The following is a 72089-nucleotide window of genomic DNA, read 5'->3' on the forward strand; positions in this document are numbered from 1 at the left end:
TCTCGTGAGTGAACGGAGGTATCCATATCACCTCACTTAAATGACTGCATATCCTAATTCTCTATCCGGTGAAGAGCAACATAGCCCATTCCTTTCAATAAAAAACTAAAACAAATCTAATACAAATTCAGTAATGTTACATACAACAAGTGCTCTGTCTCTCTCTCAGTGGTTCTTTGGCAGTTACGTCTATAGAACGTTCAGTAGCACATCCTCCTCCTCCTCTGTACGCGGTTTCAGTTCCCTATCTTGATCGCCCCAAAGTACGTCCCCTCTGGTTCAGGATCCAGCATCCAGGCATTGGACACATTAACAAACAGTCCATCCCCTTGCTGTAGCATTACCCCCCTGCCCTGCTGGGCACAGTACATGTTATACTGGGAGTTATTCCAGCGCATGGTGCTTCCTGTCTTCATCAGCACCACAGACTTGCTGGGCAGGGACGTGTGTTTCTCGTGGGAGATGTACTGGATGAGCTGGGCGTTGTTCACGTCCACGGCCTGGGGCGTGGCATCGCCAGGCTTTGTCTCAGGTCCCAGGTCATAGTAGCGGAAACAGGTCTTGGCGTAGACAGAGTACAGGCCTGGCTCATCCACCAGGAGACGGCCGTCATGGTAACGCATCTTCTTCAGGTGGCCCTGCGCCTCGTCCCAATGAATCATAGCTGCTCTCAGCTCCCCTTCTGGAACAATACAAATACAACAGCCAATCAATAAATTAATGAATCAATCAGTCAGGCGATCAACTAACCAGTAATACAATCAGTCAATCAATCAATAAGTCAGTCAAAACTTCAATGATTATGTTGTTATTAGTCAAATCTGTCAAACAGACAGAGGTTGTCAGAATTATATTTTCACCATTGTACTGTATACTAGTATTGGTTGCAGTAGGCTAGTTCTAGCTGTAAGCTGTGGCTTACTGTTGGCTATTGCTATGGACTTACTCTTCACATAGTCTATAGTTGCTCTGATTGGTAGATGAGCTGATGGAAGCCCCTCCCTCCCCTGGTTCTTGCAGCGTTGTCTGCCTTTCCTCGGGTCCTTCAGGGCGTCGAACATGATGGGTTCCGTCTGCACTTCCTGCGGAAATGGAAAGGGTCATCAACGGGACGCTACAATGCATGTCAGAGCAGAGTGGCCCTGTGAGAGGGCGGCAGCGGAGTGAGGAGATGAGAAAACAGCCATCAATAAAATACAATTGTATTGGTCGGGTACAAAGTTTAGCAGGCGTTATGGCGGGTGCAGTAAAATGCTTATTTTCCTAGTTCCTATCAATCAATGCAGTAAATGTCAATAAGCACACAATAATCCAACATTTTGAGAGGAAAACTCACCTTAATGAACTGAATGATGGAAATATTGGAATAAAGTAGGCTAATGCAATTGAATGCATGTATCAAATTCTTGCTTATACTGAAACTCCCAAAGTCATATCCAACAATTAGCCTATACTAATTTAAAAGAAATAGAGTTTGGGAAATCCTGACCGAGATGATCATTATTGCCACTCCTATTTGCCATATCTTCAATCTAAGCCTCCTAGAAAGTGCGTTCCCTCAGGCCTGGAGGGAAGCAAAAGTAATTCCGCTACCCAAGAATAGTAAAGCTCCCTTTACTGGCTCAAATAGCCAACCAATCAGCCTGTTACCAATGCTTAGTAAACTTTTGGAAAAATTTGTGTTTGACCAGATACAATGCTATTTTACTGTAAACAAATTGACAACAGACTTTCACCACACTTTCGGAAAGGACATTCAACAAGCATGGCACTTACACAAATGATTGATGATTGACTGAGAGAAACGTTTTGTTAGACTTCAGTGTGGCTTTTGACATTATTGATCATAGTCTGCTGATGGAAAAACTTGTGTTATGGCTTTACATCCCCTGCTATATTGTGGATAAAGAGTTACCTGTCTAACAGAACACAGAGAGTAATGGAAGCCTTTCTAACATAATACAGGTAGATTCAGGAATTCCCCAGGGCAGCTGTCTAGGCCCCTTACTTTTTTGAATCTTTACTAATGACATGCCACTGGCCTGAGTAAAGCCAGTGTGTCTATGTTTGCGGATAACTCAACACTATACACGTCAGCTACTACAGCAAGTGAAATCACTGCAACACTACAATAAAGAGCTGCAGTTAGTTTCAGAATGGGTGGCAAGGAATAAGTTAGTACTAAATATTTAAAAAACTAAAAGCATTGTATTTGGGACAAATCATTCACTAAACCCTAAACCTCAACTAAATCTTGTAATAAATAACGTGGAACTTGAGCAAGTTGAGGTGACTAAACTGCTTGGAGTAAACCTGGATTGTAAATTGTCATGGTCAAAACATGTTGATACAACAGTAGCTAAGATGGGGAGAAGTCTGTTCATAATAAAGTGTAGCTCTTCCTTTTTAACAACACTATCAACAAGGCAGGTCCTACAGGCCCTAGTTTTGTCGCACCTGGACTACTGTTCAGTCATGTGGTCAGGTGCCACAAAGAGGGACCTCGGAAAATTACAATTGTCTCAGAACAGGGCAGCACGGCTGGCCCTTAAATGTATACCGAGAGCCAACATTAATAATATGCATGTAAATCTCATGGCTCAAAATGGAAGAGATTGACTTCATCACTACTTGTTTTTGTTAGAAGTGTTGACATGCTGAATGCACCGAGGTGTCTGTTTAAACTACTAGCACACAGCTCGAACACCCATATATACCCCACAAGACATGCCACCAAAGGTCTCTTCACAATCCCAGAATCAAGAACAGACCCTGGGGGGGTACTACACTACATGGAACTCTATTCCACATCAGGTAACAGTAGAATCAAATAAAGAAAACTGATAAAAATACAACTTATGGAACAGCGGGAACTATGAAGAAACACACACACAGGCACAGACACACATACACATGATAAGACACGCACTCTACACACATGTAAGTGTTATGAAATGTAATGTTTTAAATTATATATAACTGCCTTAATGTTGTTGGACCCCAGGAAGAGTAGCTGGTGCCTTGGCAGCAGCTAATAGGATACTTAATAATTACAAATACACATTTCAGCACCGATTTGATTGGGACAGCGCCAACTCGCTGCTTTGAGACAAGAGTAGGGAACTCGTCTTGATTAATCAATCAATGTCAGATTTTTGTTTTCACTGAATCTCCGTTTGGATATTTGGTAACAATTAGGCTGGGAAAATGTTAACGTTAGCTCCGATTTTTTGTTTGCTCATATATTAGCTGACCCCCCCAAAATTCTAGCATATTACGTAGCTTAACAAGTGGAATTTGCTCTTCACTCGTGTAGTACCCTGTCCGACTCCCGACCAAAAGCCTGTGACTTGTCTGATAATCAATCAATGTGATTTGTTTTCAGTGAATCTCTGTCTGTATTTTAGCGACCCTCAGGAGGTAGGGTGGGCAGACCCTGCCCCAGGCTGGCAGCAACAGTCATGTTCATTGATGATGGGTTTGTTATGGTAATAGAAGAAGGGGGGAGCTGCACATTGGTTTGTGGGGATATAAATAGTGGGGAGAGACCCATTTTTTCTCTCTCGTGATTATTTCTCTGGGGAGATACCTCCCGCTGGACTGTGATTTATGGCTTGCTAGTTCATGCTAGGTTTGTTGTTTTGTGCAGTTCCCCGTTACTCCGTGCAGTGTAACATTCAAATGCCTGTTGGCATTAACCGTATTTCCCTCTGTCCATTTGTTATTTAAGCTAGTAAAGTTATAAGATTGGGAAACCTGTAAACGCCACAGTATTTTTGGATAATTGATCTCTGGCTGGGCAAATGGAGGTGCTAGCTCATTTGCTCATCTAGCACTGATCAGAAACATATAGCATGCCATAATGTAGCCTAAATCAAGTGTATTATTTTCCTCTTGACTCACGTAGTAGCCTTATATAATTTATCCACAATCAAGCTATGAGAGTGTGTCCTGTTTTATCTGCCTTAATGTAACTTAGCCTACTTCAATATAACAAATGAATTTGTCATTACACAGCATACAAGTCATTCATGCCATTCAATAAAATAAAGCATTTTATTTTGAAATAAAACAACAAAGGGAGCCTTGAATAATGAAACAATAAATAAGATGTTCTGCCAAAAATAAACGTTTAAAATGCCCTGTGTTATTAGGAAAACATTTGGATCAGTTATGGGTCTACTTTTGATAGTTTACTAGGTCCAGAAAGGCACATTAGCAGGGAAGTCTAGGGTGTACCACTTGACTTATTCCACATTTTGTTGTGTTACAACCTGAATACAAAATGCATTAAATAGATTTTTAGCCCAACCATCTACACACAATACCCCATAATGACAAAGTGAAAATATTTTTGGGCAAATGTATTGAAAACGAAATATCTAATTTACATAAGTATTGACACCCCCTGAGTCTATACATTACAGCAGTTACAGCAGTGAGTCTTTCTGGGTAAGTCTCAAGAGTTTTGCACACCTGGATTGTACAATATTAGCACATTATTTATTATTTTATTCATCAAGCTCTGCCAAGTTGGTGTTGATCATTGCTAGACAGCCATTTTCAGGTCTTGCCATAGATTTCCAAGCCGATTTAAGTCAAAACTATAACTAGGTCACTCAGGAACATTCAATGCCATCTTGGTAAGCAACTCCAGTGTATAATTGGCCTTATGTTTTAGGTTATTGAATTTGTCTTTCACTGTCTGTAGGACAGCAGACTGAACCAGGTTTTCCTCTAGGATTGTGCCTGTGCTTAGCTCTATTAACTCCCTTGTCCTTGCAGACGACAAGTATACCCATAACATGATGCAGCCACCACCATGCTTGAAAATATGAAGAGTAGTACTCAGTGATGTGTTGTGTTGGATTTGCCCCAAACATAATGCTTTGTATTCAGGACATAAAGTACATTTCTTTGCCACATTTTTTTGCAGTTTTATTTCAGCGCTTTATTGCAAACAGGATGCATGTTTTGGAATATTTGTATTCTGTACAGGCTTCCTTCTTTTCACTCTGTCATTTAGGTTAGTAATGTAGAGTAACTACAATGTTGTTGATCCATCCTCAGTTTTCTCCCATCACAGTCATTAATCAATGAAACTCAATCAAATGTATTTATGAAGGCCTTTTTACATCAGCATATGCCACAAAGTGCTATACAGAAACCCAGCCTAAAACCCCAAACAGCATGCAATGTAGATGTAGAAGCACGGTGGCTAGGAAAATCTACCAATAGGTGCCCTTCTTTGCGAGGCATTGGAAAACACTCCTGGTCTTAATTGTATTTGTGGGGTACAGAGATCAGGTAGTCATTAAAAAATCATGTTAAACACTATTATTGCACACAGAGTGAGTCCAGGCAACTTATTATGGGACTTTTTAAGCACATTTTTACTGCTGAACATATTTAGGATTGCAATAACAAACGGCTTGAATACTTATTGACTCAAGACATTTGTGTTTTATTTTGAATACATTTCAAAAGATTCTAAAAACATAATTCCACTTTTAAATTATGGGGTATTGTGTGTAGGCCAGTGACACAAAATCTCAATTTAATCAATTTTAAATTCAGGCTGTAACACAAAATGTGGAATAAGTCAAGGTGTGTCAATACTTTCTGAAGGCACTGAATCGGCGTTAACAGATGCATTGGCTTCTCCTGATACTGAGATGCGCTGCCTGTCGTGGTCTCATGGATCATCATTCTCCCGAGTGCACTCCAGCCTATTCGTATCGCTACATTTAAATATGTAAATCATCAGAAAAATAAGTTAAATCATGGCCACAAATTTCTCTGGCCCAGCCAATATTGGAATCCTGGCACCGCTAGTGTCTGCAGCTGACAGAGAGCTATGTAGGCTAAAAGGTGCTCAGACACTGTTTTTTATTTTCTTAATACAGCACGGCAAGCCCAAAACCTGCCCAGCCCCAATCAATTCACAGAATTTGAGGCCTGGCTGGCTGTCAGGTTCGAGCTGGGAATGAGGGCTCTAGTGACCGCAAACCTCTATCTAGAAGTGATTTATCATTAGCCGAATCATAATACTTTCTAAGCAGTTGCTAGCGCCACATATTTCAACCAATGCTTATTTCATTGTCTATTTTAATTATAGCTTATGCTGTGTGTGTACAGGCGTGCATGTGTGTGTTTCCCACACACTTCTCCCATTAGTTCTGCCTAGTGAACCTCTAAGCCCGGAGCTCTGAGTTGTGAGCAGCACCAGAAATTGCTGTCTGATTCTGGGACCCTAGGGCTGCTGGGTAATGTCACCTTTCAGATGGATGTTCCCTTCACAGTTCTGGCACAACTTGTAAATCTGATTAGATTCACCCCTGGAGTGGTGCGATGACATGTGTATCCCCAGTCAGAGCTACAGTACATAGACTGGAGACAAGACGCAGCACATAGAGAAAAACATAGTCTCTATGCAAGTAAACAGCCTGCCAGCCTGCCTGCCTGCCTGCCTGCCTGCCTGCCTGCCTGCCTGCCTGCCTGCCTGCCTGCCTGCCTGCCTGCCTCACTGAACAGGTTCCGTGTGAAGACCTACTGTCTGTCTGCTAGAGACACTTACTTCCAGAACAGAGACATCCTGTAGATGTTTCAACTTGTTTTATAATTTCAGTATAATTTCCCACATTTTGATCAGCCCTGGTATGCCTGAAATCTCATCTCCGCTCTACCTCGAGCCAATAAATACAATTAAATACCAGAAACAAAAGCGAAGTGTTGACTTGAACACTGTTGAAGATTGTTCTTAAATGACCTGAAAACCACAAGTGGACACACAACACCTCTGAATAGGAATGGCACAGAGCATTTCAAATTAAACAGACTATTGCCCTGGCATGATCATCACGGTGGTTTGCAGCAACATTAGTGCACCTGCATAACACTAATATTAAGCCTTGTATATTTACTCACAAAACAGGAGCAGACAGACTTGTACGATGTTCAGTCCAAGATCAGTACAGTCTCTCTTCCAAAAACAATTTGCTGTGTAAACATGTTTACAGAAAAGTGGTTTAGAATTAGACAGTGTAAACAAGTCTGGCCAAGGCTATGGAGAAATCAGGAACTAACTCCCCCCTGGCCCAACATTTTGGCATTGAGCTTTGATTTGTGGTGAGACGCTCGACCACCTCATACCTCCTTACCAGGAAGAGAAGATTCCTTTCGCTGCAGAGCTACAGAGCAGAGGCTCAGGCTGGGGTAGTAACTGTTTACTACAGGACTGTAGTTATCCACTCCAGTGATGAACTGTATTATTCTATTGTATCACCTTTCACCCAGTTCAGTCCACTGTCCACTGTGCAATAAACTACAGCCATGAGTCATCAGTTCCAACCCATTGAGCTCTGAGTATCCTGTGCTCTCTGACCCTCCTGCCATCACGCTGACCACAGGTCCAATGCAGCCAGCCCACTGTAGGTCTAATATGTCTGGATCAAAGAGCACTTAACAAAGGCAAACATGAGATGTGACAGCTCTTAATAATGCCTGCTCTTTAACAAACCCACTCGTTTGTCAGCGAAGTAACACTGGTCCCTGGGAAGACTATCACAACGCACCCACACACCCACACACATACACACATCCCAGGGCAGACTCTATGATAACACACAGGGAGCCAAATAGACCTTTCAGCCTCACACCTCATAAAGCCTAGAGCAGGGTTCACTCTGCAGCCTGGAGGCAGGAGCAGGGCTGAGACTACAACATGGGAACCATCCCAGTCTGAGATGTCAACCTGATGACACAGAGGCCTCCTCAGTCCAACGCAGAGCAGAGACAGCAGAGACAGCAGAGCAGAGACAGCAGAGACAGCAGAGACAGCAGAGACAGCAGAGCAGAGACAGCAGAGACAGCAGAGCAGAGACGAGACAGCAGAGCAGAGACAGCAGAGCAGAGACAGCAGAGACAGCAGAGCAGAGACAGCAGAGACAGCAGAGCAGAGACAGCAGAGACAGCAGAGACAGCAGAGACAGCAGAGACAGCACAGCAGAGCAGAGACAGCAGAGACAGCAGAGACAGCAGAGACAGCAGAGACAGCAGAGCAGAGACAGCAGAGCAGAGACAGCAGAGACAGCAGAGCAGAGACAGCAGAGACAGCAGAGCAGAGACGAGACAGCAGAGCAGAGACGAGACAGCAGAGCAGAGACGAGACAGCAGAGCAGAGACAGCAGAGCAGAGACAGCAGAGCAGAGACAGCAGAGCAGAGACAGCAGAGACAGCAGAGCAGAGACAGCAGAGCAGAGACAGCAGAGACAGCAGAGACAGCAGAGCAGAGACAGCAGAGCAGAGACAGCAGAGACAGCAGAGACAGCAGAGACAGCAGAGACAGCAGAGCAGAGACAGCAGAGCAGAGACAGCAGAGCACAGCAGAGCAGAGACAGCAGAGCAGAGACAGCAGAGACCAGAGACAGCAGAGACAGCAGAGACAGCAGAGACAGCAGAGCAGAGACAGCAGAGACAGCAGAGACAGCAGAGACAGCAGAGACAGCAGAGCAGAGACAGCAGAGACAGCAGAGACAGCAGAGCAGAGACAGCAGAGCAGAGACAGCAGAGACAGCAGAGACAGCAGAGACAGCAGAGACAGCAGAGACAGCAGAGCAGAGACAGCAGAGACAGCAGAGACAGCAGAGACAGCAGAGCAGAGACAGCAGAGACAGCAGAGCAGAGACAGCAGAGAGCAGAGACAGCAGAGCAGCAGAGACAGCAGAGCAGAGACAGCAGAGCAGAGACAGCAGAGACAGCAGAGACAGCAGAGCAGAGACAGCAGAGACAGCAGAGACAGCAGAGACAGCAGAGCAGAGACAGCAGAGACAGCAGAGACAGCAGAGACAGCAGAGACAGCAGAGACAGCAGAGCAGAGACAGCAGAGCAGAGACAGCAGAGCAGAGACAGCAGAGCAGAGACAGCAGAGACAGCAGAGACAGCAGAGACAGCAGAGCAGAGACAGCAGAGCAGAGACAGCAGAGACAGCAGAGCAGAGACAGCAGAGACAGCAGAGCAGAGACAGCAGAGACAGCAGAGACAGCAGAGACAGCAGAGACAGCAGAGCAGAGACAGCAGAGACAGCAGAGACAGCAGAGCAGAGACAGCAGAGCAGAGTGGGTGGTTTGTCTAAGCACTCCTCTGGGGCAACAAGGGCAAATTCAAAATACATTATGGGAAACTAAACACAGCTAAGCAAAGCAGAGCGGATTCCTTTCTTTCTGTGTTGTTTTAATTCCTGGAAAGATTCTGCTGTTGCCGGGGGAAACCTGTGCCAGCAAGATGGTGGAATGTTCCAAAAAGGATTTACAGAAAACCCATGTCAGACCTCAACAATGGTGCATTCCGCCGCGACCACCGTTCTACGCCACTGTTACTGATGAGCGAAGATTACTCAAGGCACACACACATACGTACGTTATGCCATTGTCATTAATGAGTGAAGGTTATGCATGCACTTAGCAATCACCGCCGCCAAACCATGACATCATTTGATTGGTGCCCCATGTACAATACAGTAAACTACAGGCAAATCGGACTCTAGGCCGACCCCCCTCCTCGCTTTATTGGGGAGATGAAACATGTCTGACCCCTGATCAGTGGGTAGGGACTGGGAGGATGGCTTGACCTCTCTACAGGCTCCTGACCACACTGGGGTTAGGGTTTGAAGCTGGGTTTGGCTTAGGGTGAACATTTGCTGTGGTAGGCACAAAAACAGAACCATGGGAACAGCAAGACTAAGCCCAAATTTGAGAATGGGTAACCTTGTTTTGGTTATAATATAAACGTCTCACCATTTACCTACTGTACACCCCATGCTGATAATACTGTTCACTCATGGATGCAAGTTATAGGAGGAGGAAATGCTTACCAGGTGTAATCTGTTATAGGAACACCTTGTTCACTTGGTGAAATACAATTGCTGAATATACACACCATGGTGGTTTCCCAGTAGTTTCCCCCAGCTATTGATATTCTGGTTTGGCCAAATAGGACTGCCATAGGCTAACTCACACACAGGACAAGGCTGTTTCGTGTCAAAGAATCAGTGAATGAAGCCAAAAAGGAAACAGCTTCGGAATGTATATCCTGTAGATACTGTAATCTGATAAAATACTGTAATCTGATTTACTTTCGAAATGGCAATTATCTTTTTGATTACATACCAAATAGTGTAACTAAATAACATCTGATATAAGATTGTAAAATAAATTGTAACCCAACAATCTCTGAGCTTTAATGACAAACATAGCTCTATTAATTGTACCTTACCAGGAAGTACCGGACAACATTAAAGTAAAAACCCTCTAATGTGGACCAATCAGAGGGTTGGTTATTATGATCAGACAGGGGTCGACTCACCTCCATTGGCTGCTGCATTGCAGAGGAGAGATCGACCTGGAAACAGAAACACGGGCGTTAGGAAGACACATATTACCTAACAATCCCCCTAATTTATCAGAGTAAAACAGACACAGTTTGTTGACAGGTAGCCTCAAGCGTGTCACAATTCACTGACTGAAACCTGGAAGACCTACTCTGACTTTTAGTGACTGCTTGGCAGGCAGTGTATCCATAGGTTAGAGGTGCCAGTTCTCTGTTCATGTCTGCACCAGGCCTCTTCAACCATTCCCCATACCCATACCCATTCCCACCCCTATACCCCCATCTAGAACCAGATGTCCTGTACATCCTGGTCTCTCAGATCCTGAGGCACAGTGCTGTGCTGCCTCCTACTCCCCCATCAGATACAGTAACTCCTACAGATGTTCAGACAGGGGGAGCAGTGCATCTGGTCCTTGTGACAAAAACAACTCTAATAGCCATTTCTCATTTTTACATTTAAGTAATTTAGCAAAAGCTCTAAACCAGAACGACTTACAGTACAGTAGTGATTGCATAAATGTTCATATTTTTTCACACTGGTCCCCTGTGGGAATCAAACCCACAACCCTGGCGTTGCAAGCACCATGCTCTACCACCTGAACCAGGGACATCATGATAATGATATTATCATGATACTTAGGTGCCGATAGAATTGTAATACATATCCTAACGCTTCAAACAACCGACAGCGTCATTTTGCAAAATAGTACGCAGCATCATCTGGATATGTGTGCAACAAAAGTTCAACATTCACCTTCTGCTACAATTTCTATCAAGCAGTCTAAGCATACAGTTTGATGCATACGTTCGATAAATCCAAGGTATGCACCACACAGAACGCACTGCAACTGCCTCTGCAACTCATTGCTGCAAGGCAAACACAGCGTTCCATTGGAAATGAATGTAATTCTGGTGTACCAAAATGCAATGACGCTGTCAGTGTGTTCGAAGCGTGAATGTATTGTGATTCAATACTGTGATTTTATTTGCGATTCGATGTTCCAAACATATCGCTCACATATTGTCTGCTGCAGGGAGACAAGAGAGCCATGAGAAAACAAGTTTTGTTCAGTCATGGAAATCAGGTTTTGTTCAGTCATGGAAAGTTTGTGAAAACAAATTGGCTCCCTATTTAAAAAGAAGATGGAGAACAAGCTATGAACAAAAAAAGCTGGAGTTTTTGTGCAGGTATAGCCAACTAGCACAAAAATAAAAATGCGATATTGTCAAAACGATACATCGTCAAAAATAATATCCCGATATGTAAATGTATAGTTTTTACTACCATCTCTCGCCCTCTCTCTGCCCGTCTCTTGTTCTCTTTCCTCTCCTTCTTTCTCTCTTTCTAGCTATATATCATTCTCATCCCTCTCCTCCCTTTCTCTCTCTTTCTCTCTCCCAACACCCCTCTCTCTCCTTCCTGCTTGGGCTCTTCTCCAGGAGTTAACAAGCTCCCGACACACACCACTGTGTTTATGCCAAAAGATTGGTCAACCAACATTGACATCATTCTGCAGCAGGCTCTCTCCATACACACACACACATCATTCTGCAGCAGGCTCTCTCCATACACACACACACACACACACACACACACACACACACACACACACACACACACACACACACACACACACACACACACACACACACACACACCATTCTGGGCTTCATTAGGCCTACGTGTGAAGACTGATGGAGCATCATGATGGAACTGAAATGTTTTCTTGTTGTTTGGCTTGTTGAAACATGACTATCATTCAACTCTAGAAACCACCATAAAGCAATAATAACAACCCAGAAATAATGTTAATGCTGTCTTATACAAGACTGATTGTGCAGGGTGATAGTGGTACATGACAGGTTAGCTACCTGACTGGCACTGAAGCACATAAATATCACTGCCATGTTATTCTGTCTCTCTCTGTGCTGAGGCCTAATGGCTTGACTGGAGAAGACCTAGAGCTAAAATTGAACAACTGGTAAATATTCATATTGTGTTTTGTTACTTTGGCAATACCAATGTGTAATTATGTCAAGCCAATAAAGCATGTTTGAATTTGAGAACGGTTAAACATCTTCAGTAGAGATTATTGGATGGTTTTTAAAACCACCTACCCCAACTACCTCATACCCTTCAAGAAACATTTTTTTCCCTTCATTTCCGACAGAAAACTGTAAATAACAGAGTAAACATTCCTGCTTAAGGAAAAACAGATGTATTTTACAAACAAGATTACTTGAATGACATCTTTATATAGGCTACAATATCCCCATTTGGCAACACTCACTATTGAGATTTATCTTTGTGAAAAAGGGAGATTGCTTTGATAAGGTCTGTGACATGGAAAATACTGTCTTGCTGAAATAACTTAACTCTTTATAATCTGTGCAGACAATCTGATCAGTAGAGAAATGTGCTATTTCAGAGTGCTGACAGCTGGTTTTACTATTGGGGACAAATTCACAGAATTACCGCCACTGGGTGTCGAGAGCAGAGATTGTTCAAAAGGAAAGTGCTCGCGCACTTCAGCCGCAAGTTCCTCAAGAAGTTGCGAGCCCAAACTGTATCCGCAAACCTGCAAGCTTGAATGATATTCAACAATGTGCGCTTGAAACAGCAAAAGGCTATAGGTTTGGGTATTCCAATGCAATGTAAACAAGACAACTGTTTAATGTAGCCCACTTTTCACTCTCAATTTTAAACTTCATGTGAGTCAATTACAATTTCAAAACGATGCAACAATTTTTGCAGATTGTTTTACCCAATTGTCAGGCTGCTTGTTTAAAGTCGAATTTAATGTAGCCACCCGCAAGTTCAAGATATAATGCTGACGCGCACCTGTGCACATGTCGCAACTCGCAAGTGTGTCGCATAGTTATGTTATCACCCGTTGTGCGTCTTGAAAAGTGTTTCTTACCTCTTGGAGATAACCTGTCAAGTGTAACAAGATCGCCACACTCGATGCAATCTGCAGCAATCCCATAACAGCCAGAGTAACGAATATAAACGGTCTATATTTGGGTTTCGAGCCATGGGACGGGTGGTAGCGGGACTGAGCGCCCTCCATGTCGGCGTGGTTCCTCAGGTAGCCTCGGTAATCATTAGCTGCCATGGTGAGTCCTGGTGCTCTGGATGAATAGACTACTCTCACTGGAAGGAAGGAAGTTCTGAACTTCTGACAGAGGAGAGCTATAAACAGTGGGTGGGCAGAAGACTAGCAGCTCCCTCTGTAGAGAGACAGCCAATCAGACGAAAGATATCTTTAGTCTAGCGTGTGTGTATGTGTGTGTGCTACCGTTAAAGACAACGTCGTGCATTCACACAAACATACACAGAACCATAACTGTGGTACAGGACAGGTTCATCGAAACCGGGCTCTTTATAACACACAGCAGTTGCGGCGCGTCAAACCCCCTCCAGCAAAACGAGCGGACACCTGATCATCTTCCCCCTCCGACGGTGATGGAATGATTGGCAAGGTTACATTTGCTAGATTAAAAAAGAGATATGGCAGTTATAACCACTTTATGAAGGTTTTTATAATGATAGGAGTCTGGGAAAGTCATTTTTATGCAAAAGATTTCCCTTGAAGAGTAACTGTAGCTGATGGACTTATAGCTTATACTTTGAGAACCAACAATCACCAAAATAAAGATATGTAGTCAGGGAGAATGGCATGGGGCCCCCATTGATTTTGTTATGTTTAGTCATGGAAAAATGTGTAGAATTTAAGGAAATTAGCTTTAAAACTGCACATTTTTCTCTCAGCCCATAGCAAAATGTGTAGAATAGCAGGAAAATAACTTTAAAACTGTAAGCATTTCTCTCAGCCACATGGCAAAATGTGTAGAATTGCAGGAAATGTGCTTTTTTTTGTCTCTGCGGCAAACAGGAGGGGAAGGGCCTCTAACATGTACAGTGCCCGATTTTGTGTCACTGGCTTAGCTTACATACAATACCCCATCATGTCAAAGTGGAATGTTTGGGGCAAATTCAACACAACACATCCCTGAGTACCACTCTTCATATTTTGAAGCATGGTGGTGGCTGCATCATGTTATGGGTATGCTTGTCATTGGCAAGGACTTGGGAGTTTTTTGGGGGTTAAAAAGGAACGGAATAGAACTAAGCACAGGCCAAATCCTAGAGGAAAACCTGGTTCAGTCTGATTTCCAACAAACACTGGGAGGGAGACAAATTCACCTTTCAGCAGGACAATAACCTGAAACGCAAGGTCAAATATATACGTGAGTTGCTTACCAAGACAAAATTGAATGTTCCTGAGTGGTCTAGTTACAGTTTTGACTTAAATTGGCTTGAAAATCTATGGTAAGACTTGACAATGCCTGTCTAGCAATGATCAACAACTAACTTGACAGCACTTGAAGAAAATGTAAAATAAGAATGTGCAAATATTGTACAATCCAGATGAGCAAAGCTCTTATAGACTTACCCAGAAAGACTCACAGCTGTGATCACTGCCAAAGGTGATTCTAACATGTATTGACTCAGGGGTGGTAATACTTATGTAAATTAGATGTTTCTGTATTTCATTTTCAATACATTTGCAAAATGTTTCTAAAAACATGTTTTCACTTTGTCATTATGGAGTATTGTGAGTAGATGGGTGAGATTTTTTTTTTTATTCATACATTTCAATTCAGGCTGTAACATAAAATGTAGAGTAAGTCAAGGGGTATGAATACTGTATGTTTGGCGACTGCACCAGCGACCACACCCACTCCCACCACCTAAGCCCCATTTTGACCCAGAAAAAAACCTGTCATGACATTACAAGGTCATTAGAGAAGTCATTCCCAACCCTAATATCTCTGTGATTCACCCTCTGTAACTCAGGATATGAGTGTTTTCCTGTCTGTTTGTGTGTGTACCTCTGTGCGTGCAACTCCTCAACCTCAACACCCACATATTGTCTTCCCCTCCTCGGATGTTAACACTGACACACATTGGATCTGTCACTGTATCATAGCATGTATACAACGTCGGACAGACAGACTGAGCTTCCCACCCCTCTGATCTGACAGACAGATAGGCTTCCCAGGCACATGGCCATGCCTAGAGGTGGGTGACATGATATATCAGTCATATGAGTGGTGTCTCCTAAAGACAAACAACCTACATGGCATTCCTGAAGGTTATGTTACTGTACATTTGGTAACACCAAAAGGGGCCTGTGCCTAATGAATGAGGGATTATCATTCATAAAGGTCTCTCTTGTTGAATTGAGGGGATTTTATAAAGTAGCAGCTTCTCATCTGTGTAGAGGAAAGTGATCCATGTATTTAATCTGACCATCCTCAATGCCTTTGAGCCAAATCAAATCAAATTGTATTTGTCACATGCCTTGTAAATAACAGGTGTAGATTAACAGTGAAATGCTTATTTACGGGCCCTTCCCAACAATGCAGAGAGAAACATTTTGAAATAAATAATAACATAACAAATAAATACACAATAACTTGGCTATATATACGGGGTACCAGTACCGAGTCGATGTGTACGAGGTCATTGAGGTAGATATGTACATACTGTATAGGTAGGGATAAAGTGACTAGGCAACAAGATAGAAAATCAACAGTAGCAGTAGTATTTGATGACTCAAAAGAGTTAGTGCAGAAAGGCTCAATGCAGATAGTCCGGGTAACTATTTAACTATTTAGCAGTCTTGTGGCTTGATCAGGCCTACCACTGTCATGTCATCAGCAAACTTAATGATGGTGTTAGAGTCGTGCGCGGCCACGCAGCAGTGGGTGAACAGGGAGTACAGGAAGGGACTAAGTGTAATACCCTGACTACACCGCTCGTGTCGCGGGCCAGAGCGGTGCAAAATAAATGTAGAAATCTATATTATTCAATTATTGCACCCACACAAGCGTCTGTGTTGCCAAGGGCTAAAATAGAAGTCAGTTCTATTTGTGATGCAGATCGCGCTGCAAGTCCTGGTTCTCCCATCTCCTCATTGGTTTATAGAAGCAGGTACCCACGAGCCATCTCCTCATTGGTTATACCCACGTGGGTGACTGAAAGACGAACGAGGTCGGTGGCGGTAATGCACCTAATTTATGAAAGTTGCCAATCGCAATATAAAGTCCAGAGAAGAAAAGGCCTGGAAGGAGGAGAGATGACTAGAAACGATTCGGTTAACCGTTTTATGTGTGGATTAATTGTCTGAGTAGAGGACCTTGTGCATTTCAGGTAAAATAACAACTCAATGTTTATATCCCAGGACAAATTAGCTAGCAACAGCAAGCTAGCTAAATAGGACACATTAGCTAGCAAGTGCAAGCTAGCTAAATTTCCATAAATGTTTAATACTTTTCGACCTGTCCCCAAATTAATGTAATTGGTTCAGAGTTTGTTTTGATATTTTAACCTGTGTGTTGTGATCGCGTTTGGTGTGGGGGGGACAAAATACATTTATGCACGATGGCGCACACACGCAGCCAGTTTGGGTTCCATGTAATAGATATTGCGTCATCTGTGGATCTGTTGGGGCAGTATGCGAATTAGAGTGGGTCCAGGGTGTCTGGGATGATAGTGTTGATGTGAGCCATGACCGGCCTTTCAAAGCATTTAATGGCTACAGATGTGAGTGCTACAGGGCGTTAGTCATTTAGAGAGGTTACCTTAGCGTTCTTGGGCACAGGCTCTATGCTGGTCTGCTTGAAACATGTAGGTATTACAGACTGGGTCAGGGAGAGCTTGAAAATGTCAGTGAAGACATTTGCCAGCTGGTCAACACATGCTCTGAGTACCCGTCATGATGAATGTTAACCTGTTTAAAGATCTTAATCACATCTGGGGTGGCAGGTAGTCTAGTGGTTAAAACGTTGGGCCAGTAACCGAAAGGTTGGTAGATTGAATCCCCGAGATGACAATAAAAAAAATCAGTCGTTCTGCCCTTGAACAAGGCAGTTAACCCACTGTTCTTAGGCCTAGTTAAATCTATAAAATAAACATTGGCTATGGAGAGCGAGATCACACAGTCGTCCGGAACAGCATGTGTTCTAATGCATGGTTCAGTGTTGCTTGCCTCGAAGCGAGCATAGAAGGCATTTAGCCCTTCTAGTAGACTTGCGTCACTGGGCAGCTCACGGCTGGGTTTCCCTTTGTACGCGTCAGAGCCGGTGTAGTATCATTTGATCTTAGTCCCGTATTGACATTTTGACTGTTTGGTGGCTCGTCGGAGGTCGGATTAGTGCCCCACTCCTTTAAAGCGGCAGCTCTAGCCTTTAGCTCAGTGTGGATGTTTCTTGTAATCCATGGTTTCTCGTTGACAATGCACTTATTAGTGAAGCCGGTGACTGCTGTGGTAAACTCCTCAATGTTATCGGATGAATCCAGTAACATATTCCAGTCTGTGCTAGTGAAACAGTCCTGTAGCTTAGCATCTGCTTCATCTGACCACTTCCTGTTTGAGTTTTTGCTCGTAAACAGGAATCAGGAGGATAGAGTTATGGTCAGATTTGCCAAATTCTCCTAAACTAATCTAACCCTGAGCATAATCACATTTTTTGTGATTGGATTCAATGACGAGTATGAACTTGCAGCATGCATGCTATTGGGCTGTTGAAGTCACTACCAAACCCAATAAACTTTACAATCCAGTCCAATTCAATAAAATAAAATCTTAATCTGTCCCCTTAGGGCAATTGGTTCCTCTCTGCTGCCTCCGCTTTTTCAGTGTGAGTAGTACAGGATCTCTAAACTGTATATAATATCAACATCCCAGTGATCCAACTCAGGCCAGGAGAATTACACTGGAATTACCTTTCTACTTTACTCTGTTTTCTGATGACAGCAAAAGAAACAACAGCATAGTATTGAAAATCCAGCAGAAAAAAAAGTTCTTTGAAACAAATGTTATTTTAGGCAGACTCTGTGACAATAGAAAGGGGGGACGGAGAGGGGGTAGGTTGGTGAGTTTGCGAAATCCAAGCGAATCTCTGGGTGCCAGTGGAGTTCATGGGAGAAACGTGGCTTAGGTCTTCAGCCCTAAACCAGCAAACCTCCTGGCGCTAGAAACATTTAATACTCCGTCATTATGGGCTTTTTGACTGCACAAAACCACATGCATGATTTCAGTTATGTGTATTAGGACTATATTTCATTTGTATGCAATGGATGTCTCGCTGGCCTTATAAAATACATGCTTAACAAACCTACCTCAATCTCCTGACAGTAACCAAGGTCACTACCATTGGAGGTGAGCAAAACACGTCCTACTTCAATGACCTCCCTGACCTCTTTTAACATGGTTTGCAAACTTGCCTCCCATTGGAAGACATTTACTTACACTCATTTGATAGGAGAGGAAAACACAGGGTCAGGATCAGAGTTCAGCCAACAACCTCCTCCCTTCCCTTTCTCATGACCTCTTGAACTTGGCTGCCTGTGCCCTGGCCCTGTGCCTCTGGCTCTGCCTCTCTCTGCCTCTACCCCTCTCTTTGTGACTCTACCCCTGGCTCTGCCTCTCTCTCATAACTCTGCCTCTCTCTGTGACTCAACCCCTGGCTCTGCCTCTCTCTGTGACTCTACCCCTGGCTCTGCCTCTCTCTGTGGCTCTACCCCTGGCTCTGCCTCACTCTGTGACTCTACCCCTGGCTCTGCCTCTCTCATAACTCTGCCTCTCTCTGTGATTCTACCCCTGGCTCTGCCTCTCTCTGTGACTCTACCCCTGGCTCTGCCTCTAGTCGTGGTCCTGTTCACCATGGTCCTGTTAGCTCCTCTCCGGGTCAGGGGTGCTTAATAATACACTGTGAGAACCTGTGTTTAGCTGTGGCTTTCCTGCTGTACCCTCAGCTATTTCCTCCAGCCCAGAAACCTGGACCAGTGGCCGGCGGCAAAGCAAAGGTTTGGGTGCTATTCAGGTATGGTGTGTGTATGTGTGGTACTCCTCTGTGTTTTGCCATGAGCTGTTCTGGTCTCTACCAGAGGGGAGTGGGGCGGACCGAACCCAACGCTCTTTCACAGGGAGACAAGCACCTGAAGCTGGAAAGAGAAAGCGGGAGAGAGAACGAGAGAAATAAATTCTGTGTTAAAAAGACCCACTAGTGTTCTTGTATGGTCTATTAGGTAGATTGTTTTGAGTGGACATATGAACACCTACCTCTATAACCACTAATACAATTTTAACAACTCACCAGCAACCATTAACCCTTGTCCTAACCTTAGCTCATCAGTTCTGACAATATCACCACTGTCCTTTCTACCATGGCCATATAGTGGCTATTTGATTATTAGCCCTCCCCAGGGCACAGTCTGAAGTAAGAGGTTAGAGGTTAGAGGTCAGAACTGGTGCCTAGTGTGTGTCAGACTGTGAAGTCACAGTGAGAAGAGAAGGTTCCAGCAAGTCTGGACTTCTCATAGCTATTTCAGTTTCAAAACAACCAGCATGATTTCACTGGATTCAGGTTATTTTAAAACTCAAAGATTCTTTTGTTATTTTAAAACGCAAAGATTTGAAATTAGAATGGTCAAATCCTGTGTAATAAGGAAGTGGCTGTGTATATACAGTTTGGGAGTTTTGGTCTGTGATATTTGTAACCTCTTCCCCAGTGTGCAACGTTTCCCTCAATTGCTAATGCAGTAGTTTGTCTGTAATTTGATTGAGCAGTATAAAATTGATGTGTCATTTAAGGGTTTCATGCTAACCAGGTTCTTTGCTTGCAAACAGTTATGTGTACCCAAGGTAAAATAGATGTGTGTCCTCAGTTTATTTATTCTGAGTCTAAATTATAGACGGAATTACAATTGCCTTGTAGAATGAAGTGTCACGACATGCAGAGTTGTGTATTGTCTGTCTCTCCCCTGTCTCCCACATCCTCTGTGGTAACAAGTTCATCCCTAGTCTGCCATTACACACACACACACACACACACACACACACACACACACACACACACTTTGCAGAGGGCACATACACGTAGATGGACCACACACACACACACACACACACACACTTTGCAGAGGGCACACACACGTAGACGGACCCCACCAAAGGTCTCATTCTCCTGTCTCCTGGCTTATTACATAGCAACCTCCTTAGCAACTAGAAATATACAGTGAACCCCACTCCTTCAACACACACACTCTCCGTCCACATCTCAGTTCACATTGGTCAGTGGTTTAATCAAAACTAAAAATTTGAAAAGGAGATTGGAGAAATGGTAGTCTAAGTAGGGATATTCCTGTTTTTTAGGCCAATATAGATTCCGTTTTTGGGCGGCTTTATGAGTGGGTGAGTTGGGGTGAGCAGACAGTGATGGGTTGTGGGGGTAAACACAGTCAACTGGTGGGAGATAAAAACATGGCAGCAGAATCACATTCACTGTTTATTTACTAATGATGGTTCCCAGTATTAATGCTGCTGCTAAAGTTTCCTACTGTGGGACATATCGTGTCAACACGTACAGGGCAGCGCCACGCCATGCCATGCCATGCCATGATTATGACTCCCATTAGGGTGTGGGTGTGTGGAGCGAGTGTGTGTGCCCTCTGAACGACCTCTGGTTGGGAAAACTGAGTTTTTAGTACCACACACGTGCACGCGCCTGCACAAACACACCAAGAGAAATGCATCTCAGCTGAAGCATGCTGTGGGTCTGAGGGCTGCCCAGCCTGTAATTATCCCACTGACGTAGTGCTGTCCATGTGTGTGTGTGGTAAACATAATCTCCTCTGTGATCCCAGCAGGACCTAAACACACAGTCTGCCTCTGCTTCACCAGGACCCCTGCATTACGTCACTTCTTTCATCTGCCTCTTCATCTCTCCAATTTACTATTCCCTCACCCCATATCATCCCTCTCTCCATCTCCCTGTTTCACCCCTCTCTCCATCTCCCTGCTTCACCCCTCTCCATCTCCCTGTTTCACCCCTCTCCATCTCCCTGTTTCACCCTCTCTCCATCTCCCTGCTTCACCCCTCTCCATCTCCCTGTTTCACCCCGCTCTCCATCTCCCTGTTTCACCCCTCTCTCCATCTCCCTGTTTCACCCCTCTCTCCATCTCCCTGTTTCATCCCTCTCTCCATCTCCCTGTTTCACCCCTCTCTCCATCTCCCTGCTTCACCCCTCTCTCCATCTCCCTGTTTCACCCCTCTCCATCTCCCTGTTTCACCCCTCTCTCCATCTCCCTGTTTCACCCCTCTCCATCTCCCTGTTTCACCCCTCTCTCCATCTCCCTGTTTCACCCCTCTCCATCTCCCTGTTTCACCCTCTCTCCATCTCCCTGTTTCACCCCTCTCTCCATCTCCCTGTTTCACCCCTCTCTCCATCTCCCTGTTTCACCCCTCTCCATCTCCCTGTTTCACCCCTCTCTCCATCTCCCTGTTTCACCCCTCTCTCCATCTCCCTGTTTCACCCTCTCTCCATCTCCCTGTTTCACCCCTCTCTCCATCTCCCTGTTTCACCCCTCTCTCCATCTCCCTGTTTCACCCCTCTCTCCATCTCCCTGTTTCACCCCTCTCTCCATCTCCCTGTTTCACCCCTCTCTCCATCTCCCTGTTTCACCCCTCTCCATCTCCCTGCTTCACCCCTCTCTCCATCTCCCTGTTTCACCCCTCTCTCCATCTCCCTGCTTCACCCCTCTCCATCTCCCTGTTTCACCCTCTCTCCATCTCCCTGTTTCACCCCTCTCTCCATCTCCCTGTTTCACCCCTCTCTCCATCTCCCTGTTTCACCCCTCTCTCCATCTCCCTGTTTCACCCTCTCTCCATCTCCCTGTTTCACCCCGCTCTCCATCTCCCTGTTTCACCCCGCTCTCCATCTCCCTGTTTCACCCCTCTATCTCCCCATTTCACCTCTCTCTCCATCTCCCTGCTTCATCCCTCTCTCCATCTCCCTGTTTCACCCCTCAATACCCTGTTTCACCCCTCTCTCCATCTCCCTGTTTCACTTCTCTCTATCTCCCTGTTTCACGCCTCTCTCCATCTCCCTGTTTCATCCCTCTCCATCTCCCTGTTTCATCCCTCTCTATCTCCCTGTTTCACCCCTCTCTCCATCTCCCTGTTTCATCCCTCTCTATCTCCCTGTTTCACCCCTCTCTCCATCTCCCTGTTTCACCCCTCTCTCATCTTCCCTGTTTCATCCCCTCTCCATCTCCCTGTTTCACCCCCTCTCCATCTCCCTGTTTCACCCCTCTCTATCTCCCTGTTTCACCCCTCTCTCCATCTCCCTGTTTCATCCCTCTCTATCTTCCTGTTTCATCCCTCTCTCCATCTCCCTGTTTCACCCTCTCTCCATCTCCCTGTTTCACCCCGCTCTCCATCTCCCTGTTTCACCCCGCTCTCCATCTCCCTGTTTCACCCCGCTCTCCATCTCCCTGTTTCACCCCTCTCTCCATCTCCCTGTTTCATCCCTCTCTATCTCCCTGTTTCACCCCTCTCTATCTTCCTGTTTCATCCCTCTCCATCTCCCTGTTTCACCCCGCTCTCCATCTCCCTGTTTCACCCCGCTCTCCATCTCCCTGTTTCACCTCTCCCTCCATCTCCCTGCTTCATCCCTCTCTCCATCTCCCTGTTTCACCCCTCAATACCCTGTTTCACCCCTCTCTCCATCTCCCTGTTTCACTTCTCTCTATCTCCCTGTTTCATCCCTCTCTATCTCCCTGTTTCATCCCTCTCTATCTCCCTGTTTCATCCCTCTCTATCTCCCTGTTTCATCCCTCTCTATCTCCCTGTTTCATCCCTCTCTATCTCCCTGTTTCATCCCTCTCCATCTCCCTGTTTCATCCCTCTCTATCTTCCTGTTTCATCCCTCTCCCCATCTCCCTGTTTCACCCCCTCTCCATCTCCCTGTTTCACCCCTCTCTCATCTTCCCTGTTTCACCCCTCTCCATCTCCCTGTTTCATCCCCTCTATCTCCCTGTTTCATCCCTCTCCTCCATCTCCCTGCTTCATCCCTCTCTCCATCTCCCTGTTTCATCCCTCTCCATCTCCCTGTTTCACCCCTCTCTCCATCTTCCTGTTTCATCCTTCTCTCTATCTTCCTGTTTCATCCCTCTCCATCTCCCTGTTTCACCCCTCTCTCCATCTCCCTGTTTCATCCTTCTCTCTATCTCCCTGTTTCATCCCTCTCCATCTCCCTGTTTCATCCCTCTCTCTCTCCCTGTTTCACCCCTCTCTCCATCTCCCTGTTTCATCCCTCTCTATCTCCCTGTTTCACCCCTCTCTATCTCCCTGTTTCATCCCTCTCTATCTCCCTGTTTCATCCCTCTCTATCTCCCTGTTTCATCCCTCTCCATCTCCCTGTTTCATCCCTCTCCATCTCCCTGTTTCATCCCTCTCCATCTCCCTGTTTCATCCCTCTCTATCTTCCTGTTTCATCCCTCTCTACCCTCTGATTTCCTGCCTGGGTGGATTGATGGTCACACTGTACTTCAACTGTAACGCTAACAATAGTGAACCTATTAGCTACAGCAACTACAGCAAACATCAATCTAAACTACTTCCTGTCATCATGTGTTCCGTCAGTTGTCATTACCTGACATATTACAACAGCTTATGACAGAACTGCTGTTGCTCTGTGTGAACTGTGAGAGAGAAACAGAGAGAAAACAGAGAGAGAGAGACCGGGAAAAACATGTGAGAGGTTGTAACTGACTGGAGGGACGTAAGGAGGCATGTTCTGCATGTTTGTAGATTTTTGGATGACCTCCTGTTTGCCGTTCATCTCCAAACCACATCTCTGTGGTGAAACATGAATTCCTACAATAGGATGTCTGGTGCCAGGCCAGTTCAAGTTCCAGCTCCACTGGAGCAAGCTGCCTGACAGAGCTGGGAGGAACAACACTAAAGGCAGGATCAACAATGACATCAATGTTGGACGTCTCCAGTCATCTGAGGATCTCCCTCCCAAACCTAACCTCTCTTTCCTCTCTGTGGTCGGTTCAAACACCACAGCCCCGGAGATATGAGACGACCGTGACGGGTGTGTAATGCACCAGGTTTGTGTGTGGGATGTGCAGGGAATGTGAGGGTGCCTTGAAGTCATGGAAAAAGGTGAGGTGTTGAGGTGTTTCCCTTTTGAAACAAAAACACAAATTTAACACACACACACACACACACACACAGAGTCAGACATTGTGTCATTAGGGCATACTGTGTAGGTAGATCAGAGGAAAGGAACATACAGTTTGTTATTAGGTTATTAAGCAACACTCTCTATTCATCAGTAGTGAGTGTTCAGTGTTGACCCAAATCTCAACTGTCTCTGTGTTTTGTTTCATACTGTGGAAAACAACCTGAGTGGACGTCAGCTGGGAGATGTTGTGCAGCGGCTCTGAGTCAATCTGAATTATTATCCCACTTCTAAGACTGATCCATATACCACTAGTTACCATGACCACCATGAACAATCTGCTGTTTTCAATCACCCTAGTCAAAACATGGGCTTCATGGTCAGGGGAAACACGAATAGGCCCACTTGACTTAGACATTTCCCCTCCGCCAAATGTCTTCTCTTTCTCTTCTCATCCCTTCATATTGGGATAAACACTTTTTCTCGTCATTCCCTCCTTCTCACATAAAATGAGTCAGCTGCTCCTCTGACCAGACCTCTTATCTCCCTCTCTGTTTCCTTTCTCTCGTCTCTCCCTCTTCCCCCTCGGTGTTGGCTGTTTGGTTTCCATTGTAACCAGGTTCAGGTCATGTCCGTCGAGATTTCCGCTGCCCATTTCTACGCACAACTGCCCTGTCCACAAACACAACACACACATATAACGCACACGCACTCACTGCCGTCATGTGCGTGGACGCACTCTCTGAACTCTGAAGACTTCCCACGACTACTAGCCACTCTGTAGGCTACTCTAAAACAGTGTCCTGTGGCCATTCCTCCTGGATAAACATATGTTCTCACTGATAGACAGATACTAACAATGAGAAATGGTGAGCAGTATTCTCTTCATGTGTTGACAGATGAGTGGTTACTCAGAGATCTCTCAGTGGGAGGTTTCATCTCTGCTCCATCAGGATGAAAGACTTTCAGCATCAGGATACTCATGTCACTATGTATGATATAATGTATCACGCCATCAATAAACTTTTTTATAGAAACTAGATGATGACACTGTAAAAACAATAGAGAAGTCCCTCAAATGTGGCCCCAGCTGATCAAGAGAAGTGGTCTGTTTACCATAAAACCTTTAGAAGTCTTTCATAGGGTAGATTTATTAAACACAGCAAGGATATGAATCTTTTTGACTGGCAGAAAATGCATCCAATGTGGTCTGCCACGTTATTCCTTCAGGTCATCCACAAACTCCCCAGATGTGCCTCTGAGTCCCCCAATTAACAAAACACCCACACAGAATTATCAAGACAAAAAGTCTACTCACACAAGAAAAGGACAGTAGAAAAACAGTATTTTGTTGAACAGGGCGAGGGTAAACAGAGGTCTGGTGTAGAATAGATGATGTCGCTGGAGTTCCCCTCAGACACAAAGCCCTGAGCCTATGTCATGGATTCCACAGGCCTGACTCAAACACCCCTCCTTCTCCTCTCCAGTGGTCTCTCCCAACAACCCAACCGTTTGTTGGTGTAGGGAGGGAAGTGATGTCAATGGGCTGTTGAATCATGTCCGACCCATGGGGGGATTCCAGGCCGGGGCCAAGCCGGTCTGATGTCAGTCACACCCTGATAACGAGTCGGATGTCAATTATATAAATAATGGAATACTAAGCACACACCTTAGAACAGGGATCATTATTTTTTTTTGAGCGGATGGTCGGGGGGGTCTGAACTTTGCGGTTCCAATGGTTGGATGCAATTAAAACATTTTTTTTTTTTTACCTTTATTTAACTAGGCAAGTCAGTTAAGAACAAATTCCTATTTACAATGACAGCCTAGGAACAGTGGGTTAACTGTCTTGTTCAGGGGCAGAATGACAGATTTTTACCTTGTCAGCTCGGGGATTCGATCTAGCATCCTTTGGGTTACTGGCCCAACGCTCTAATCACTAGGCTACCTGCCGCCCCACATGCACCGCTGAGGCCCTGGGTCAGATGCCCAAGCTCAAACAAGAGTTCACACCCTAAAACATGAGGTGCTGACAGAAAATGATGATAAAGATAGGGAAGTCAGCAAGTCACACCCTATCCTCTACACTGCAGTGTGATCTGTCACAGTCCATGCTCCTCGGACTGGCAGAGATCAGAGATGTGCCTCTGTCACATTCCACAGCTCCTGTATCACAGCGATAAGCCTGCAATTAGAAAGACAGACACTAGCTACCATTCATCCCAGGCCTCTGGGGCAGTACAGTAAGCTGACAGGCCCTCAGCATTATGCTGTAACACTAACGCCTAATTACAGATGTATCGATGGGAGGAAAACCATCTGTAATTACATACAGTACCAACAATGGCTGTCTGTGTGGCAGCACGGAGAAATAACCACACACTGTAGCACAGTTGTTAGGAACAGAAGGGCTTGGTTAAGTGATCACACTGTTTCCTTTCAGAATTAGAGATGATCCGTTTACTGCGGTACTACTGTTGACTGTAGACACGATGAAACAAGCGAATGCTCGTTTGAATGGCGGTTCAGATAAAAAGCCCTCTCCAAAAGAACCCCAAAACACCTCGGCCAGGTGTACGCAAGACCAAAGGCAAGTCTTACAGAAAGTAAACTTGATGATTTGTGATACATCAAACACATAAGAAAAGGTAGTACTAGGTAGGTAATTAGGCAGAATCGGAATACCAGAGCACATGAAAAAGCTTTATTGTTACACAGCTTAAACAATGACAAATATAGTGCTTTGCCGTCAAGCTTAGAATGTGTGAAATATTTAGCGATGTCACTAGAAGGGGACAAATAGTAGTGTACTCACTGTTACAACTTCAATTATAATTAAATATCTTTTTTGGCAAAATTATACAAAGAAGTAGGAAAAATACAGGATCCAGTAAACAGTTTGCCTTCTGCGGTGCAGGACAAGATGGTAGTAAACCTGCAACAACGACAGTAACAAAATAGACTTATCTCATAGTACATCTCATACTATGGAGTTATTTCTCTGCGGACGCACATTCAGCTTTAAATAACACATTATAGCAGCAGGCAGCCAGGTGGCCTGTGAAGGAGCGCATTGGAATGTACAGTTACACTAAATACATTGATAGATACAGGAGGGCCCGACAGCGATCAGCTGTCTGTATGTTTACAATCACAACTCAACAAATAAACATATTACAATCTCCCTCTGAAAAGAAATCTGGATACTGTGTGTTATTATACTGTGGCATAGTTGGCAAACTCTTATAGGCTCTATATACACTCTCTCTCTCCCCATCTCCCATATATCTCCATACATTCCTCTTTAATTACATACATTTTCTCCCATTTAATACATTTTCCCCTAGACGTTTCAGGAATGTGTTATTTTCTAATACAAGTTTTAAAGTACTTTTGATTCTAAACAGTGTTCGAATACGTTAAGGTTATAAACACAATGTATGTGAAACAGTTTTCAAATTTCACATGGATCAGAAACATTTGGCAGCCCAGAGAATCAGTGTTAATACACAAGGCATCAGCAGTGGCCTACTGTACTGTATGCTGTAAGGGAGTTTGACAACGTGAGGTCTACAGCTGTGCTGTAAAGCAGTTTGACAACGTGGGGTCTACAGCTGTGCTGTAAAGCAGTTTGACAACGTGGGGTCTACAGCTGTACTGTAAAGCAGTTTGACAACGTGGAGTCTACAGCTGTGCTGTCAAGCAGTTTGACAACGTGGGGTCTACAGCTGTGCTGTCAAGCAGTTTGACAACGTGGAGTCTACAGCTGTGCTGTCAAGCAATTTGACAACGTGGAGTCTACAGCTGTGCTGTCAAGCAGTTTGACAACGTGGAGTCTACAGCTGTGCTGTCAAGCAGTTTGACAACGTGGAGTCTACAGCTGTGCTGTTAAGCAGTTTGACAACGTGGAGTCTACAGCTGTGCTGTAAAGCAGTTTGACAACGTGGAGTCTACAGCTGTGCTGTAAGGCAGTTTGACAACGTGGAGTCTACAGCTGTGCTGTAAGGGAGTTTGACAACGTGGAGTCTACAGCTGTGCTGTAAGGGAGTTTGACAACGTGGAGTCTACAGCTGTGCTGTCAAGCAGTTTGACAACGTGAGGTCTACAGCTGTGCTGTAAAGCAGTTTGACAACGTGGGGTCTACAGCTGTGCTGTAAAGCAGTTTGACAACGTGGGGTCTACAGCTGTGCTGTAAAGCAGTTTGACAACGTGGGGTCTACAGCTGTGCTGTCAAGCAGTTTGACAACGTGGGGTCTACAGCTGTGCTGTAAAGCAGTTTGACAACGTGGGGTCTACAGCTGTGCTGTCAAGCAGTTTGACAACGTGGAGTCTACAGCTGTGCTGCAAAGCAGTTTGACAACGTGGAGTCTACAGCTGTGCTGTCAAGCAGTTTGACAACGTGGAGTCTACAGTTGTGCTGTAAAGCAGTTTGACAACGTGGAGTCTACAGCTGTGCTGTAAAGCAGTTTGACAACGTGGGGTCTATAGCTGTGCTGTCAAGCAGTTTGACAACGTGGAGTCTACAGCTGTGCTGTCAAGCAGTTTGACAACGTGGAGTCTACAGCTGTGCTGTCTCGCAGTTTGACAACGTGGAGTCTACAGCTGTACTGTAAAGCAGTTTGACAACGTGGAGTCTACAGCTGTGCTGTAAAGCAGTTTGACAACGTGGAGTCTACAGCTGTACTGTAAAGCAGTTTGACAACGTGGAGTCTACAGCTGTGCTGTAAGGCAGTTTGACAACGTGGAGTCTACAGCTGTGCTGTAAGGGAGTTTGACAACGTGGAGTCTACAGCTGTGCTGTCAAGCAGTTTGACAACGTGGGGTCTACAGCTGTGCTGTAAGGCATTTTGACAACGTGGAGTCTATAGCTGTGCTGTCAAGCAGTTTGACAACGTGGGGTCTACAGCTGTGCTGTCAAGCAGTTTGACAACGTGGAGTCTATAGCTGTGCTGTAAGGGAGTTTGACAACGTGGGGTCTACAGCTGTGCTGTCAAGCAGTTTGACAACGTGGAGTCTATAGCTGTGCTATAAGGGAGTTTGACAACGTGGAGTCTATAGCTGTGCTGTCAAGCAGTTTGACAACGTGGAGTCTACAGCTGTGCTGTAAGGGAGTTTGACAACGTGGAGTCTACAGCTGTGCTGTAAGGGAGTTTGACAACGTGGGGTCTACAGCTGTGCTGTAAGGGAGTTTGACAACGTGGGGTCTACAGCTGTGCTGTAAAGCAGTTTGACAACGTGGGGTCTACAGCTGTGCTGTAAGCGAGTTCTAACTGGGGCTATTGTACAGCTGAAGTGTCATTAGGGGTCATTCACTGACAGGCATCTCAATGTAATAATATTCAAGTGATGAAGAGCATGAGGATCAGGCCATGGTAAACACGGAAATAGGCTCTGCTGATGGTACAGCTATAGTACAGTGCAGAACTATAGCATGTAACCATTTGAGGAGTACGTACAGGCATATGTTGTTTATAACATTGTAACTGATTGTAATCGATCACTGCACAAAGGCCTGCTAATGCATTCCTGGGAAGTTCCATAACACAGTAGTGAGTTCTCACTCCGTTTGTCCAGGGATGTCAGAAGCAGAACAGCCATGCAAACTCAACAGTTCAACATGCGCAGGCAGGCCATGTATACTACAGTGTAGAGAAGCCACAGCATGGTCAATATCCACATCATTTCACATTGTCTGAAATTCCCTTAATAATACAAGGAATCACAGTGTCACAATAACACCTGTGTGAATGTTCGCTGCTGTGGTGGACTGACTAACTCTGTTAACCCTAACAGGATATGGGGCCACTCACTCAAACATTTCATCATGTTGTAGTATCATCTATAGGGAGGCAGAGGCCTGGGACAGCTGGTGGAAATGCCCAGTCTCACCTCACCACCATTAAAGTGAGTTCACAGCAGGAGTGTTTCTGTGCTGGGGTAGGAGAGGAAAGTTGCGGGGGTCAGAATCCCTCGGCCTACACTAGATGACGTGAGAAAGAGTGGCTGTGTGCGATGACGGTGTCAGAGGGTGAGAGGAATTTAGCAGAAAATCAGTCGTCAACAATAGCACACTAATCAACGCATGTGATATGCAGCCTAATATTAAACACAAAAGAACCACAACAAAACCAAAGAGAAGAAAATACACATTTACTCTCAGTCACGGCATGCAATATGCCCACGCTCACCCACCCAAACACAATACATACTATTAAGAAAAGCTGTTTTTACAGCGCCCTCTGGGTAGTGAATGGGTGTACAGCCTTATAAGAGACAGGATCCACAGTAAGAGGAGGCTAGATTTGGGGTTTGGCAGGTACGCTGCACATCACTGAAGAGTGATGGGAATCTTCATAGGGTTTAGTTTCACATGGCCAGGTAGTGCTCACTATGTGGCAGGCTTCACAGATACTGTACAGTAAGTCACGTGGGGGTGAGGAGAGGAGAGGAGGGAGAGGTGAGGAGGGAGGAGAGGTGAGGAGAGGAGAGAGAGTTGAGGTGAGGAGAGAGAGGTGAGGAGAGAGAGGTGAGGAGGGAGAGGTGAGGGAGAGGTGAGGAGGGAGAGGTGAGGAGAGAGAGGTGAGGAGAGAGAGGTGAGGAGGGAGAGGTGAGGAGAGAGAGGTGAGGAGAGAGAGGTGAGGAGAGAGAGGTGAGGAGGGAGAGGTGAGGAGAGAGAGGTGAGGAGGGAGGGGAGAGGTGAGGAGAAGGAAGGGGAGGTGAGGAGAAGGAAGGGGAGGTGAGGAGAAGGAAGGGGAGGTGAGGAGGAGGAAGGGGAGGTGAGGAGGAGGAAGGGGAGAGGAGCGAGAGGTGAGGGTAAGTGCAGTCAGCCTAGGCGTGCTCCAGGAGCCACTGGAAGAGGGGAGTGTGGTGGAGTGCTCTCCCCGCCTGGGGTGTCTCCTCTCTGGGTTCAGACTGGGGTGGGGTGTAGGTTTCCTCACAGTAGCGCAGCAGGGCTTGGAGCAGCTCTCCCACCCGCCACTCCCTCTCCTTCAGCCTCTGGACCACCGCAGGCAGCTAGAAGGGCAGACAGAACACAGCTCAGTAATGACTGAGGCACCTCTGTGTCTGTCTGTGTGTGTGTGTGTGTGTGTGTGTGTGTGTGTGTGTGTGTGTGTGTGTGTGTGTGTGATCCTTTGGTTGTGGGTTAAGGTTAAAGCCACTCACCTGCTGCAGGTCCCAGCTGCCACTATGACCCAGCTGAACCATTGGCAGGTCTGCAATGGAGGCTGCTGCCCACTGCAGCATGCTCCTGAGCTGGGGGTCAAAGGTCATGTGCTGTGGGTCAGGGGTCATCTCCCTGAGCTCCGAGTTGACCACCAGGAGGAGCCTATGAGCCTGAGCCTGGCCCCGGTCCACACGCACAGAACCTGAAGATATATCATCATCATCCTCCTCTTTATATCTTTCAAACACCTACTGTCTTTCTTTGACTCCCCAATTTATCCCCCTGTTGTCTCTCTGTCTGACAGTCCTCTCTTCAGTACAGTAATATCCCATCTCACCCTGGCTTCCCTTGTTTCCTCTGCTCTAAACTGGTGGTGGGCCAGGCCTGTTTCCCACGCTCCCACCCTCACTGGGCTGGCTGGGCCTGCGTCTGGGTCAGGGCCTGGGCCTGGGCGTAGGCCTGCATCTGGGCCTGGGCCTGCGCGTAGGCCTGCGTCTGGGCCTGACACGGCCTGGAGCCTCAGCCCTTTAGAGAACAGCCCACAGGGGGCTCTGGTCTGACAGACAGATAAGCAGGGAGACTCAGGGGGAATAGATTAATGAATGAGCGACAGTGTGGCTGAATGTGTGGGCGGTGGGTGAATTCCCCTCCTAGCAGCAGACACACACAGCGCCAAGTCTCCTAGTCTAACCACTCTTAATCTATAGCAGGGAACTCAGGACTTAGAAGGATAGGCATTTTCATGTTGCTCAGATGCATGCTGAGGTGGTTCTGTTTGTAGTGTGGCTGTGTAACATGGCATCATGTACGGTATGTACTGTTGCTGCTGATAGAGACCAAGTTTAACCATCAAAACTATCAAATGCTTCATGTAAAAAGTAAGAGAATATAAAGCAGCCCATTGCCATCGATATCTGGTGCAGTTATTGATATAAGTAACTATATCATACCGCAGGATTCATCCTTGGTCTCAAGCTCCTTGTCCTCAGTACAGTCGCTGTGGGGTAAGAAACATTACACTGGTTAGAGAACTGACCTGCACAAGGCCATAGTAGAGACACAGAGATCAGACACAGAGCGAGAAGAGAGGGAGCGCAGAGCGAGAAGAGAGGGAGCGCAGAGAGAGAAGAGAGGGAGCGCAGAGCATGAAGAGAGGGAGCGCAGAGCGAGAAGAGAGGGAGCGCAGAGAGAGAAGAGAGGGAGCGCAGAGCATGAAGAGAGGGAGCGCAGAGCGAGAAGAGAGGGAGCGCAGAGAGAAGAGAGGGAGCGCAGAGAGAGAAGAGAGGGAGCGCAGAGTGAGAAGAGAGGGAGCGCAGAGTGAGAAGAGAGGGAGCGCAGAGTGAGAAGAGAGGGAGCGCAGAGTGAGAAGAGAGGGAGCGCAGAGTGAGAAGAGAGGGAGCGCAGAGAGAGAAGAGAGGGAGCGCAGAGAGAGAAGAGAGGGAGCGCAGAGAGAGAAGAGAGGGAGCGCAGAGCGAGAAGAGAGGGAGCGCAGAGCGAGAAGAGAGGGAGCGCAGAGTGAGAAGAGAGGGAGCGCAGAGTGAGAAGAGAGGGAGCGCAGAGCGAGAAGAGAGGGAGCGCAGAGTGAGAAGAGAGGGAGCGCAGAGCGAGAAGAGAGGGAGCGCAGAAAGAGAAGAGAGGGAGCGCAGAGCGAGAAGAGAGGGAGCACAGAGCGAGAAGTGAGGGAGCACAGAGCGAGAAGAGAGGGAGCACAGAGAGAGAAGAGAGGGAGCACAGAGAGAGAAGAGAGGGAGCACAGAGCGAGAAGAGAGGGAGCACAGAGAGAGAAGAGAGGATGAACAGACAGAAAGAGTGTGTGAGAGAGAGTTAGTGTATGTGAAAGAGCAGAGGGAGGGAGAGAGAGATCAGAGGGAGAGAGAGAGAGAGAGAGAGAAGAGGGGAGAGAGAGGGAGCAGAGGGGAGAGAGAGAGCAGAGGGAAAGAGAGCAGAGGGAGAGAGAGAGCAGAGGGAGAGAGAGAGCAGAGGGAGAGAGAGAGAGAGAGAGAGAGAGAGAGAGAGAGAGAGAGAGAGAGAGAGAGAGCAGAGGGGAGAGAGAGGGAGCAGAGGGGAGAGAGAGGGAGCAGAGGGAGAGAGAGAGCAGAGGGAGAGAGAGAGCAGAGGGAGAGAGAGAGCAGAGGGAGAGAGAGAGCAGAGGGAGAGAGAGAGCAGAGGGAGAGAGAGGGCAGAGGGGAGAGAGAGAGCAGAGGGAGAGAGAGAGCAGAGGGAGAGAGAGAGCAGAGGGAGAGAGAGAGCAGAGGGAGAGAGAGAGCAGAGGGAGAGAGAGAGCAGAGGGGAGAGAGAGCAGAGGGGAGAGAGAGAGCAGAGGGGAGAGAGGGAGCACAGGGAGAGAGAGAGAGCACAGGGAGAGAGAGAGAGCAGAGGGAGAGAGAGAGCAGAGGGAGAGAGAGAGAGCAGAGGGAGAGAGAGAGCAGAGGGAGAGAGAGAGCAGAGGGAGAGAGAGAGCAGAGGGAGAGAGAGAGCAGAGGGAGAGAGAGAGGGAGAGAGATAGCACAGGGAGAGAGATAGCAGAGGGAGAGAGATAGCACAGGGAGAGAGATAGCACAGGGAGAGAGATAGCACAGGGAGAGAGAGAGAGAGCAGAGGGAGAGAGAAAGCAGAGGGAGAGAGAGAGCAGAGGGAGAGAGAGAGCAGAGGGAGAGAGAGAGCAGAGGGAGAGAGAGAGCAGAGGGAGAGAGAGCAGAGGGAGAGAGAGCAGAGGGAGAGAGAGAGTGGGGGGGGGGGGCAGACAAGTCTTCGGGGCAAGTCTCTGAATGTCCTTGAGTGGCCCAGCCAGAGCCCGGACTTGAACCCGATCAAGCATCTCTGGAGAGACCTGAAAATAGCTGTGCAGCAGTGCTCCCCATCTAACCTGACAGAGCTTGAGAGGATCTGCAGAGAAGAATGGGAGAAACTCCCCAAATACAGGTGCCAAGCTTGTAGCGTCATTCCCAAGAAGACTCTAGGCTGTCATCGCTGCCAAAGGTGCTTCAACAAAGTACTGAGTAAAGGGTCTGAATACTTACTTAAATATTATTTCTGTTTTAAAAATGTTATACATTTGCAAAATGTTCTAAAAACCATTTTTTGCTTTGTCATTATGAGGGATTGTGTGTAGATTGATGAGGAAAAAATAACAATGTAATCCATTTTGGAATAAGGCTGTAACGTAACAAAATGTGGAAAAGGTCAAGGGGTCTGAATACTTTCTGAATGCAGTGTAGATATCACTCCTGGAGTAGGGTGAGGTATGGCATTGTACTGTACAGGCTACAGAGATAGATATCCCTTACCCACTAGGGTGGGAGGTCTAAATGACTGTTGCAGTGTTCATTTTGCCACTCATTTTTTAAATGTAGTATAGTATCAGTCATTTTGACTAAAATATTATTATGTCTTAGTCACATTTTTGTCATTTGAATAATGATTTAGTTTAGTTATTGTCAAAATGACAAAATCAGTGGGCCATTTTAGTCAAATAAATATCCTTTCATTTTAGTCCAATCGCATTTGTATTGCCTCATTAACCTATAGTAAACATACACCACTGACACACACAATACATAGCCTTGTCCTACCAACATACTATTCTCTTCCCAACAGCAGAAATATTACAAACATATAACAATATATAACAATTATCTGGCCATGTACATTCCTAATTCAGCCAACATAGATATTACACATTACATACAAAGACACACTCAAGCGAGAGCAAGAGAGAGACAGAGAGAGTGAAAGGAGACAGAGAGAGAGAGCAAGAGAGCGAGAGAGAGAGACAGACAGAGAGGAGACAGAGAGGAGACAGAGAGGAGACAGAGAGAGAGACAGACAGAGAGGAGACAGAGAGGAGACAGAGAGAGAGAGAGCAGACAGAAAGGAGAGAGCGAGAGAGAGGAGACAGAGAGAGGAGACAGAGAGAGGAGACAGCGAAAGAGACAAAGAGAGAGGAGACAGAGCGAGAGAGAGGAGACAGAGAGAGGAGACAGAGAGAGGAGACAGAGAGGAGACAGAGAGGAGACAGAGAGGAGACAGAGAGAGGAGACAGCGAAAGAGACAAAGAGAGAGGAGACAGAGCGAGAGAGAGGAGACAGAGAGAGGAGACAGCGAAAGAGACAAAGAGAGAGGAGACAGAGCGAGAGAGAGGAGACAGAGAGAGGAGACAGAGAGGAGACAGAGAGGAGACAGAGAGGAGACAGAGAGAGGAGACAGCGAAAGAGACAAAGAGAGAGGAGACAGAGCGAGAGAGAGGAGACAGAGAGAGGAGACAGAGAGAGGAGACAGCGAAAGAGACAAAGAGAGAGGAGACAGAGCGAGAGAGAGGAGACAGAGAGAGGCACAATCACCAGATGGTGCAGTAAAGTATTAGCGAAGTAGTATGGGTTACACCTCTATCACTCGTCCCGTCACTGACATCGTTATCAACGTTCAACCGACGCTGCAGCCACATTGATGCCTAAAAGGAGAATGGGGGTGACTGACTGAACAGGAGATAATGACTGTTACGCCCAGTGATACAGTCGAGTCACTAAATCTCAAGTCTGAATCGAGTCCCAAGTCCCCTGTGTTCAAGTTCGAGTCCCCATGTCCGAGTCCCCATGTCCGAGTCCAAGTCACAGGGTCCACATGAACTCAAAATAAAGTTAAGCAGTCAGATAAAGTGTAGTGGCAAGAGTGATTTAGTCAATAAAATGTTTGCTATCCATTTTTCTTTCTGTCTGTACCACCAACTATGTGCATATAGGCTACTGGTAATGTTACCAGGGCCACGTTCAGTTGCAAAACGTTCTTGAACGTTGTAGATAGAAATTCAATGACTAGAGCCGACATTATTCCTTATTCAACATGTCAGAAGCATGTTTGTTCTACATAGCATATTTCTATCTGAACGTTCCAAAACATTGCATCCTGCTGAACGCGCCCCAGTTTGTTAGCTATAGCTAGCTAATAAGGTAACATGACTGAACAAGGTGTAGCCTAAACCAATGGTTAACGGTCCGGTCCGCAAGAAGCTAAGTTTTAAAGCAGCCCGCGATATGCTTTAATGCAATGCATGATATAAAGAAAGGAATTATAGGTAATATCTTTTGTACGGTAATGGCTAGAATTAAGCTGTTTTCTCTGAGGAAAAGAGGGAGACTTGGCGAGTACGTTGGCTACAGAACCTGGCTATGAAATGCAGTTGGAAAAGTGCAGGGGTTGAGCAAGACTTTTCTATACTGAAGGGAGAGAAAAATATAGCTGGCCTGTTCATTTAAATTCTACATTTACATTTTAGTCATTTAGCAGACGCTCTTATCCAGAGCGACTTACAGTAGTGAATGTATACATTTCATACATTTTAACTAAATGCTGCTATTGTTTTTAACTACTTGAAGCAGCTTGTGTTTCTTAAACCAGGCAAAGGGTATCATACTAGAAGGCTGGTGGTGACTGGTTAGCTACGGGAAGCAAGACAGTCGCCTCCGCGATGTGTATAATCGAAGCGGAGCCTGTCTGCCCACACTCATCGCTTGCTCCCCTGCAGCTCACCAGCTGATGTAGGCTAGGCTGTGTGCCGTGTCCTTCCCACTGTTTTGGAGAGAACTACGTGCTCTACAAAACACTCATGTCCAGTCCACTTAGTATTCACATTTTACTCAGAGAAACTTTTGTCTCGTCTCATTTTAATCAACTCAAAAAATCATTTACGTTTAGTGGTAGTTTTTCTGGGTCTATTTAGTCAGTTATAGTCTCGTCAATTGCCAGTGAAAAATAGGTGTTTGACGAATATTTTATTCCCTATTTTTGTTGACGATTAACACTGGTCTGTTGTCATCACACTCAGCCATGCTGCATGCAGGCAGACAAGCAGCCAGCTAGACAGGCAGACAGAGAAACCTGCTTCAATCCTTCCCACAGCCACTTCAGGACAAGCAGCAGGTTCACACACACACTGATTCCATTGACTAGGCTAATTCCACTTGTGTGCTGACATAGTGGCGACGAACACAATGACAAAGACATTCTCTGTCCTCAATGGTTATCAAGAGGGATCTGTAGAGGGTAGAAGCTGTTGTCTCATACACAGTCACATTCTACAGCGTTGCTGATCACAGCTCTGACATCATGCAATGATTAGGGGGCGTAGGTAGAAGTTGACCCTAACCACTGACACAGGATCACATTATGTCATGGTTTTCTAATGTTAAAGGTTAGGATTGGGGGATAGGATCTGATCTTAAATCTGTGGTTGAGGGCAACTTCTACCTGCACCTATGTGGGTGTTAGCGGTTAGCATTATAGCAGTGTTAGCTGTATGTATGTATGTATGTATGTATGTATGTATGTATGTATGTATGTATGTATGTATGTATGCATGTATGTATGGACCGACCTGTCGGAAGGAGAGAAGGACAGGTGCTCCTCATACATCTCTCCCTCTAACCCCAGGCTGCTCCAACTACTGCTGTTCCCATTGCTGCAAGAGACAAGACCAATGCTCAACACTGGTAACATACACACACTGATCATAACCCTGTCCATTACCCTAATCCTAGCAATGACACTAACCCTGAACCGACAAACCCTAACCTGCTCCAACTAACCCTAACCTGCTCCAACTAACCCTAACCTGCTCCAACTAACCTTAACCTGCTCCAACTAACCTTAACCTGCTCCAACTAACCCTAACCTGCTCCAACTAACCCTAACCTGCTCCAACTAACCCTAACCTGCTCCAACTAACCTTAACCTGCTCCAACTAACCCTAACCTGCTCCAACTAACCCTAACCTGCTCCCAACTAACCTCTCAACCTGCTCCAACTAACCCTAACCTGCTCCAACTAACCCTAACCTGCTCCAACTAACCCTAACCTGCTCCAACTAACCTTAACCTGCTCCAACTAACCCTAACCTGCTCCAACTAACCCTAACCTGCTCCAACTAACCCTAACCTGCTCCAACTAACCCTAACCTGCTCCAACTAACCCTTAACCTGCTCCAACTAACCCTAACCTGCTCCAACTAACCCTAACCTGCTCCAACTAACCCTAACCTGCTCCAACTAACCCTAACCTGCTCCAACTAACCCTAACCTGCTCCAACTAACCTGCTCCAACTAACCCTAACCTGCTCCAACTAACCCTAACCTGCTCCAACTAACCCTAACCTGCTCCAACTAACCCTAACCTGCTCCAACTAACCCTAACCTGCTCCAACTAACCCTAACCTGCTCCAACTAACCTTAACCTGCTCCAACTAACCCTAACCTGCTCCAACTAACCCTAACCTGCTCCAACTAACCCTAACCTGCTCCAACTAACCCTAACCTGCTCCAACTAACCCTAACCTGCTCCAACTAACCCTAACCTGCTCCAACTAACCCTAACCTGCTCCAACTAACCCTAACCTGCTCCAACTAACCCGAACCTGCTCCAACTAACCTTAACCTGCTCCAACTAACCCTAACCTGCTCCAACTAACCTTAACCTGCTCCAACTAACCCTAACCTGCTCCAACTAACCCTAACCTGCTCCAACTAACCCTAACCTGCTCCAACTAACCCTAACCTGCTCCAACTAACCCTAACCTGCTCCAACTAACCCTAACCTGCTCCAACTAACCCTAACCTGCTCCAACTAACCCGAACCTGCTCCAACTAACCCGAACCTGCTCCAACTAACCCTAACCTGCTCCAACTAACCCGAACCTGCTCCAACTAACCCTAACCTGCTCCAACTAACCTTAACCTGCTCCAACTAACCCGAACCTGCTCCAACTAACCCTAACCTGCTCCAACTAACCCTAACCTGCTCCAACTAACCCTAACCTGCTCCAACTAACCCTAACCTGCTCCAACTAACCCTAACCTGCTCCAACTAACCCTAACCTGCTTCAACTAACCCTAACCTGTTTCAACTAACCCTAACCTGTTTCAACTAACCCTAACCTGTTTCAACTAACCCTAACCTGTTTCAACTAACCCTAACCTGTTTCAACTATCCCTAACCTGCTCCAACGACTGCTGTTCCCATTGCTGCTGGGGAGACAACTGTTCAACAATGGGCACACACATAGTCTTAGGCGTGGGAATCACTTTGGTCAAGCAGGTTCATAACAGACCTGGTTGATCTTTCTTACCTGGCAGAAACAACTGCTTTAAAGCATTACATGATCCATCTTAATGTGAGGCTTATACAATAGTTTTGGTCCTGAAAAAACATTCAATCAAAGCAACAACTGATGACTGCCCAATTATGTGAGATGAGATCACTGCATACTAGTCTTCACTTGTGAATTCCACTGGGGCATCCAGCTGGCAGCTGGAGCATCACAACACACTGTGCCCTTGAGCAGGGCACTTAACCCTAATTTGCTCCAGGGGCACCGTACTACTATGGCTGACCCTGTAAAACAACACTTTTCACTGCACTTATCAAATCAAATTGTATTAGTCACATGCGCTGAATACAACAGGTGTAGACCTTACAGTGAAATGCTTACTTACAGGCCCTTAACCAACAATGTAGTTTAAAAAATACTGATAAGAATAAGAAATAAAAGGAACAAGTAGTTAAAGAGCAGCAGTAAAATAACAATAGCGAGACTATATACAGGAGGTACCGGTACAGAGTCAATGTGCGGGGGCACCGGTTAGTCGAGGTACCTAGCCTACAATATGTATTTTTTGGTTTAGTTAAATTAGCCCTGATTATCAGGCTGGCTGGAACCTGCACACTGTGCACTCTGGTATGTCAAGAATGATGTGGAGACCTAAAAATAGCTCCACAAACATCAACTAGTTAATTGATGACCTGAGCTAAAATACGGTCTCCGTAGCTGTGGTTTATGAAAGTGGTATGCTGAGAGGTCGTTAAGAAGTCAATCAGTTCTTCCAGGGTTTGAAAACCTTTACAACGGAGCCTTCCCTTTCCTGAGTTATCTAGTTTAGTTGTTGACAGTTGGGAGACAGTTGGGAAAGTATTTTGAAGGGAGAGAGAGAAGCTAATGAATAACAAATGGTGGAAGGACTTTGTTCTTGTGGAAAGGGCCTGAGGCAGAGAGAGAGCGAGAGAGAGAGAGGCTGCTACAGACACACCTTAAGAAAATATTATTATACCTTCAAAATAACTATCTGTTCTCCTCACACATTCTCCCATTCAGTATCTGGGGAGAGAAGTGTACATGTTGACTGGGTCTGCTTCCATAGAGATATCAGGCTGAGCCAGGGAACGTCAGTAACTCTCCTCCAACCGTGAAACTGGGTGAGCCCACGTCACTCTCAGAGCATTACACCAGATCCACTAACAGACCAGTACGTGTGTGTTTCTATCATAAAGGAAAAGCCATATCTCTCTTAAAAGGGATACATTATCCTTATGATGCATTAACTCAATCTCAGCAGAACTTGGCATTAATCAGCTATTTAAATGATATAACAACATTTGAGAGAATATATGTAATGTAATATTTGCTCAAATCAGAGATAATTGTTTGTCTGCAGCAGAAGGTCCTACAGGTTCCCAAACTACACAATCTGCTGGTCGTGAGTTACGGTGACCTCACGTCATCCAGCAGCCATCCGGCAGACAACATGGAGAAACCCGTCTTGTACTGATCTCAACTCAGTCTCACAGCATCAAACCAGCTAATCCCCAATCACCACAGTCATCTTAAAATGACATGGGAAATGCCAGTGCAGCCAAAGCGGTGATGACTGACTTGCCTTCATTAGTTTCAGCATTAATTGAAGTCTAGGCTGAATGCCACAACCCTGGTCTAAAGTTCTACTCACTTATATATCAATCCATCTGTGGACATCTTCGCTGGTGTGAAAGAGTGAGACAGAAAACAGTACTCAAAGACATTAAAGAAGTGTTTCAAGAGGTGAATCATTAATCAACTAATCTAGATTAGATGTCTCTAATGTAGTCTTCAGAGAAACTAAAAGAACAGAGCAGATTAGTTTGAGACTACATGATGTGCTGTGTGTTCCCTACCTGTCGCTGAGGTGCAGGAAGCTGCTGGTCTCGTCGGGGTGTTCGTCCTCAAAGCTGAGGTTGGACCAGCTGCCCAGACTGTCATCGCCCACACTCAGACTGAGCTGCTGGGACACTGTGGACTCTGTGGCCTCCCTGCCTGGAAAGCTACCACAGGGACATGGAGAAAGGGAACCAGACATGAATAAAGATACAGAATCTTTATACAGAGACATAAGGGACTGAGAGAAATATAGTTAGTAATCAAGATGGTGGACCTCTTCTTGGCTCCTTTACTATTGTTGTGTAATCTGGTCAAGTACGAAATTGCGAAAATGATGGACTCTTCAATTAATTTCCCAAGATGGTGCGTCACAAGAATTAGTCAAACCATTACATATTACTAAGCATCATGGTTAACCATAAGGAAATCCATGTGAACAGTCATGGAATCTTATGGGTCTTGACTCACCCTGTGGTTGCGCTCTACAACATTAGGGTTAGTCACAGATTGGTGGTGTTGTGTCTTACACAGACTTTGCCACAATGTATTTGTACCTGAGGTTGGCAGTCTGGCATGCGTTGGACAGCGCGGACGTCATGATCTCTGCGGTCAGACTCTCGGCAAAGCTTGGCCCGTCGTGTCCGATCCCGCTGTCAGCGTTCAGGCTGGTGTTGCTCAGCTCTCGTTTCGCTCCCTCCATTGCCGTAGTGACGATCTCCTCTGCGAACACCGCCCTGCGGTCCAGATCGATGTGGATCTCAGGGATCTCCAGGCCACACACCCCCACCCCCCCGTCCGGCCTCCTCCTCTGGCCTGCTCCTGCCTCAAGGATGTACTGCCTGCTAGGCCACGAGCAGAACGGACACTCGATGACCTGCAATAACAAACAACATGAATACTCAAGAACTGTATATAAAAAAATGGGTGGGTGATAGATCATATGTAATTCATCGAAAAAAATACGTCTGACACTTCTTGACCTGGCAGTATCGGCAGGTTGTCTCCCCCAGCGCAGAGCCCACTGCTCCCCCCTCAGACGGCCTCTCAGAGTGGGAGTGTCTGTCTGGACCCTGTTGGGCTGGGTGTCCGGCCGAGGCCAGGCCCATCTCCAGCGTGTCGTCCACTATCTTCCTGGCATAGTGCTCCATGACCTGTAGAGACAAACGCTGGGAATTGAAGAAAGCTGAAGTCTAATGCTCCAATGCAATGATGATAGCATGAATCAGACTGCTGTTAACTCAATGTGTACATGTTTTAACAGTATCTTTCCCTACTCAAATAAAATAAGAACTAATCCAAACTGACCTGCATGACTCCACTGCTGTAGCCTCCGTCGTCCAGGCAGCCTGTGCTGTGGTACTGCCTGCTCTTTCCCTCGTTGGCCAGCAGGGGGCATGAAAAGGAGTTCCTGATCAGGTTCTCTGCCATGTCCTCCAGCTTGAATTTCTGATACAGACACGACTCAGTCAGGGACTTGGGTAGTCGGTCTGACGACACACAGAGTTTGCGTGTGACGTCACAGGTGATGTTGTACGCCAACGACTCCGCAAAGTTCACCAGCTCCATGTACTCCCTCTGGCTCCCATCATCAGAGTCGCTGGAAGGAGATCCCACTCTCCCTGCTTCGTCCCTGGGTACAGACGGCTCAGCGTTGGGCCCCCTGCAGCCATCCTGGTGGAGCCTTCTGGAGGAGTGGTGCCTAGAGGAGGAGGGTCTCTTCTCCATGTTGCGGGCAGCATGGGCCAGGCCCAGTTTGATGGAGCGGTAGGCCAGACGGCTGGCATACTGATCCAGGACCAGCTCCCTGCTGCCTCCCTCTTTCTTCAGCACCCTGATGAGGTAGCCAGCATACTCATCTGTCACACTTTCACAGCTGGGGTAGTCAGAGGACAGGCCAGAGCTGGCGGTAGAGGTGGACGTTGACGGGTGGAGGACAGAGGAGAGGAGGTCACCAGACCACTGTTCAGCCAGATGACCCACTCTGCAGCCCCTGCTGTGTTCACTGGGCTGGAGTTGGTTGTGGTGGTGAGGGCATTCCCCTGACCAGTCCTGGCTGGCTCGTTTGACTGCTCTTTGACGACACTGTCCTGACCCCATTATCCTCTTCACGTCACTGATCACCTCTCCCGCCACCTCGCCAGCGTAGATCCACAGCGTGTTCAGGGTCTGCTCCGAGAACTGGGCCACACTGTCTCTTCTCTCCTCCACCGTCCTCCTACCTCCATCCTCCACTCCTCCCAGAGTGTCCATCTCTGTCGCCATGGAGACAATGTGGCACGCCAGGCGCTCTGCGTAATGGAGGGCTCCCTTGTCGGCCATCTTGTGTCCTCCAACCAATAGGTTGAGTTCTAGCTGCGGACGGTTTCCTGTCTCGGTTCCAGAGTTAAGCCCTTCTACTCCACCCTCCTCTTCCTCGTTCCCGTCTGCCTCCTCAGACAGAGACCTCATCAGTTTGAGCATGAAGTCAGCCTTGTCCATCTCAGAGGGAGACTCTTTGGGCTCAGGACCTGGCTGGTAGTGTGGGGTGGGAGGAGGGGTGGCGGGAGAGAACTCCTTGGCCAGTTTGCCTTTCAGCTTCTTGGAGAACTGCTTGATTTGCTTCTCCTGGGACACCTTGTTGGGATGCTGGGGGGTGGAGGGGGGCGTACCAGGGGTCCCGCTGGACATGCAACCAGTGCTGGGAACCATCTCCTCACCGGAGGCCATCTTCCTGCCTTCCCAGCCGTCCATCTCCAACCCTGGAATCGCTAGAGTGTCCATCATCACTGGCCGGGTCTCTGAGACAGCTCTGCTGGTCCTGGAGCCTGACTCACAGGAGCCTCTCCCTGGGTTCTGAGAATGAGGGTGGAGAGAGGAGTGGGAGGTCTGGACAGTGACAGTACCCTCCTGTCCGGATGGAGGTCCCCGACCAACAATGGCTTTAGAAAGGAAGTCAGCACAGTCCTCCACCTTCTTCTTCATCTTTGTGGCAGTCATCAGCTCACACGCTTCACTCACTATCATATCCACCATGTTGCCAGAGAAGTTGTGAAAGGGGGTCTTTGGCAGCAGGTCAGTCTGTGTGGCAGCAGTAGCATCAGAGGCGGCTGTGGTCACCATTCTGCTCTCTGAGCTGCAGCTCCTCTTGGGGCTGGTCTGGGAGGTGTGGGCCGGGCTGGTCTTACACTGGCAGATCTCTTCTGAGTCGTGGAAGAGGGAGATGGCCTGGCATGCCTGTGGGACAGGTACACAGCTGGCCATCCCAGACACACAGAACAGAGCCTTCTTCACAGTACAGCCATCCTCCCCTGATGGACCTGGGCCTTCCTCGGCAGGGTTAGCCTGGTGGTCAGCAGCAGTACTGCAGGTAGTGTGTGTTTCGTCAGCACTGACATAGAATATGTTGTCCAGAGAGAGACTGATGGCTGCTTGGGTGGTGAAGGCCACGTCAGCCTGGGACAGTTCAATGAAGGCCTCCTGGAGGACAGACTCAGAGAGGTCCGAGGCATAGGAGGACACCACCTCCTCATCATCCTCCTCCCCCACGCTGAAGGACCAGTCACTGGGGGTGAGGGGGGTGGAGGGGTGGGAGAACTGACACACTTCCATCATCCCCTCATACACCAGCTCCTCCGCCAGATCGGCGGCAAACTGAGTCACGGTGCTGTTGAACATCTGCTTCTTCACCGTCAGGAAGTCCTTCAGAGCGCCCGACACCGCCTCTCCCACCAGGAACCCAGCCAGCCCGTTGATGGCCCGTTCCTTCAGGACGTAGGCGCGGCGCATGCCAATCTCCTGGAAGGCCATCTGGAAGACGGAAGTGGTGAGTTTGGCAGCCAGGTGGCAGAGGGTGGTGGTGCAAGAGGACACTCCCTTCTGCAGGTCTCTCAGAGCGCTGCCCAGACTCATCTCTACCAAGTCTGTGGCAAACCTCTGGATGCCGTCCTTCAGAGACTGGGGCTTCTGTTGCAGCTTGGAGACAGTCACCGTCTCCTGGATCTCAGACAGCTTCATGACGTGTCCAGACTGGTTCTGGAACTCCTTGTGACAGACACAGCTCAGGTTCTTGTTGTCTTTGAGGTCCACGGGAGACTGGTATCCACATACGGATCCCAGGATCTCCTTGGACAGACTGCTGGCAAAGTCTGAGTAAGTCTTGTAGAGGGAACACAGGTCCTGGGGTTTCTTTAGCTCTGACTCATCTCCTCCATCTCCCTCGGTCTTCCAGAAGTAATCCAGAGCTCCATCTCCGAGTGGGCTGAAGGCTGAGGAGCTAACGGGGCTGAACAGAGGACCTCCACCTTCCTCACAGGAGGTCCGGGCCGGCCGGGGAGAGTCAGGGGATCCATACGGAGAGCCAAGGGGGAGGGGGCTTCTGAGTGGGGTGGGTTTCTTCACATTCGCAGGGAGGGTGCGCTGGTCGAACCGGTGGGGGTTCATGGTGGAACAGCTTCGGGACACTTTCTTGGACCCTGACTTGCCAGTACCAGAGTACTTCTTCTTCTGGTCTGGGCCGGTAATAATAACAGAGGAAGTCGGGTCTAAAGGCAGGGTGAGTGTACAGCTCTCTGAGCTCAGCTCGTCTAGGTCGTCAAACTGGTCAAAGCTGTCGAAGAACTCGCTGACCTCAGAGTCAGAGTCCTCCACCCTGTCTGTCGGCCCCCCGGGGATCTGAGGTATGTCCAGTGTCGCTTTGAGACTTTTCTGGTAGCCAACCTCATCTAGGAAGATGATTGGACTAGGGCTGGAGCCATCCGACTCCTCTGATTCGCTGACAGGGAGTGTGGGGGAGGGGAGCCGGGCTCTAGGGCTGCAGAGGGTCCACTGGGACTCTGCCCTTCTGGAGCACTGTACGGTAACAGACACCTCTGGGGGAGACCGATGACTGGTTGAGGACTTCCTGTGGGCAGAGCTGATTATGATCCTGGAGCCTGATAGGTCCTTGTCTCTCTTGTGGGCAGGGACTGTCTGGGAGGCCACATCACGCTGGTTTCCATGGAGATAAGAGTCATCGGCTAGGGAGAGAGGGAGATAGAGAGTGAGGGGGTAAATGTTTCGGTCTAAATTTAGTTAACACTTAAGGTTATGCAACAATAAGTGATCACATCATGCTCTATTGAACGTTCATCTACATAGAGCTGTGATGAACCTACCGTTGTTATTCTCTCCAGTGGCCTCCTCCTCTAGGTGTTCCAGAGCGGTGACAAAGTCATCTTCGATGGAAGACACAGACTGGTTGGTGTCATCGTCCTCGGGCTGGCAGGGTTCTGCCGTGCCCCTGTGGAGGGCCTGGAGCTCCAGGGCATAGCGGACCCCCGCAGCATAACGCCCCAGCAGGCCCACCAACACACCAACAATGGCCTGACTGGGGCTGGAGCTGTGCCTTACAACACACACCGCCTTTAGCGAGCACTGCTGTAGAGGATAGCGAAGAAACAGTCAGAGTTTGCTGGCTGCCTGGTACAGTAGTTTATTCTTACTGCCAAGGAACAATTAGCCCTTTGAGGAATAAAAAACTAGGTCTGCAGACTGTCAGCTCCTGCCAAGACGCGCTAATCATCAGAGAGTCTTTGGCTTTGGAAAACTCACAGGAATTCACACAAGAGTTCTCTTTCCTTCGGTCTGTGTCTTACAGAGAGAGGGGCTCTACTGGGACAGCCTTGTTATGTCTGCATGTCTGATTGTGGTCTGATGTGTTGTTGTATATGCAGAATAGAACCCTCAGCGTCACTTCTGTCTTGGCCACCGTGGGTAGAGGCTCAGTTTTAGTTGCACTGCCTGTCTGTATATCTGTATGTCACACACACTGTAACCACAATGCTGCAGAGTCAGACTGAACACTAGCACAGACGCATGGGACCAGGCAGGACAATGTGGCAATCACTGGTGAGAAAACAAGCAACCACACTATCCCAGACATCTGTATACCTGGCTAGGTTCAACAGGGTGAAAATACAGAATCTCTCAGGCCTTTGCAAGCAGCCTGAGTAAGGTCCTATGAATCATCTTCAAAACTATATTGAACTCTTATTTACCTGTGAAATACTGTATTTCCTCTGAAGCAGTCTATCGACCTGAGAAACACAGTCTTTCCCCTTTTACCTATTAGACACTTCCTCCTCTCATGTCTACCTGTGTAGTAGAGTCCCTCCTGTCGGCTGGTTTCCTGCTGTCCTTCAGCAGCAGCACCTCTTCGTTCCTCAGGCTGGTAACGTGGGGAGACCTCAGGAGCTCCGCCAGGTCCCCTGGAAGAGACGACAGGGCCTGGGAACGAGGACAGGACATCACACAAATAATACATTAATAACGCATCACTTAAACGGGCAATCAGCAGCTGCTACATCCATTTTGGGACTTAATTCATTAATTAAATGTACCCATTGATTCTTGAAGAATATAACTTAGAAATAAATGCCTCATAAGCTTAGTTCAACTGTCATACCCCATCAGAACCCAAAATATAAGCTTGTTTTACTCCAACGTTTGTAAACAAAGTAAATGTAACCAAACATTATAGCTTCAAAACATGGTTCAAACTATCATTTTAATATCATGGATGGTCAGTCCTTACATCCACAGCTCTGTCTATGAATTTGAGAGTGGTTACATTTCTCCAGCCCCATCTCTCAACTTTTTACAGAAACGCTTTGTTATTGTTTCCACTGCTGAGTGCCGCATTCATTGAACTACAAAAGAGTCAGAGCTGGTGCAGTACGTCTCACCTGTCGAGTTAGATCCTCCCCTTCAGAGTGGCCAGGCAAACACACAAAATGGATCTGAGCGAAGAAAAGGACAAGTCAGGGAAATCCTCAAAATCACGAAGTCATAATCAAAGCGTGTGTGTGTTGTGATACACACCTCAGTCAGGCGTGGTGTGTCTTTGGTATGTAGCTCCAGTCCCATGCTGCACAGCTCCTTCCTGCTCCTCAGAAGGCTCTTCACACACTGAGGCCCGCTGTCACGCACCGTCTACACCATACACACAATTAGAGGTTAGCTTAGGTTTCACCCATGCACAACCTCACACACAGCACCAGGTTATCAACATTAAAATGAAATCAATCGATCAGTCAATCAATGAATCAGAATATGGCAGTCTGACTCTAACCTCTTTCCTGATGGAGGCTCTGGTCCTGAGAGGAACTCCTCGGATACGGGCACAGGCGTCCATGGCAACGCAGGCTGGGTGTGGCGGACTAGCCACTCACCTGTAGAAGGAGAAAGAGGGGAAGGAGAGAGAGGTGGGAAAGAGGGAGAGATGTTATATTTGAAATTTGATATCATTCAATTCTGATTTACTGACAAGTCTCAAAGATTAGAATGAAAAACAACGATCCCCTAGTCTATTGCAAGTACAGCTGCAAAGGGAGGGTATATTAATGGAAACTTTACAAGTTCACCAGTAAACTAACAGAATTTTGGTATCTTTCAAGGATTTTATGTAATCTATCACAAGAATATCAGAGGTATCTGTAATAATCTCTAGCCCCCTGTGGCCTTAGCACATGTAAAATCTACACTGAGTATACCAAACATTAGGAACACCTTCCTAGGAACACAGCCTCAATTCGTTGGGGCATGGACTCTACAAGGTGTCGAAAGCGTTCCACAGTGATACTGGCCCATGTTGACTCCAATGCGTTCCACAGTTGTGTCAAGTTGGCTGGATGTCCTTTGGGTGATGGACCATTCTTGATACACATGGGTAACTGTTGAGCGTGAAAAATCCAGCTGCGTTGCAGTTCTTGACACAAACCGGTGCGCCTGGCACATACTACCATACCCCATTCAAAGGCACTTAAATCTTTTGTCTTGCCCATTCACCCTCTGAACGGCACACACACAATCCATGTCTAAATTGTCTCAAGGCTTAAAAATCCTTCTTTAACCTGTCTCATCCCCTTCATCTATACTGATTGAGGTGGATTTAACAAATGACATCAATAAGGGATCATAGCTTTCACCTGGTCAGTCTATGTCATGGAAAGAGCAGGTGTTCTTAATGTTTTGTTCTTAATGTCTTCATACTAAACCCTCTTTGATAAGACTCAGTCTTCATCCACTCTCAACACAAACCCTAATCATAACAGGAAGTCAGCTGTAGAGGTCAAGAGGTTAGATGTACCACTGCACAACAACACAACCCCCGTCACCTCAGAAAGACAAACACTGGTGGAGATGAACTGAACTGATGCACTCAAGCAAACACTCAGATTAAGTTCAATAAATTCAGAAATCATAAAAGCAGATATTCTTCGATCAGGTTTCCAGCAGCCTTAGATGTTGGCCTAGTCACTCTGTCTGATGTCTTCCTTCAGGCTCCAAGCCAGCACGGACGATCAAACGGCCGTAGAGAGAACAGGGGTGTGGACCCGGAGTCTGAACACTAACCCAGGGCAGGAGAAACACACTTGGTAAGCATGAAAGAGCAGCTAAAGACAGCAAAAATATTTACAGTGAGCGGGGAAGAAAGTTTCCCAAGAAATGTGAGCTGTTCTTTGAGGTGCTGTCCAAAGCAGCTGGTTGAATCTGAGTCTAGACGGCCAGTCTTTGATAGGATGCCTGTCCTCTATGGGAACCAACCAGGGGAAATAATGAATACTCTCTTTCTCTTCCTTTGCTGTCCCAGGACCTCCTGGTCTCTTGACTGCTTTGGTGGGGTTTTCAGAAACAACAACGCAAGCTGTTACCGGCTAACCTCAGCTATGTACTGACCCCAATGCTATGACCATAGAAATGCAGCCCGAACTAGGAAGTCTAGTTTTGCGTGACTGCCACACAGCAGCAAACTGATAGGCCTCTCTGTCTCTATTTCAATGTTGCAAGTTGTATTTTCTCCTGATGGTTTTGATGATGCTCAGTTCATGTGTCTTATACCATGGCATTTTAGTAACACATTTTTTAACATTTAGACTTATAATCATACTTAAATAATAGACTTTGCACAAGATGCTAGTGCAGAGACAATGTCAAACTATGGGGATATGGCAAAATAGAAATGATCTATACTACAGGTTCTTATGGTCTCTGTAATCAGCTTGGCATGAATTGTGTAAAGGCTCAAAATAGGTCAGTCTGAGATGTTGCAGCATGAATGTGTGACTATGTGGGCAGATGGGTAAACATGGGAAAGAAATGCAGTAGCACACAGGAGTGAAACTACAGCTGAAAATTCAGATATCCTTTTTCAGTAAACCATACATCTTTACAACTAGGTAATACACAAGAAAAGCAAACAATAAAAGATCTGACAAGGCCCGCAGCTGTTGTTGGTGTAGCTACATCATCATCTGCTGGGCTGATACTAGGAACTGCATTCTATAGCCTACTGAAAATAGGGGGAGTGGTAACTAGCTACTTTGGCTATCAATCTTTCATTAGCTCGCTATTTGGGGGGGTAATACATTGCCATTGTAGCTGCTGACAGGCCTGTGCCGCATCTGCATTATACACTAACGTTACCTTATGTTCTATAAAACCGTCCATAACCGCCTGTGTGGCTGACCACAACAAACATGCAAGCCAGCTGATCAAGCAACGAACTAACGTTAGAATTCGCTCCAAATAAGTTTTACTAGTAAACAACTTTCTAACTTCTCTTTCAGGAAAAACTGTAGCCATATAGCTTGCCAGGTAACTGCAAACCACGTTTATGTTATGGCAGGCCATAATTTACGGCCAGTGTCGCATTTTCACAGAGGAAATGGAAATTATTATTTGATAGTCCCATTTCTTGTGACATCCCACTATAGCAGTAGCGTAACATGTTGGTTTAATATCGACTCTGTGCAAATCAATCACCTATCTTAGTTAACTAGCCAAGTGTCAACAAGCTAGCGTAAGGGTATTGACTAGTTAGCTAGCTAGGCTAACTGTCAAACATTGTAGCTAGTTAGCATCGGACATTGTTCCACTGCACTGTCATTATGCTAGCTAGCTGGTGTGAACATACACAAAACAATTGTCCTCTCATGTCATTAAATAATGACTATACAATCATTTATCGTCAATTCAACACAAATATTGTCTTTCAACATCCCACTCCTGTTATTCTCACCATTTAGCAAGTGTTGGACTAGTAGCGAGATGATATTCCACTGACTGACAGTTCATTCCATGAAAACAAGACTGATTCAGGCAGTAGTAATCACTCTCTGAGCTCTGCTTTCCCTCGGCGAGGGAGAAGCACAGACAGAGTAGTCGATTGCGTGATGTCATATCTAAGAAGATGCCATGCCAAGCATACAAAATTCCACTCAAATAAAATGGCCAATATCAAGTACAGATTGTTTGTGAGGCCTGGGTGTCTTCAGCACTAAATTGGAAGTAGGCTGCCCCATTCATAGAGGCTAAATGCTTTAGCGCCTTTTGACAATAGGCCTATCTTCTGACAAGGGGGTAATTAGCTATATTGTGTGTTCCAAACATCTGACCTGTGTGTAAGCGTAACTCACAGTCACACGACTTGGACGTCACACATTTTATGATTTGAAACTCAACTTAATAGACAAAATGACTTGACTTTAAGTCATTTGGCCAGGCTTTGTAGCTCATTTTGTAGCACAGTCTCCGTGGGTTTACTCTCTAAGCAGCGTTGCAAAAAAATTAAATAAAAATGCAACAGATTGGCTAGCGAAACGCAACCTCTTAACCTCTGATTGGACCAGCAAACTGTCAATCAACACAGGTCGTGTGAGCAGGCGAACAGATTCTGGTTTACTGTGCAGTTACAGGATCTGGTGCACTGCAAACGTCAAAATATTAAAACACAGCATCAGGATTGTAGAACCAGTCGTGGGTGAAGCTAACTGCTGAAAACCAGAAGGCAGAATACCCCTAGAGTTTTGCAGCTCAATTTGGAAGCGAACCAGCAAGAGGGCATCAAGCAATAATTAGTCTACTAGCAAAGGACTACTGGTCTTTTGGTAGGCCTATGTCAAACTTGCTTGAAATTTATAATTTAAGTATGAAGCTCGCATTTTAAATTTGTTGTTAAAATGTATTATTACTGTGGCAAAGACGCACCATAGACGCGTCTCTGCACTTGCGCTCTCCAAACTCCCGCCGGTGGAGAGCGCTTCTCTTGTCCAAATGTTTGCTGTTGCTTTCACAATTTTAATTAAATGCAGTGGTGAAAAGAACTTACGTAAACATACTTTAAAATACTACTTAATTAAGTAGTTTTTTGGGGTGTCTGTACTTTACTTTACTATTTATATTTTGTCAACTTTTACGTCACTACATTCCTAAAGAAAATTATGTACTTTTTACTCCATATATTTTCCCTGACAACCAAAAGTACTCGTTACACTTAGCAGGACAGAAATGGTCCAATTCACACACTTATCAAGAGAACGTCCCTTGTCATCCCTACTGCTTCTGATCTGGCGACCCTACTGCCTCTGATCTGGCGTTTCTGAATGATGTCTGAGTGTTGGAGGGTGCCCCTGGCTATCCATACATTTCAAAAACACGAACAATTGTGCCAACTGGTTTGCTTATTATAATGAATTTGAAATTATTTATACTTTTACTTTTGATACTTAAGTACATTTTTGAAATGACATTTACTTTTGATACTTAAGTATATTTCAAACCAAGTACTTTTAGACTTTTACTCAAGCAGTATTTTACTGGGTGACTTTCACTTTTACTTGAGTCATTTCCTTTCAAGGTATCTTACTTTTACTCAAGTATGACAGTTGGGTACTTTTTCCACCACTGATTACATGCATATGTGGTAAATCTATATTCCATCTTATCCAACAATAATTGCTAGCATTTCATCATTCCATCTCAGTATGGCATATTGCAACACTTAGACATGTCTGTTTCATGTTTGAAATGATACATTTTCATTTAGGCCTACCATTTCTCTCTGACAGGGCAATATGTTTATTGTCCACATGAACATTCAGCAAGATGCATGAGGTAGAAGTTCCATTTATTTGTATGGTTTCCTTTGTTCATATTTCCCGGGATGTATGATATAGCTCTTTCACCATGGATTACCAAGACCTGTAAATGTATCTACACTGAGCAGGATAACCTGCCTTGCCTTCTGCTGATTTCCCTTAATTAAGACTGCTATAAGATCCCTATTTTACAATTACGTCATCACAATGTGTTATAAATAAAATAGTGAAAAGGGCTGTCTGATAGCCTCAATAAATAGGCACAGATTCGTAATTTGTAATTTGGACTTGAGACTTGACTTGAAAAAATCTGACTGGATTTGACTTGCTCTTAGAATGCATGACTTGCACTTGACTAAAGACTTGACCCATTCATTCTACTTGGGACTCTACTTGAGACTCAAACCTTGTGACTTGAGACTTGCTTAATAGCCTAATAATGACTTGGTCCCACCTCTGGTAACTCGGGAAGTCTAGCGGAACTTAGTGTAGTTCCGTGGGATGGAGGCACCCATAGCTATATGGATCTGTACAAACCTGCTACAGTAAGTGTATCTTTTTTATTTGAATTCTTTCCTGTTGATGAAAGATAAGGGCCATGTGTTTAGAAAGCGGTATTGCAAGTGATAATTATTGACCTTTCTAAACATTAAAACGCAGCATCAGGATTGTAGAACCAGTCGTGTGTGAAGCTAACTGCTGAAAACTGTAGGGAAAAGGCAGAATACCCCTAGAGTTTTGGTTTTCGAGCTAGATTGGAAGGACAATTAGTGGCACCAAGAATCCAAGTTCCTAAGAAAAATAAATTATTTAAATCAAGATGTCTGAAATAACTGTAAAATCTGCAGAACACTCTTAGCTTTAATGGTTCATCATCAGGTTATTTAGCGCCTCCTCTTCTTGGAGCGACAGCCTCTCTTCTTTTTTATTTTATTTTTTATTTTATTTCACCTTTATTTAACCAGGTAGGCTAGTTGAGAACAAGTTCTCATTTACAACTGCGACCTGGCCAAGATAAAGCAAAGTAGTTCGACACATACAATAACACAGAGTTACACATGGAATAAACAAACATACAGTCAATAATACAGTAGAAAAAGTATATATGCAGTGTGCAAATGAGGTAGGATAATGGAGGTAAGGCAATAAATAGGCCATGATGGCGAAGTAATTACAATATAGCAATTAAACACTGGAATGGTAGATGTGCAAAAGATGAATGTGCAAGTAGAGATACTGGGGTGCAAAGGAGCAAGATAAATAAATAAATACAGTATGGGGATGAGGTAGTTGGATGGGCTAATTACAGTTGGGCAATGAGGCAGTGATCGCTGAGATCTTGGTTGAAAAGAGCAGAGGTGTATTTGGAGGGCAAGTTGTTTAGGATGATATTTATGAGGGTGCCCGTGTTTACGGATTTGGGGTTGTACCTGGTGGGTTCATTGATAATTTAGATTGTAGGATGGGCGGGGTGTTAAGCATGTTCCAGTTTAGGTCACCTAGCAGCACGAGCGCTGAAGATAGATGGAGGGCAATCAATTCACTGATGGTGTCCAGGGCACAGCTGGGGGCAGAGGGTGGTCTATAGCAAGCGGCAAAGAAATGGCTTCCCTGTTGTTGCTGTTACATCTCCTTCCACCACCTCCAGGGGGACTGAAGTCTCCAAAAATTAGTGCATGTGATGCAGTTGAGAGACTTGTTGTCTTTCATAAGGTAATTATATTAATAAGGTGATTATAATAATTTGTCACGTCACCTTCTTAGCCACATATATAAATGAGGGTTGTTAAAAAGTGGATGGAATTGTAATTAAGTCTTCATTCCCATCTTGCACTAGCCAATGAAAAGATGTTTGAATAATCACTTCTATAATGTAGTTCTCTCTGTGGCTGCACATTATTCTTGTGTCTAATTTTCAGTTTTCTGATCTCAACCCTAGTCATGCTGCAGTTTGGAGGAGCATCTCCGCAACCAGCAGGGTCAGCAGCCGTACCTCCTCGCTGTTGGGCGTCAGAAGAGCAAGATTGAGAGCTTCTACATCACAATGGATAAGCGTCTCATCTCATGCAAGGCAAACCGCTCCCTCGGGGCATGTGATGAACTTTTGAAAGCACATTTTGCGTTTAATTTGTCTTACGATGTGGCACTTGTGAATTTTTACACATTCCTGCAGACAACATTGTATAACATTGATGTGGGGAAAATGAAGGAGTCACCCAGAGTTAAAGACTTGAGAGCCAGACTGCTTAACCAGCCAGCAGCACTCTCACTCTGTGAGTAAGAAGCTATAACAATGTTTACCTGTTTCATGCGTCAGAAATATTATCCCAGCAGTCAAGTTGATTTCACATTTAAGAGTTGAACATGGTTACTATCCTGGACCCAAGTTCAAATTGTTTTGTTCTCAGCAAGGATGTAGGCCTCAGTTCCTAACATATACAGGTTTTCGGAAGCACCTTAATAGTGTTCATAGTAATGTTCAGCAAATTGCTCAAACTTCAACTGTTGCATGTTCATCTAGTGAGCCAGTTGCAACTTCATCTCAGGCACATGCTTTGGAGGACACATTTAATCCACAAAATCAATGTAGCTCTTCCAGTGTTTATTCTGAGAGCAATGATTCAGGACTTACTATAGATCCAACTAAAGAAATGTGTGCATCCATCGTGGCCAAATTACAGGGGATTGGGATTTCCAACAGTTTGGTATCCTCAATTGTAGGAGATTTGGAAGAACTAACAAGTGAGATTCGCTCACAAGCAAAGCATACAGCTATTTCTGCTTTACCTATAACTGACCCCAACATATCTGTGATAAATGAATCTTTTGAAGATTATGAAAACCCGTTCACAAATCTAAATACAGAATGGAAACTAAATAAATACTACCACCAAAAATGGGGAGTTGTCGAGCCAGTAGAAATAACACTGGGAGTGAGATATGACAACAGGCGAAATCAGAAATCCGGTACTTATGATCAAGTACCTGTGAAGGATACTTTTATACTGTATATGTGCCGGTTTTAGAAACATTGAAGTTCATGTGCAGAAATCCAGACATTTGTGTTTTGCTAAAGAAAGAGTGTAGATCAGAGCCTGGCACTTATACTGACTTCTTTGATGGAAGTTATTTTAAAACCCACCCTTTGTTTACAGCTAAAAGACATGCATTACAAATCCAACTATACTATGTTGATTTTGAAACAGCCAATCCCCTTGGCTCCAAACGTGGAATTCACAAAATTGGCTCTCTTTATTTTGTTGTAAGAAACTTTCCCCAAAAATTTAATTCAGTTTTGATGAACATTCATTTGGTAACACTTTTTCACACACAAGATCTGCACAAGTATGGTTTTGATGTTATACTAGAACCGTTGATAAATGATTTGAAAAAACTAGAAAGCCAAGGGCTAAGTCTTCCATTTTCAGATGAGCAGGTATATGATACAATCTGTCAGATCACTGGAGATAATCTAGGGATGCACACAATTCTTGGTTTTAATGAGTCATTCAGTAGCCGTCATTTCTGTCGCCTTTGTTTGATTGAGAAGAATGATTGTCAAACGGTATACAGTGAGGATGATCCTAAGGTGATCCTTCGTGGAAAAGATATGTTTGAAATGCATTGACAGTCTCTCCAGGAAAACCCACAATTGAAGTCACTTTATGGTTTGAAAAAAAGATCTACACTTAATTCATTGAAGTATTTCCATGTTTGTAATAACTATTAATTTGATATCATGCATGATCTTCTTGAGGGTGTGGTTCAGTATGAGATCAAATTGCTTTTTGGATATCTCACACAACACTTTATGTCAGAGCAGGACTTGCTTTCCAGGATTTATGGTTTTGGTTATGGATTTTTAGAACGGAAAAATCGTCCTACAAAGATTATTTTGGAGAGTGTTGGCAATGGCATTGGTTTGAATTCTATTCAGACATTGTGTCTTGTGAAAAACATCCCACTGTTGTTTGGTGACATTATTCCTGCAGGAAACAAAAACTGGAATTTGTTACTGTTGTTACTTCAAATAATGAACATAGTTTTTTCACCTTCTCTCACTCTAGGTATGACAATATATTTAAAGCATTTGATTGTTGACCACCACAAACTATTTAAGCACTTGTATCCACATAGAAACTTGATACCTAAGCATCATTTTATGATCCATTACCCATCTTCTATAAGGAAAATTGGTCCCTTATTATATACGTGGTGTATGAGGTTTGAGGCCAAACACAAGCTGTTTAAAGATTGTTTTAAAAATGTCAAAAACATAACCAAATCGCTTGCTAAAAAGCATCAGATGGCCATTGCTTATCACTGGGAAACCTTCACCCTCAAACAAAATGAGTATGGGCCAATTAAATATTTTCTCTTCAGAGATGAGAATGTCGTCAACAATGAAAAGCTTGAAACGATCTTGTCAAAAGATGTTTTCTCAACTAGTTGGGTTAAAGTTGATGGTGCAGAGTATAAAGCTGGACTAGTTATTTGCAGTACAATGGAAGAAGACAAGCCAGTCTTTTGTCAAATAAGTGATGTAGTTTTGGTTGAAGATCACTTTTTTGTTTTGACAAACAAGCTATTTACAGAGAATTTTGATAACCATCATCATGCATTCAGAGTATTACGAAGTGTGGAAAGATGTCTACTAAAAATGTCTGAGCTTAAATTTCATAAACCGTTTGATATTCAAAGCTCATACAATGTTTCAGATGAAAGTATGTACATTATACCTTCATTCACAATGTTTTAATTCAACTGACTGCAAGGGAGAAAAGGCACAAATAAATGTTTTTGACAATGATTGTTTATTGTGATTAATTCTTATTATTATAAGTATATATTCAATTAATTAATAAATAATATTGAATAAATTAACAATTAATTTTAACATTTTTTCAGTGTAGATAATTGACACTTTAGGGAGTGAAATTGACACTACACAAATAGTTTAAAAAAATTAACTCGGAGCAGTGTTAGTTGTCTAATCCCTTAGTGTTACTTTAAGTCTGTTTTGTGAGTTAAAAAGGAACTCTGGCAGAGTGTTAAATGTTTAACTATTTTGAAAGTGTTAATTTAACTCTGGAGAGTGTGGACCTATATAAACCCTCAAAAAGTGTTGAAATCAACTCTGTGGGAGTTAATTCAACACTGGACTTTTTGCTGTGTACACAGTCACAAAGTCGGTCGGGTGTTATTGAAGGATGTTGGAGACGACCTTGTCTACCTAAAAGCAGAGGTAGAGCCGAGTCAGAGCTTGCACGCATCTCATCACAAGACGTGGGTACTAGCATCAACGACAGATGTCATACAGACAGCGGGTTGCTCATGTATTGCAGGGCCAGGACGCTCTTGTAGTCACGCTGCAGCAATTCTGTAGAAGGTCAGTAAAGTAACGACCAAAAATGACATGAAAGTGCAGGACAACGGGTACACCAGGAGAGGTTTGGGAAACACTGGGTTAGATCAATCAATCAAATCAAATTTATTTTTATATAGCCCTTCGTACATCAGCTGATATCTCAAAGTGCTGTACAGAAACCCAGCCTAAAACCCCAAACAGCAAGCAAAGCATGTGAAAGAAGCACGGTGGCTAGGAAAAACTCCCTAGGAAAAACTCCCTAGAAAGGCCAAAAACCTACGAAGAAACCTAGAGAGGAACCAGGCTATGAGGGGTGGCCAGTCCTCTTCTGGCTGTGCAGGGTGGATATTATAACAGAACATGGTCAAGATGTTAAAATGTTAAAATGTTCATAAATGACCAGCATGGTCAAATAATAATAATCATAGTAGTTGTCGAGGGTGCAACAAGCACGTCCGGTGAAAAGGTCAGGGTTCCATAGCCGCAGGCAGAACAGTTGAAACTGGAGCAGCAGCACGGCCAGGTGGACTGGGGACAGCAAGGAGTCATCATACCAGGTAGTCCTGTGGCATGGTCCTAGGGCTCAGGTCCTCCGAGAGAAAGACAGAAAGAGAGAAAGAGAGAATTAGAGAGAGCATATTTAAATTCACACAGGACACCGGAAAAGACAAGAGAAATACTCCAGATGTAACAGACTGACCCTAGCCCCCCCGACACATAAACTACTGCAGCATAAATACTGGAGGCTGAGACAGGAGGGATCAGAAGACACTGTGGCCCCATCCGATGATACCCCCGGACAGGGCCAAACAGGCAGGATATAACCCCACCCACTTTGCCAAAGCACAGCCCCCACACCACTAGAGGGATGTCTCCAACCACCAACTTACCGTCCTAAGACAAGGCCGAGTATAGCCCACAACGATCTCCGCCATGGCACAACCCAAGGGGGGCGCCAACCCAGACAGGAAGACCACGTCAGTGACTCAACCCACTCAAGTGACGCACCCCTCCCATGGACGGCATGGAAGAACATCAGTAAGCCAGTGACTCAGCCCCTGTAAAAGGGTTAGAGGCAGAGAATCCCAGTGGAAAGAGGGGAACCGGCAAGGCAGAGACAGCAAGGGCGGTTCATTGCTCCAGCCTTTCCGTTCACCTTCACACTCCTGGGCCAGACTATACTTAATCATAGGACCTACTGAAGAGATAAGTCTTCAGTAAAGACTTAAAGGTTGAGACTGAGTCTGCGTCTCTCACATGGGTAGGCAGACCATTCCATAAAAATGGAGCTCTATAGGAGAAAGCCCTACCTCCAGCCGTTTGCTTAGAAATTCTAGGGACAATTAGGAGGCCTGCGTCTTGTGACCGTAGCGTACGTGTAGGTATGTACGGCAGGACCAAATCGAAAAGATAGGTAGGAGCAAGCCCATGTAATGCTTTGTAGGTTAGCAGTAAAACCTTGAAATCCGCCCTTGCCTTAACAGGAAGCCAGTGTAGGGAGGCTAGCACTGGAGTAATATGATCAAATTTTTTGGTTCTAGTCAGGATTCTAGCAGCCGTATTTAGCACTAACTGAAGTTTATTTAGTGCTTTATCCGGGTAGCCGGAAAGTAGAGCATTGCAGTAGTCCAGCCTAGAAGTAACAAAAGCATGTATTAATTTTTCTGCGTCATTTTTGGACAGAAAGTTTCTGATTTTTGCAATGTTACGTAGATGGAAAAAAAGCTGTCCTTGAAACAGTCTTGATATGTTCTTCAAAAGAGAGATCAGGTTCCAGAGTAACGCCGAGGTCCTTCACAGTTTTATTTGAGACGACTGTACAACCATCCAGATTAATTGTCAGATTCAACAGAAGATCTCTTTGTTTCTTGGGATCTAGAACAAGCATCTCTGTTTTGTCCGAGTTTAAAAGTAGAAAGTTTGCAGCCATCCATTTCTTTATGTCTGAAACACAGGCTTCTAGCGAGGGCAGTTTTGGGGCTTCACCATGTTTCATTGAAATGTACAGCTGTGTGTCGTCCGCATAGCAGTGAAATTTAACATTATGTTTTCGAATGACATCCCCAAGAGGTAAAATATATAGTGAAAACAATAGTGGTCCTAAAACGGAACCTTGAGGAACACCGAAATATACAATTGATTTGTCAGAGGACAAACCATTCACAGAGACAAACTGATATCTTTCCGACAGATAAGATCTAAACCAGGCCAGAACTTGTCCATGTAGACCAATTTGGGTTTCCAATCTCTCCAAAAGAATGTGGTGATCGATGGTATCAAAAGCGGCACTAAGATCTAGGAGCACGAGGACAGATGCAGAGCCTCGGTCTGACGTCATTAAAAGGTCATTTACCACCTTCACAAGTGCAGTCTCAGTGCTATGATGGGGTCTAAAACCAGACTGAAGCGTTTCGTATACATTGTTTGTCTTCAGGAAGGCAGTGAGTTGCTGTGCAACAGCTTTTTCAAATTTTTTGAGAGGAATGGAAGATTCGATATAGGCCGATAGTTTTTTATAATTTCTGGATCAAGATTCGGCTTTTTCAAGAGAGGCTTTATTACTGCCACTTTTAGTGAGCTTGGTACACATCCGGTGGATATAGAGCCGTTTATTATGTTCAACATAGGAGGGCCAAGCACAGGAAGCAGCTCTTTCAGTAGTTTAGTTGGAATAGGGTCCAGTATGCAGCTTGAGGGTTTGGAGGCCATGATTATTTTCATCATTGTGTCAAGAGATATAGTACTAAAACACTTTAGTATCTCCCTTGATCCTAGGTCCTGGCAGAGTTGTGCAGACTCAGGACAATGGAGCTTTGGAGGAATACCCAGATTTAAGAGGAGTCTGTAATTTGCTTTCTAATGATCATGATCTTTTCCTCAAAGAAGTTCATAAATTTATTACTGCTGAAGTGAAAGCCATCCTCCATTTGCGAAGGCTGCTTTTTAGTTAGCTTTGCGACAGTATCAAAAAGAAATTTCGGATTGTTCTTATTTTCCTCAATTAAGTTGGAAAAATAGGATGATCGAGCAGCAGTGAGGGCTCTTCGATACTGCACGGTACTGTCTTTCCAAGCTAGTCGGAAGACTTCCAGTTTGGTGTGGCGCCATTTCCGTTCCAATTTTCTGGAAGCTTGCTTCAGAGCTCGTGTATTTTCTGTATACCAGGGAGCTAGTTTCTTTTGACAGATGGTTTTAGTTTTTAGGGGTGCAACTGCATCTAGGGTATTGCGCAAGGTTAAATTGAGTTCCTCGGTTAGGTGGTTAACTGATTTTTGTCCTCTGACGTCCTTGGGTAGGCAGAGGCAGTCTGGAAGGGCATCAAGGAATCTTTGGGTTGTCTGAGAATTTATAGCACGACTTTTAATGCTCCTTGGTTGGGGTCTGAGCAGATTATTTGTTGCAATTGCAAACGTAATAAAATGGTGGTCCGATAGTCCAGGATTATGAGGAAAAACATTAAGATCCACAACATTTATTCCATGGGACAAAACTAGGTCCAGAGTATGACTGTGGCAGTGAGTAGGTCCAGAGACATGTTGGACAAAACCCACTGAGTCGATGATGGCCCCCCGAAAGCCTTTTGGAGTGGGTCTGCTGACTTTTCCATGTGAATGTTAAAGTCACCAAAAATTAGAATATATTATCTGCTATGACTACAAGATCCGATAGGAATTCAGGGAACTCAGTGAGGAACACTGCATATGGCCCAGGAGGCCTGTAAACAGTAGCTATAAAAAGTGAGTGAGTAGGCTGCATAGATTTCATGACTAGAAGCTCAAAAGACGAAAACGTCATTGTTTTTTTTTTTGTAAATTGAAATTTGCTATCGTAAATGTTAGCAACACCTCCGCCTTTGCCGGATGCACGGGGGAGGTGGTCACTAGTGTAACCAGGGGGTGAGGCCTCATTTAACACAGTAAATTCATCAGGCTTAAGCCATGTTTCAGTCAGGCCAATCACGTCAAGATTATTATCAGTGATTAGTTCATTGACTATAACTGCCTTGGAAGTGAGGGATCTAACATTCAGTAACCCAATTTTGAGATGTGAGGTATCACAATCTCTTTCAATAATGGCAGGAATGGAGGAGGTCTTTATACTAGTGAGATTGCTAAAGCGAACACCGCCATTTTTAATTTTGCCCAACCTAGATCGAGGCACAGACATGGTCTCAATGGGGAAAGCTAAGCTGACTACGCTGACTGTGCTAGTGGCAGACTCCACTAAGCTGGCAGGCTGGCTAACAGCCTGCTGCCTGGCCTGCACCCTATTTCATTGTGGAGCTAGAGGAGTTAGAGCCCTGTCTATGTTCGTAGATAAGATGAGAGCACCCCTCCAGCTAGGATGGAGTCCGTCACTCCTCAACAGGCCAGGCTTGGTCCTGTTTGTGGGTGAGTCCCAGAAAGAGGGCCAATTATCTACAAATTCTATCTTTTGGGAGGGGCAGAAAACAGTTTTCAACCAGCGATTGAGTTGTGAGACTCTGCTGTAGAGCTCATCACTCCCCCTAACTGGGAGGGGGCCAGAGACAATTAATCGATGCCGACACATCTTTCTAGCTGATTTACACGCTGAAGCTATGTTGCGCTTGGTGACCTCTGACTGTTTCATCCTAACATCGTTGGTGCCGACGTGGATAACAATATCTCTATACTCTCTACACTCGCCAGTTTTAGCTTTAGCCAGCACCGTCTTTAGATTAGCCTTAACGTCGGTAGCCCTGCCCCCTGGTAAACAGTGTTTGATCGCTGGATGATTAGTTTTAAGTCTAATACTGCGGGTAATGGAGTCGCCAATGACTAGGGTTTTCAATTTGTCAGAGCTAATGGTGGGAGCCGTCGGCGTCTCAGACCCCACAACGGGAGGAGTAGAGACCAGAGAAGTCTCGGCCTCCGACTCCGACTCGCTTAATGGGGAGAACCGGTTGAAAGTTTCTGTCGGCTGAATAAGCGACACCGGTTGAGCATTCCTACAGCGTTTCCCTCCAGAAGCCATGAGAAAGTTGTCCGGCTGCGGGGACCGTGCGAGGGGGTTTATACTAATGCAGCTATCCTTGCCGTAAGGCGATCGTTCTCCTGTATATTATAAGTACAACGACTGCAATTAGAAGGCATCATGTTAATGTTACTTAGCTTCGGCTGTTTGAAGTCCTGACGAACCATGTCCAGATAAAACCTCCGGGGTGAAAAAGTTGAGTGAGGGAAAAAGTAAAAATATGAATGAAAAAAGTTGAGTGAGGGAAAAAGTAAAAATATACGGTAATGAAAAAGTAAAAAACCGTCAGGTAGCAAAGTAAGATCGGCAACAAAACGCAAAACGCACAGCAGCGTAAACAAGTCTGCAAGTTGTGACCGGAAACAGGAAAAAAATATTTTCTTCAATGTCGGTTGAGAGTGCAGTCAGGCAAGGCGAAACAGGAATGGCATGGACTGATGTGGAACTCAGGTGTGAGGAAGAATGTAGGGCTGAGGACAGCAAAACACATTAATTTTAAATACCACAGACTCCACCACACATATCCAGGCCCAACAATGTCGTCACAGGATGATTCCACAACCTCCCCCCAACTTTTTAGGAACCATGCAGAGTTCACAAGCCACATCAACTCCTCTGTAATGGCCCCAATATTTTGGCTCCAGACAAATGGCATTCTTCAGCTAAGTTACAGAGCACATGTAGACAGCAGCAGCAAGGCAGGCCCAAGCCAACATGATTCATCCCACACGAACACATTGTGTCACACTGAACACAGCACTAACCTGTAGAAAATGCACAATAAGGCCTACATCAAATTATCCTCCATACAAGCAGCTACATTGATGGAAGAAACCAAGATCCAAAGTGCGTCATAGCTATGGCATGCATAGCCAGCTCAGCCAGCTCAGCGAAACGAGTCCCCAAACGAAACACCACAGATCCCCAAAAGATTGTAAATGAGCATTTGTACCCAACCTTCACTGGCAATACAGCACCAAAACATGACAAAGAAAAATAGGTCAATGTCATCACACTCCAGGAGAGGAGAGGGCATGTTGTGGAGAACAGAGGCCTGGTGGTGCACCCACCTTGTCAACCAGGTGGTCCTGCTTGAATTCGCCCTCTTAGACACAGCTACTCATTTGTACCATAGATTAAAAGGTTCCTTTGTCTTCTTCAACCTTGTGTTGTGTTTTGGGGTTGGGACTACTCAGACCTTGGCTGCAGCGCGTGGTTACCTAGTCTGCTATGTAAAATCTTAACTCACATGCTTTATACCCTCGGGTCAGAAACGGGCGTTTCTGTCTTCATGGCAAGTTCTCTGGGCGTAACTAGTTACGAAGTAAGGTCTGGATTTTACTCAGATCCAATTTAGGCAACTAACTTCACATTTTATCTTTACAAAAACATTCTCTTTGATCTGGACATTTTCAACACAACATACAGTATGCAAACTTCAGGTACATATTACGAAAACTCTTCAAGTTACAATGTTTTCGTTATAACGTTGTCATTTAACTTTTTAATAACATAACAAAACCGACATTCATTTTCATATTCCATCTATCGTCATTACCACCATTTTGGCTGACAAAATATATTGTTCCAAAGTCCATTTATTTCATGTTACTGTTCTGAGGTAGGTTCTCCATAGGCCCATCATACATTCCATTCCTCCACACTGAGGGGACCAAAGGATTTTGTCTGCTATCTTAAGATTTGCAATGCGTGTAAGGTGTCATAAAACCCCCCACCTCCCTACCCTATCTCTCCCCGCTGGTGGGTGCAAGACTTGTCTCTGTAGGATTGTGGTCCACGGTAACCTGGCCCGAACAGGCCAGTCATGACAGTCCCCCTCTGGTGGGTTCAACTTGGAAGGATTCTGCATGTTGCAACCCACCATAAGAATGACCATCGGGTGTCCTGGTTTGTGGATCATCGTAGCAGTCCCCCCTGGTGGTTTACCCTGGTAGGCTTTCTGCAAGCTGCAGATCACCACCAAAATGGGCATGAGAGGTCCGGCGGTGACTCTGCGTTCCGGCTGTCCCAGCTAGTGGATCTAGGCAGTACAGTAACTTAGGCAGACGTTAATAACACACAACACTCAGGCAATACATCACTAAATTTCTTCCCCAAATGAGCGGCATTGTGGCACTAACTGGTGGTTGTATGGGGAACTTGTTTATGGCTCTATCGCTTCCTAAGTGTCAAAGGAAATGAAACAAAATGAATAAAAACATAAATAAAATATATACAAAATATAGCTACCACACCTTAATCATCTAACTTGGACTATGTTCTATATACGTCTAAGGTCTTGGCTAAATGACTCTATCATGGCATTGTCTCTAATGTCATATCTAAGGCAATCCTACTTGAAGGTGGGTAGTTAAGGCACTTGGAAAAATGGCACCCTAAGTGTCAAAGCTTACATTAGTGACATTACAGGGCTGACCTAGCGAATTCGGGAGAGGAGGCTGGGGATGGATCCTCTGATAGGGTTTCAGGATCTATTGCCAACTTTCCTAAAATCGGGATCGCTTCCGTCCCACGGGTGATCCAAGTATAAGACCTCATTAGATCTTCCATTGCACTTGTACACCTGTGTACGTAGTAGGTGCACACGCCAAGGGAAATAAGACCAAGGATCATGGTAACAGTCAGGATACTGTCCGGCACCATCCAAGAGCGAGTGACAGACCAATCGTTTGGCTTGTCTGGTACCTTAACAAAAACAGTCTGGTTGGGGAGGTTCAATTGGGTGGTTGAGTCATGGCGTTCGTAATTCATAGTGGCGGATGCGAATGGGGTGTTAACCAACCATCGATTCCCTACAACCTCCATTTGTGTGGTGGTGGCCCCATCCCTTGCTGTTAGTTTGGCTCTACAGCGTTCTTCGCTGGTGATAGGCTTAAGACCAAAGACGCTCAGTGTTATCCCTGATGAACGGTTTGCTAGGACAGAGGTAGTGCACATCTTTGGTTAGAGTACACATTAACAGGTTAGAAATCTGGATTGTTTTCCTGATAAGCTACGACTAGGGGTGTTGCAATTTTCACGTGGGTCTTGTTGCGCTAAAATCCTACATTTAGAACCGTTTTCAATCTATAGATAATAATATAAATAATACTAATATATAGATAATCTCCAGTTCAACAACCGGCAGCGTCAGTAAAAATCCCACTTCATTACGTTCAACATCAATGTGTATTGGGATTTCCGACCCCAGACTATTAGCCAAATGTGACTGTAACGGCCTAATCGTGGTTGTAGTAGCTGAGGTCAATATGCCGTGTACTTTTGAGAGGGGCACTAGATATGAGGCAATTCTATTCATGGCAAAGTGATCCATAGAAGAGCTAACTTCACAGAGAAAATCCTCCAATAACAATTGAACCAATTGGACATGGGCATAGTCATGGTTCATGACCTCTACTAGCTTTCCTATAGACAGGAGGATTTTGTTCAGAAGAGTAGAGTGTGTGTTTACCACCAGAATAGTGTTCTGGAGAGACTTTTCTCACATTTTGCAACCTGAGTGCCTGTGCGGTCATCTGTTGCTGGATAAGTGGCATCTCTTCAGTAATCTCCCTGACATTTCTCTTGACTGTGGCTAGACTGACTGCGTTGACGGCAGTGGTACCTAGGGCAAATAGCGACCCTACGGCTGCACGTAAATCAAATCAAATCAAATTTTATTGGTCACATACACATGGTTAGCAGATGTTAATGCGAGTGTAGCGAAATGCTTGTGCTTCTAGTTCCGATCACTTGTGCTTCTAGTTCGAAAGTAGCGCCCCGACTAATCGTTTTCTCACCTGGACTCTGCTAGTTCTGACTGTGAACTTTTGGAGTTGGGCCAACACATGGGCAGAGTCTAGCAGGGCGTGATTAACCTGTTAGGGCTAGGGGGCAGTATTGACACGGCTGGATAAAAAACGTACCCGATTTAATCTGGTTACTACTCCTGCCCAGTAACTAGAATATGCATATAATTATTGGCTTTGGATAGAAAACACCCTAAAGTTTCTAAAACTGTTTGAATGGTGTCTGTGAGTATAACAGAACTCATATGGCAGGCCAAAACCTGAGAAGATTCCATGCAGGAAGTGGCCTGTCTGACAAGTTGTGTTTCATCTGGGCTCTTTTTATTGAAGATTTAGGATCTTTGCAATAACGTGACACTTCCTACGGCTCCCATAGGCTCTCAGAGCCCGGGAAAAAGCTGAAGGATATCGAGGCAGGCTCTGGCTGAAACACATTATCGCGTTTGGCAAGTGGCCGCTCAGAGTACTGTGGGCTTAGGCGCGCGCCCGAGTCGACCGAATGGATTTTAATCAGAGGTTGACATGCTTCGAAGTACGGTAATGGAATATTTAAAAAAAATTGTCACGAATTGCGCCATGCTCGTCACCCTTATTTACCCTTTCGGATAGTGTCTTGAACGCACGAACAAAACGCCGCTGTTTGGATATAACTATGGATTATTGTGAACCAAACCAACATTTGTTATTGAAGTAGAAGTCCTGGGAGTGCATTCTGACGAAGACAGCAAAGGTAATAACATTTTTCTTATAGTAAATGTGACTTTTCTGAGTGCTAAACTTGCTGGGTGTCTAAATAGCTAGCCTTTGATGGCCGGGCTATCTACTGAGAATATTGCAAAATGTGCTTTCACCGAAAAGCTATTTTGAGGGCATATCGAGTGCATAGAGGAGTTCTGTATCTATAATTCTTAAAATAATTGTTATGCTTTTGTGAACGTTTATCGTGAGTAATTGAGTAAATTCACCGGCAGTGTTCGGTGGGAATGCTAGTCACATGCTAGTCACATGCTAATGTAAAAAGCTGTTTTTTTATATAAATATGAACTTGATTCAACAAAACATGCATGTATTGTATAACATAATGTCCTAGGGTTGTCATCTGATGAAGATCAAAGGTTAGTGCTGCATTTAGCTGTGGTTTGGGTTTATGTGACATTATATGCTAGCTTGAAAAATGGGTGTCTGATTATTTCTGGCTGGGTACTCTGCTGACATAATCTAATGTTTTGCTTTCGTTGTAAAGCCTTTTTGAAATCGGACAGTGTGGTTAGATTAACGAGAGTCTTGTCTTTAAAATGGTGTAAAATAGTCATATGTTTGAAAAATTGAAGTTTTTGCATTTCTAAGGTTTTTGAATAACGCGCCACGGGATTACACTGGCTGTTACGTAGGTGGGACGATTTTGTGCCACCTATCCTAGAGAGGTTAACTGCCTGGGTGGTCCAGTCAGTCCCAGCCCAATTCAAATGCACTGCAGATGGAATGTGTTGGCGGTACACGTTCTCTGCATCTAGGTGTGTGTACTCTGCAGTTAGTTATAAGGAGTCATGGATCATCTCTGAGAACGATTGCCGTAGGGGGTCTGCTCATGATTACATCTGCTTGGTTGGTTTTGACCAGGGCGCAGGGTTTCAGGATCAACCAAAGGGACTCCATCTGACAGAAATGCATGATCAGAGATATTGTTTGATTATTTCAGATAATTGCTTTGTAAATGAAAAATAAACGACACAATTTTTCAGATTTTACTATTTTGGACTGCACAGCGCAGGACAATATCAATAGTGACAACAAATGTATATCTTGAAGCTGGGAAGAGAAGAAAATATGTTAGGTGCAATGTACTGAGGTCCAGGAAGGGATCAGCTGAGGATACTTAAGAATTTTCTTAATACCTCTGACTTGCTAGGTTTCTATCTATTCGGTGCAGGCTTGCACCCCTTCTATTCCAATGAGGGGGGGTGTATAACTTGATTTGGTTCCTGTGAACCCACTTTAACGTGGCATTTTGTCGACCTTTGTTGATTCTGATTTGATAAGCTACAGGTGACAGTTTCACCACAATCTCGTGTAGCCCCGTCCACACGAGATTGCGACGCCCGCGGGTTTGGTGTATATGTAGTACCACAACTTATCCCTGACCTCGAACACCTGGTGTGAGGCCATTTCGTCGTAATAGGTTTTGTCACCTTCTGCACTTCTTTCCAACTTTCCTTCAGCGTACGCAAAGGTAGTCTGGAGGTGGGTTTGCAAGTCCATCACATGGCTGCGGCGACATCTCCCAGTTGGTACAGGAGATGCAGTGGAAGTGTAATTTGCCAGCCAATCATCATCTCGAAGGGTGTTATTCCCATAGACCTGTTGCGTGTGGCTCTGATCGCCATCAGTACCAGTGGGAGTTTGAGGTCCCAATCTTTGTGGTTGGCTGCCACATATTTCCTCAGGATTCTGACGATTGTTCGGTTGCTCCTTTTTACCCAGCCGGAGCTCCCAGAGTCATATGCGATGTGAAGTTTAGCTTTGACTCCCAGGAGCCACCACAGTTTGGTCATTATAGCTGCCGAAAAGTGGGTTCCTCTGTCGCTGTCCACGGTTTCTCCTGCCAGGCTGAAATGACTGATAACCTGGTTGAGCAAAAGAACGGCTTTGTCAAATCAAATCAAATGTTAATGGTCACATACACATGGTTAGCAGATGTTATTGCGAATGTAGTGAAATGCTTATGCTTCTAGATCCGACAGTGCAACAGTATCTCACAGGTAATATGATATCTAACAAATTCCACAACAAAACCTAATGCACACAATCTAGTAAAGGAATGGTATGAGAATACATAAGTATAAAATATATGGATGAGCAGTGACAGAGTGGATAAGATGCAATATAAAGTAAAGAATAGATAGTGAAGTATACAGTATACATTTTATACATATGAGATGAGTAATGCAAAATATATAAACATTCTTAAAGTGGCATTGTTAAAGTGACTAGTGTTCCATTTATTGAAGTCGCCAATGATATCAAGTCTGTAGGTAGGAAGCCGCCTCTCTGTGCTAGTGGTGGCTGTTTAATAATCTGATGGCCTTGAGATAGCAGCTGTTTTTCAGTCTCTCTGTCCCAGCTCTGATGTACCTGTACTGACCTCGCCTTCTGGATAGAAGTGGGGTGAACAAGTCGTGGCCAAGGTGATTATTGTCCTTGATGATCTTTTTTGCCTTCATGTGCAATCGAGTGTTGTAGGTGTCCTGGAGGGAAGGTAGTTGTCCCCGGTGATGTGTTGTGCAGATTGCACCACCGTCTGGAGAGCTCTGCGGTTGTGGGTGGTGCAGTTGCTGTACCAGGCAGTGATACAGCCCGACAGGACGCTCTCAATTTGTTGTTGTGCCTTCTTCACCACACTGTCTGTGTGCGTGGACCATTTCAGTTTGTCGGTGATATGTACACCGAGGAACTTTACACTTTCCACCTTCTCCACTGCTGTCTCATCGATGTGGATAGGGGGGTGCTCCCTTTGCTGTTTCCTGAAGTCCACGATCATCTATTTTGTTTTGCAAAATACTTTTGCAAAATACTGCACAGTTTCCTAAGGACTTGAAGCGAAGCTGCCATCTCTATCGGCACCATCTTGCCATCATTGGTCGCGGGCAGGCACTCCATCCACTTTGTGAATGCGCAAGTCACTGTGAGGAGATACTTGTTGCCTCTGGCTGACCTGGCAACTGGGCCGACTCAGTCAATCTGGATCGAGCTCCAGAGGTAAGACACACCCTTCCGTTGCAGGGGTGCTCTGTGAAGTGGCTTGGAGGGCTGAAACTGCCAGCAAACTAGACACCCCCTCACGTATTGTGCCCGTCTTGTTCCATGTGAGGCCAGTCGCAATGTTTGAAATGTAGCCTTGACCCCCCTATGGCCTCCAATTGGCTCGTCGTGGGCATGAGCTATCATTATCCCCCTCTGTGTTTCAGGAACCATTCACCTTCATGTGGCATCGGTTTCTGAAACATAAACCAGTAGATCATCTAAAAGTGTGAGGTGCTGTTTAGTCGTGTGAGCCTGCCAAAGCCAGTTCGGACACTGGGTGGTTGACAGGATCAGACTGGAAAGCCATCAAAGTGGTGAGGGACTCATCTTGGTGTTGCATAGCTACCAGGTCACCATTCAGGAATGAGTTAGCAACATATTATGTTAGTGTGAAGACGTTTCCCGCAGTGCTACATGGATACGCGTTACCGCAGACACCATGGTGATTATTGCGTCTCGAGCATCGAACACCCAAGGGGTGCTGGTAATTGCACCAGATTTCACCATGATGTCGGCATGGTTGTTGCCAAGTTTGTCACGACCAGGTAATTTTAAGTGTCCCTTGACTTTCTTCCAATAAACCTGTATGCCGTGTTTGGTGACGAGGTCACTTTTGCGTAGTGGACTACTACATCATGGCTCTGCAGTGTCATAAGCCAAGCCACTATT

The 72089-nt window shown here is 45.3% G+C and overlaps 2 protein-coding genes and 1 long non-coding RNA gene across 6 annotated transcripts in view; 1 reads left to right on the forward strand and 2 right to left on the reverse strand.

The window, feature by feature from the left end:
- Positions 1 to 13629, reverse strand: part of LOC106582173 (tumor necrosis factor ligand superfamily member 11) — a 15214-nt gene extending 1585 nt beyond the window's left edge. The window contains exons 1-4 of the mRNA XM_014164980.2: positions 13308 to 13629; positions 10363 to 10398; positions 947 to 1082; positions 1 to 682 (exon numbers count right to left, since the gene is read on the reverse strand). The exon at positions 1 to 682 is cut by the window's left edge and continues 1585 nt beyond it. Coding sequence (XP_014020455.1) covers positions 237 to 682; positions 947 to 1082; positions 10363 to 10398; positions 13308 to 13502 — 813 coding nt within the window. The 5' untranslated portion in view covers positions 13503 to 13629 and the 3' untranslated portion in view covers positions 1 to 236. The remainder of the gene's footprint in view (positions 683 to 946; positions 1083 to 10362; positions 10399 to 13307) is intronic.
- A 17480-nt stretch (positions 13630 to 31109) lies between these two features.
- On the reverse strand, positions 31110 to 51821 carry LOC106582171 (A-kinase anchor protein 11). 4 transcript variants are annotated; one of them, XM_014164978.2, is made up of 14 exons: positions 51590 to 51821; positions 48641 to 48740; positions 48391 to 48501; positions 48255 to 48308; positions 47665 to 47796; positions 46686 to 46947; positions 42859 to 46547; positions 42534 to 42704; positions 42108 to 42427; positions 41571 to 41717; positions 37966 to 38049; positions 32546 to 32592; positions 31595 to 31797; positions 31110 to 31444 (listed from the first exon to the last, which is right to left on the reverse strand). In XM_014164978.2, the coding sequence occupies exons 2-14, from the start codon at positions 48701 to 48703 to the stop codon at positions 31259 to 31261; spliced, it is 5469 nt and encodes a 1822-aa protein (XP_014020453.1). In that variant the 5' UTR covers positions 48704 to 48740; positions 51590 to 51821; the 3' UTR covers positions 31110 to 31258. The 4 variants fall into 4 exon arrangements, 2 of the variants coding, with proteins under 2 accessions (XP_014020453.1, XP_014020454.1); XR_001323255.2 differs by lacking the exon at positions 31110 to 31444 and adding an exon at positions 31933 to 32151 and having other exon boundaries at positions 31702 to 31797; XM_014164979.2 differs by lacking the exon at positions 37966 to 38049.
- A 3229-nt stretch (positions 51822 to 55050) lies between these two features.
- On the forward strand, positions 55051 to 58257 carry LOC123729582 (uncharacterized). The gene is made up of 2 exons (XR_006761238.1): positions 55051 to 55160; positions 55387 to 58257. It is a non-coding gene; the product is annotated as an uncharacterized lncRNA (long non-coding RNA).
- Positions 58258 to 72089: the final 13832 nt, after the last annotated feature.

This window comes from Salmo salar, chromosome ssa21 (genome assembly GCF_905237065.1).
Source record: "Salmo salar chromosome ssa21, Ssal_v3.1, whole genome shotgun sequence".
Classification (NCBI taxonomy): Eukaryota; Metazoa; Chordata; class Actinopteri; order Salmoniformes; family Salmonidae; genus Salmo; species Salmo salar.

Coding starts and splice junctions, on each gene's coding strand:
- LOC106582171 (XM_014164978.2), bottom strand. CDS start 48,703: ATGGACGCCTGTGCCCGTATCCGAGGAGTTCCTCTCAGGACCAGAGCC. Junction 42,428..42,533: donor CAACCTGCCGATACTGCCAG/GTCAAGAAGTGT, acceptor TTGTTATTGCAG/GTCATCGAGTGTCCGTTCTG. Junction 41,718..42,107: donor TGCCAGACTGCCAACCTCAG/GTACAAATACAT, acceptor TCCCTGTGGTAG/CTTTCCAGGCAGGGAGGCCA.